This window comes from Camellia sinensis, chromosome 9 (assembly GCF_055761805.1).
Source record: "Camellia sinensis isolate YWXY chromosome 9, ASM5576180v1, whole genome shotgun sequence".
In the NCBI taxonomy this organism is placed as follows: Eukaryota; Viridiplantae; Streptophyta; class Magnoliopsida; order Ericales; family Theaceae; genus Camellia; species Camellia sinensis.
Window position 1 is genome coordinate 68,444,816 of NC_138969.1, and position 72,089 is coordinate 68,516,904.

General features: G+C 36.0%; 1 protein-coding gene across 1 annotated transcript; it reads left to right on the top strand.

Moving 5' to 3' along the window:
- The first annotated feature begins 8,181 nt into the window (after positions 1-8,181).
- On the top strand, positions 8,182-37,445 carry SS3 (starch synthase 3). Its single transcript, XM_028219870.2, has 16 exons — positions 8,182-8,452; positions 9,611-9,674; positions 9,776-11,338; positions 14,495-14,709; positions 14,973-15,243; positions 19,050-19,225; positions 24,131-24,238; positions 25,636-25,745; positions 26,964-27,069; positions 27,312-27,482; positions 27,694-27,822; positions 34,261-34,443; positions 34,679-34,810; positions 34,914-35,025; positions 35,901-36,024; positions 36,956-37,445. The coding sequence occupies exons 1-16, from the start codon at positions 8,327-8,329 to the stop codon at positions 37,083-37,085; spliced, it is 3,720 nt and encodes a 1,239-aa protein (XP_028075671.2). The 5' UTR covers positions 8,182-8,326; the 3' UTR covers positions 37,086-37,445.
- Positions 37,446-72,089: the final 34,644 nt, after the last annotated feature.

The following is a 72,089-nucleotide window of genomic DNA, read 5'->3' on the forward strand; positions in this document are numbered from 1 at the left end:
AGGATGCTCCTACTTTGAAAGATGATGAAACCAACCAACAAGTGGTTGATGCGGTTGATACTTGGAAACATGCGGATTTCATTTACTGAAACTACATCTTAGATGGGCTATTGTACAATATTTATAGCCCTATCAAGACGACAAAAGAACTTTGCGAATCATTAAAGAAAAAGTACAAAACAAAAGATGATAGCTCGAAGAATTTCGTGTAGGCAAATTTTTGAATTTTGTAATGGTTGATTCAAAGAACGTGATCAGCCAAGTTTAGGATCTCTAACTTATTTTGCATGACATTCATGTAGAAAGCATGTCGCTAAGTGAATCCTTCCAAGTTACTGTCTTAATTGAAAAATTACCACAAGGCTAAAAGGAATTGAAGAACTATCTCAAGCACAAACGCAAATAAATGACTTTAGAGGAATTTATTGTGCCGTTGAGGATTGAGGAAGACAATCAAATGTTTGAGAGCGAGACACAAAGAAGTTCAAATTTAGTGGAACATGTACCAAAAGAAAAGAAACGCAAATTTGCTAGAGAAAATTCCACACAATGCTCTAAAGGAGGGGACACGAAGAAGTTCAAATTTACTGGCAAATGCTACATTTGTGACAAAGAGGGACATCGGGCCAAAGATTGTCGTAGCAAACGCAAAGGCAAAGGAAGTTCAAGCAAGAAACCTGCTCAAGCCAATGTCACCGAAGTGGATAGAATCTCCAATGGTATTGATGATATAAACCTTTCAGCAGTTGTTTCTGAGGTATACCTTATTGAAAATCTCAAAGAATGGTGGGTAGACACTAGCGCTACTCACCACATTTGTGCTGACAAAAAATGTTCGCCTCTTATTCTGTGGTGGACAATGGAGAACAATTGTTCATGGACAGCTCCTCGATTTTTAAAGTAGAAGGACAATGAAAGATTATTTTGAAGATGACATCTGGAAAGGAACTCACGCTCAACAATGTGCTGTATGTACCAGACATTCACAAAAATCTTGTTTCTAGGTCTTTGCTGAGCAAAAATGGGTTTAGACTAGTTTTTTAGAGTGACAAATTTATACTTACCAAAAATAGAATGTATGTAGAAAAATGTTACATGTCTGATAACCTTTTCAAGATGAATATAATGCCTATTGTATCATTTATCAATAATAAGAACACATCTTCTTCTTACTTGCTTGAGTCTTCAAATTTATGGTATGGTAGATTAGGACATGTTAATTATGAATCTTTGCATAGATTAATTAATATAAAATGTTTACTTAAATTTGAAATTGATTCAAATCATAAATGTGAAATTTGTGTTAAAACTCATTTTCATTCAATTGAAAGAAGTACAGAACCACTTAAATTAATTCACAGTGACATTTGTAAATATAAATCAATTCAAACTAGATATGAGAAAAAAATATTCTATCACTTTCATAGATGACTATACTAGTTATAGTTATGTTTATTTAATTTGAACCAATGATAAAAATTTGAAAACTTTCATTCAATATAAGAATAAAGTCGAAAATCAACTTGGTAAGAAAATCAAAATTCTAAGAAGTGATAGAGGTGGTGAATATAGATCACCTTTTGGTATTTTTGTAAACAACATGGAATTATTCATCAAACCACCGCTTCTTATTTACCTTAGCAAAATGGTATTACTGAAAGGAAAAATATAACTATAAAATAAATGATGAATGTTATGTTAATAAGTTCTGGATTACCTCAGAACTTGTGAGGGAGGAGGGAAGCAATACTTTCTGATAATTATATTTTTAATAAAATATTTCAAAAGAAAGTGAATCAAACACCTTATGAAATGTGACATGAGAAAGTACCATCCTACAAATACTTAAAAGTGTGTGGGTGTCTAGCTAAGGTGGCTATTCTGCTAAGGTGGCTATTCTTAATTCTAAAAAGATTACGATAGGTCTGAAAACCGTTGATTGCATAGTCATCGGTTATGCCAATAATAGTAGTGCATATCAATTCTTGATTCATAAATCAGAACCCTTAGAAATTAATGTAAATACTATTATTGAGTCCAGGAATGCATTGTTTTTTGAACATGTGTTTCCTAATAAAACTAGACAAAAGACTAGCACTAACAAAAGATCTTATGATTCTATTGCTAGTAATGATCAAGAACAAGATCAAGTACTAGAGCAAGAGTTATATCAAAATGAAGAAGAAGAAGAACTTAGGTATAGTAAACGTGCTAAAACCTTCTGACTTTTTTGGTCAGAAAATGAGCTTTCAACTTTTAAAGAAGCAATGTCCAGTCTTGAGGCTCCTTTATGGAAAGAGGCTATAAATAGCTAAATTGAATCCATCTTGAAAAACCACAAATGGAAACTGATGGATTTGCGATCGGGATGTAAACCTCCTGGATACAAATGGATTTTCAAGAGGCAAATGAAGGAAAATGGATCAATTGATAAATATAAGGCGAGACTTGTGGTCAAATGGTACAAACAAAAGGAATGTCTTGATTACTTTGACACATACTCATCGGTTGCTAGAATAACATCCATTAGAATGCTAATTGTCATTGCAGCATTGTATAATCTTGAAATTCATCAAATAGATGTGAAAACAGTTTTCTTAAATGGCGAATTAAATGAAAAAATTTATATGAAATAACTAGAAGGATTTTCTGTTCCAAGAAAAGTAAAGAAAGTGTGAAAATTGGTTAAATCATCATATGATTTAAAACAAGCGCCAAAACAATGACATGAGAAATTTGACAATGAAATGATGTCAAATAATTTTAAGATTGATGAATGTGATAAATGTGTTTATATTAAGAACACGGACAAAGGGTATGTCAAGTGTGCCTTTATGTTTATCACATGTTAATCATAGGAAGTAATAATGACATGATTAAAGCTACCACGAAAATGTTGAATAAACATTTTGACATGAATTATATGGGAATTGCTAATGCAATTCTTAGTATGAAACTTACCAAAACATCAGAGGGATATGCCTTGTCACAGTCACATTATATTGAGAAAATACTTGAGAAATTTAGCAAAAATGATTATCATCTTGCTACAACACCTGTAGATGTTAATCTATTTCTTTCTAAGAATGTACAATAAAGTATTTCTTAATTAGAGTATACCTAGATTATTGGAAGCTTAATGTAGTTGATGAATTGTACTTGGCTAGATATGCCCTACATAGTAAGTAAATTAAACAAATATACGAGTAATACGAGAGTAAAGCATTGGAAAGCTATTATAAAAGTTTTGAGATACCTCAGATTTACTTGTAACATTGGATTATACTATACTCGATATCCAGCAGTACTTGAAAGATACTATGATGCAAATTGGATATCGGATACAAGAGAATCAAAATCCACTAGTAAATATGTTTTTACTCTCGGAGGTGCGGTTGTGTCTTCGAAATCTTCCAAATAGACTTATATCGCTAGGTCTACTATGGAATATGAGTTTATAGCTTTAGATATAGTTGGAGAAGAAACATGATGGCTTCGTTATTTTCTTGAAGATATTCCAGTGTGGTCCAAACTTGTGCTTGTTATATCCATACATTGTGACAGTCAATCGGTAATAGGTAGAGCACATAGTCATATGTATAACGGTAAGTCACGATACATCCGTCGTTGACATAACACCGTGAGACAATTACTCTCTAATAGAATCATTTCCATTGAATATGTAAAGTCTAAAGACAACATATCAGATCCATTAATCAAAGAGTTAGCAAGAGAGTTAGCTGAGAATTAATCGAGAGGAATGAAACTTAAGCCTATTAAACAAGAGTTACCACAACAGCAACCCAACCTAGTTGGCTGGAGATCTAAAGATCTAGATTCAAATGGACAATCAAGTTGTGTGTGATTCATAAGAATCACTAGGAAAGTCAAACTTTTACCTATTTCTATGATGAAATAGTGATGTCTGCAGCGTGTTAAGATAAGCAATGTTTTTAATGATTCTTATATCTAGGAATACTTGGTGTGGACACCGTATCTTTTTTGATTTTAAAGCCCGTTCCCACACAAGTGTTGTGCAAACTTGCTTTAATCAGGGGAGAGTTACTTATAAATCCTAAATGTTGAACTTGTGTTCCATTTGGTCCCAAATTATTACTTGTGATCCATTTGGTCCTTTATGATATGTAAAAGACAGAAGTGCTATCGTTGGGGGTTTTTTATGCATGGCAGCTATGAGACATAATTTGGCCGTGTAGGGCGTTTTGTTTGTGGGTTGTGTTAGTCACGTGGCATTGTATGCTGATCACATAGCACTTTGTGCGTGTGAGTGGTGCCACACAACACAAAAGTACACTATAACTTTTTATAATTTTTTTAGTTGGGGTGGTGTGTTGCACATGTTGTAGAACCCATTTTTGGGAATACCGATTGAAGTGTGACGGACGTTCTGTATTGCTGAGTTAGATGTGAGGGAGTAATGATTTGATTGAGTGGGTTTGTTGATTTGTTGTCACAAGTGGGGTGCTGCATTGGGAGATAGTGACAGAAGAGGATGAAACAGTGTGAGGTTTGTGTTTATTGTAATAATTGGTGCTCGTGGACGAGACGATAACGGCGAGAGGTAAGTAATGTCACACATTACTGCATCGTATTCGTTTTGTAAATGTATTTTTTTGGTTAAAGGTTCACAAAATGTGTATGTATGTCGTAACACATGTACCATTTTAGATTCGTTGGGGTTGGGGGTTATGTGTGTGTCAAATATTGTGGGGGGAGAGTGGGTTTTTGTTGGTATTTGTTTGTTTGGAAGGTACATTGAGGGTTTGGTTGCAATTTTGTGTGGTGACAGTGTGACAGCATGTGTTGCGAGTAAGGGTTTTTGTCTTCTGTTATTTTGCATGGTTTGTATTGTGTTTGTTATGGATGTGTGGGTTGTGTTGATTGTGTTTGATAGTGGTAATGTTATGCTGTATTGGTGTGTCGTGTTTTGAAAGGGGTTTTTTGATGGGCCATCTTGGTTGGTGGGATGGTGTATTTTTCTTTGTAATTTGTTTGAGATTCGCCGTTAATATGCCACACATACACCCATGACGCAGTCCATACACCCCCCACCTATGCAGCCCCCCAAAACCCTAACACAGTACAACGAACATCCAACTAGTAGAATATACGAATTGCCAAATGTGCACAACTAATCCCAACCAAAACGGATGTGTGTGAAAGGAAGGGCACAATTGTCTCACTCAATTATGCCAAACAAAAGAATATAGGATCAAATGGAAATATATTTCCCCATTAATAGGACTAATGAGAACACTAAAACAAACCTTGGGACCAACTGGTAAAACTGTTTGTAGGGTGAGATTTATCGGTAAATATCCCTTTAATGAATAAAGAGTCGCCACTTAATTTTTAAAGGGAAAGTAAGAAACTTTTAACAATGAAAACTAAATTAAGAATTGATCCGTCGTAACCAAAAAACCTTTAACCAAAAAACTAAATTAAGAAACCTAATGTTTTATGTTATTAATTTAAAAAATTATACTTTTATTAATTTATTATTAAAATAAAAATTAAACATAATTTGCAGTAAGAGTTAGGGGTTAGCGAACAAGGTTTTTTTTTATTTAATTTTTTTGTTAAAAAATAAGAAAAAAGACTAATATATTTAGAATAAATTTTTATTTCTTACGAAAATATGTAAAAAAAATTAAATGAATAATTTTTTTTTTAACTTTCTAAAATTTAATAATTTCTTTAACTTTTAAACTACAGTGGAGAGTTTCCAAATAACCCCTTATTTTGTAAAAACTATTTTTTTCACCACCAAAGGTTGTAACTAGGGGTGTGCATAATACCGCCGAAACCGTCAAAATCGTCAAAACCGCACCGAACCGCACCGCCAAGGCAAATTTGTTATTATTTGCCAATCGAACCACCGGTTTTTGGTAAGAAAAATGGCAAATTCTAGTGACACTTTTATCAATCCGCCGGTTTCTATTTTTCTTTCAAACCGCACCGGCCCGCACCGCTATTAAATCATGTTTTATAAGATTCTAAAAATTTTTTTTTACTTAAGTTTGCTTGTTGTTCTATACCTTAGAATATAGTGTTACATTACTGCTCGAAGGGAATTCAAGATGTCAATAATCCAAAATAAAGTTGGATTCCAATTCACTTTTCAAGATGCTTAACATCACGGTATCTCTCGTCTTTTTTTTACTCTTTGATTTAAGTTTTGTAATTTGAATTATATTTTTTATAAACCGCTAATCTGCCCGAACCGCCAAGGCAAATCCGTCATTATTTGCCAATCGAACCGCCGGTTTTTGATAAGGAAAATGACAAATTCTAGTAACACTTTTATCAATCCGCCACCCGCCATACGATTTCTATTTTTCTCTTAAACCGCACGGACGCGCACCGCGCACGCCCCTAGTTGTAATTGGCAAAACCTAGGACTTCATGTTGTTTTCTCTGGCCCACACATTTGGGGACACGCACACAATGTTGATGGGGACGCCACTCTCTCTCTCTCCTTGACATTTTATTTTATTTTCTTTATAAAAATAATAATTAAAAATTAAAAAAATAAAAAGATTTCTTTCATTGGAGGCTTACCACGGATGATTTACTAGTTGATTACTAATGGGTGAATTACACACCAATGGTGTGTTAGAAATTTTTTTTTTATTATAGAGAAGTGATAAATTTTATAAATATTAATAATTATAATTATAATTTTTTGTTATTAATATTTTTTAAAAATCATCCTGAATAGTAATTTTTCCAATTATTGGACTGGGGGTAGTGTGGGCTTTGCTTTGAGCCCGGATCAAGTCCATGTTCAGGTTTTAAACCAACGGTGACAAGTTGGTCTCTAATAAGAGATTGACAAGTGGACCTGACCCACACCGATGTTTTCTCGAGAAAATCCTAGATTGTTCCAACATATATATAATTATATATATCTCTTAGAATTTGAGGCTTAAAATTTATTCAAAAATAAATATTTGTGGTTAAAATTAAATTAATAAAATATGAGATCTACATATAAAATTAATCTAAGCTATTTAATATGAAATTTAAGATAATTTTTAAATTTTTATATCTGAATCTATAATATTATTAAAGTATCTTTCCATCAATTTAATATGAAATTTTAGATAATTTTTAAATTTTATATCTGAATCTATAATATTATTAAAGTCTCTTTCCATCACGCTGTCACCACGTCACAAGTCCCCACTCATCGTGCCGATCCTTGTTGATTCCTCCCTAGCAAATTTCTGATGTGGGGACGCTGCTGCGCACTTCGTGCAGCAGTGTATGTTGTGTGGTCATTTGGGCTCATTTCAGAATTTATTTTAATAATTTAAATCGTTCATATTTTAGAATACGTCAAGTAAAATATGTTTGTAAAAAATTAAGTTAATCGAATATCGTTTACTCATTTATTCACTCATATTTGTATCTACAAAAATAAATACAAATGTATTTTAACTTGATTAAAATAAATACAAATATGAGTGGATGAATAAAAAAACGATATTCGATTAACTTGATTTTTTGCAGGCATGTTCTACTTGACGTATTCTAAAATATGAACAGTTCAGATTATCAAAATAAGTCCTGAAATGGGTCCAAATCGCGACACAACAGACACTACTGTGCAGATTGCGTAGCAGCGTCCCCACCTCCGCAAAATTTCACCTCTCAAATTCCACATTTCTTAAAAAGAAAAAGAAAAAAACTCAAAAAAAGTAAATGAATAAAACAACTGGTGTATATAAACGTCACAAAAAAACTCAAAAGTCCTCTCAATCAACACCGTTCGATCTTCATTACCAAAACTTATCAAAGCTAATCTAGAATGACCAAGCAACCTTTACCGTTCAAACTTTTGTACACAACCCAATTCAGTGCACCGCGAATACACAAGATCATTAGACTTAGTACATTTTCATTTTAGAAAAATGATATACAATTACAATTTTTAGCCTCACTTTATAAATTTGATACTTTTAAATTTAGGAATAGTTTGAGATATTCTAAATAAGTGTACTTTTTATCTTTTTAGATTAAAAAATTAAAAGAAAAAATATGAATGTTTAACTTAATTTTTTGACTTTTTATAAAAAAAAATATATTAAAAAATTATATAGATTAGTATGTACTCCATTTTATTATTTATTTTTTTTTCTTTAAAATTTAAAATATATATAGAGACCCCTTATAATATGTATGCACAGAAATTGTTGAGAGAGATAGAGATCAGCGAGAGAGAGAGAGAGAGAGGGGATGTTCCCAACTGATTGGTGGTGGTGACGAAGAGAGGCAGGCATTCTTTGAGAAAGGGTCAGCCATGGAAGTCCCTTTGCAAGTACAGAAACCTCTCTGTTGCAGAGCAATCTTCACTCCCAGAACCCACTTCAGGATCAAACCTTTTCTTGGCTTCTTCCCTCATGGAACTACCAATCAATCTTCACAAGTAAATCTCTTTACACTGTGAATGTATGAGTGTTATGGATTTTCTGTTTCAAATATTCAATCGGTGGTTTTAGTGTTTGTTGATGAACTGTTAATATATGTACTCACATACATGTTTTGTGATTTGTAGCTTCAATGCTCATTTGGGATTGTATTTGATGTTTGATTGGTTACTTCTCTTTCTTTTATCTCTGAGTTGAATTATGAATTGATTGAAAATTAGTTGTGCAAATATTAATTGTTGTTGATAAATTTTGGCCATGTTTGGTTTGTATTTGTGAAACAATTTTGGAAAATAATTTTGTTTAAAGAATTTACACAATTTGAAAATTTGTTTGGGTGTATGTTTCGAAAATAGTTTGAGTTTGGGATGATTTACTTTTTTTTTTTTTTTTTTTTAAATTGAATTGATGGGGGTAAAAGAAAAAGTGATTGATTGATGGGTAAGAGAAGGAGAAAAGAGAGAGAAAAAAAGTAATTGATTGATGTGTAGTAGAGAGAAGTGTTTTTGAATTTTTTTTTTTCAAAAATTTTCAACCAAACAAATTTTTGAAATTTTTTTCTTAAAATTTATCTTTCAAGAGACAAACCAAACAAGGCCTTTTATGTTTTGATTATTGGTTCTCAAGTGATTTCGTTAAGGAAAATGGTATACAAGTTCACTTTCTAGACCTATTTTTCAGACTGTAAAAGAGTTGATTGGTTGATGATTAGAGAAAATATGAGAAAAGAAAGTTGACTTAGATATTTTAATAGACTGCCCCATTATTTGGGCTGAAAATGGGTCTAACTTTTGGGTTAGAGTAGCACTACTCTTGTTAAGGACCTGCATGGAGAGATTCAGTAAGTAGTTGTTTGTTTCAGTAATAACTGAACACTTGTATGTCTTTAATATATTCACATTCATCAAGTGATTTTGGGCTGTGTTTTTGTACAATTTTTTTGCCAAGAAGTTACTAATGGGAATAGTTTAAACAATTGTGAAAATATGCTTTTGTTTGGGTAAGTTTGGTATAAGGATAAGCATTACACAGCTTCATTTTTGTTTCAATTACTCAACACCAACTGAGGTGTTCGATTTATAGTATAGTATAGAGAATTTGTAAGCAAATTAAGGCTATAGGACAATAATTTCTGTTTATTTATGAATTTTCTTCAGTCTTCTTCATGGCAAAGAGACTTCACAGTGGCTCGGGTTTCAAATCGAATAACTGCAAGTTCAGGTTAATTACTTGAAATTGAAATGCTCCTGTTTGAAGTTTAATTTTTTTTTTTAATAATTTCTCAATTCAATTATTTAACATGTATATTGTGTTTAATGTAGATTTTTCGAGAAGACCTAAAAAAATGTCGACTCCAAGGTCTAAAGGTTCTTCTCCAAAAGGATTTATGCCAAAATCAGAGGTGGGGACAGGTATTCAGAAGTGGGATCAAAGGAATAATGAAGAGAAAGAACGGCAGAGTACTGCTAGGTCCAGTGAGTATGATGGTCCGAACAATAAAAGAGTTGAAATGAAAGTCAATACTGATAAAGAACAGTTGGTCGGAGTTAATCGAGCAAACAAAATTGAAGAAGATCAAGAGGGTTTAGTTGATGGAAAAGTTAAAGAGGCTTCGTCGATAAGAAAACAAGTGGTGGCTACAAAAGTACATCAAGTGGCCGAAAATGGAAGAATTGCTTCAATTAATGAGGACTTTACAAAGCTACCTGTACAAAAAACAATTGTAAAGACTGTTGAGGATGGGGTAGATAGAGCTGGCTTAGAAGGAATGCCCTTGGATATTGCCGAGAGTGAAGTTGTGAAGCACAATGAAAGGATTGAAATGGATGAGTCAAAAAAAACAATTATGACTGCAAAGAGTGATGTTAGAGATGCATTGAGCAGAACGGATTTAGAAGGAAAACATTTGGGTGGTCTTGGGAGTGATGATGTCAGAAAAAAGGAAAGCATTAAGATTGACAAAGATAACACCCAGAATCAGTCTAGGAAATCAGAATCAGTGAAGGAAGTCAACATGTTAGACAGTAAAGAAAAAGAGAATGAGATTTATCAAAAAGAAAAAGAGAATGAGGATTCTTCTCTAAAATTGAAGTTGGAGATGGAAGCTATCATGCGTAAACAGGTGCTTGAGAGGCTTGCTGAGGAGAACTTCTCAAAAGGGATTAAAATGTTATACTATCCTGAGGTAGTCAAACCGGATCAAGATATGGAAGTGTTCCTTAATAGAAGCCTCTCCACTCTACATAGTGAATCCAATGTAATGATCATGGGAGCCTTCAACGATTGGCAATGGAAATCTTTTACTGCAAAGTTGAACAAGTCTCATCTCAAAGGGGATTGGTGGTCTTGCCAGGTTCATGTTCCTAAAGAAGCATACAAAATGGATTTTGTTTTCTTTAACGGAAAGGATGTCTATGACAATAATGACACAAAAGATTTCTGTATAACTGTGGAAGGTGGAATGGACGCATTTGCATTTCGTGATTTCTTGCTTGAGGAGAAACGGAGGGAACTTGAGAAACTTGCCAAGGAGCAAGCTGAAAGGAAAAGGCAGGCAGAGGAACAGAGGCGAATAGAGGCAGAGAAGGCTGCAAGTGAAGCTGATAGAGCACGGGCAAGAGAAGAGGTTCATAGGAAAAAAGAAATTTTGCAGGAATTGATGAAAAAGGCCGTAAGGTTTGTTGATAAAGTCTGGTACATAGAGCCTAGTGAGTTCAAAGGTGAGGAAAAGGTCAGGTTATATTATAACAGGAGCTCAGGTCCACTTGCTCATGCTAAGGATCTGTGGATGCACGGAGGTCACAATAATTGGAAGGATGGTTTGTCTATTGTCGCAAGGCTTTTCAGCTCTGACAAAAAGGATGGTGACTGGTGGTATGCTGACGGTATGTGTGAATAAAATTTGATATGCATGACATTCATTATGCTCTAGTAGAAAATAAAATGTCATATGGGTGGCATAAAAATAATAATTTACATGCATGATGAAGCAGTTGGAACTGTTTGTTGGTGAAAAAAAAAAAGCTTATTTAGCCGGCTTAAGTGGTTGGATTTTGTGCCTTATGTAATATACAATCTGGAATTTTTTGACATGATAAATCATTATGTTAATTAATTATAACTTTTTAAATCTTTTCTGTTTTTTGGGGGTTGATGAACAGGGATAAAACTTGTACTAGTTTTTGTGAGATTGCAACCATAATTAAAAATTACACCTGTATACCATATCCACTGATTCCTGACATATAGCAAGAAATAGTATTAATGCCTATGAGTAAGGGAGTTGCCACAAATATGTCAATCTGATAGGGGTATCTACCATTATGGTTGCATTGATAACTATTAGAAATTATATCAACTAGATAGGAAAATTGCAGAAGCCAATAAGCCTATGACTAAAAGTTTTGTTTTATTTCCATTTTTGTTATACGATATATTCCTCTATTGGCATGTTCATTAATTTTGTTTATTCTTCCTTATGAAGAGTAGTTTCCATGCTCTCTTTGGATACTAGGATATATTTGAAAGAATTTTTTTTTGGAGTGTGTTTACTCAGTTAATGTAAGTCTTGCACTTGATTTAAAGTGACATGGAGTCTCCCAATGTTGCTTTTCCCCCACCCCTCCTTTTGTTGGTAATATTGGTGGTTGTCAAAAATTTTACTTGCTATGGCCTATTGTTCCATTTTTCAGCTGAATTTATTTATTTATTTTTAAGTTGAAAAAATAAGAACAAAACTGGTTTTGGTGTTATCGTTTTTCAGTAGTGACTGAAGCTATGTTGAAACTCAGCTTCTTGATTTACTTGGTGGAATTATATTAAACTAATTGAAAAAAGAACAATGGATTCTGTATTTTAGCAGATATCACCATTGCTTGATTGTATTTTGTGCACTATTTTGATTCAAATGATTTTCTACTAAACTGTCAGTTGGCTTAGCTTCTTGGACAAACTAGTGAGAGTTTGCTCTTGCTAATGCAGACTTCTCATATTGAAAATCAAACCTCAATCCCTGAGGTGATTCATGTGTTGTTGGTGATTTTGGGAGAGGAGATGACAACCAACTTGTTAATGCGACGTTAACATAACCAGTCTGTATAACTTTGTTAAGAATTGAATTATGTAGTTGACTATGATAGTTGGCATTTATTGTCCAATGCATATATGGAATCTCTTTGTTTCATCAATTGCCTAACAAGGTGCATGTTATTTAGTCACTTGGCCTACGCCATGGCCCAGGGACAAGATGTCTTACTTTTGACTCTGCCCAAGCTTACTAGTTGCCAAAGTTAAAGGGTGATTGTGTTCATCCATGGAAATTAGTATCGACTTTGAATGTGTTGGGCTACCTGTGAATCTTGGCAAACACTATGAGGGAGATTTGACATCTCAGAATTCAAGACACATGCTCATTAAATGTCCCTGTACTAATTTGCTAACTAAGAGATTAGCCTATACTTTCTGCTCTAGTTAAGTCCCTGCTGCATTTCTCTCTAGTATTTGAATTTTTTAGCTATCAATATCACCAAGGTTCTGAAAAGCGGTTGCGGTCGCCGTAACGGTGGCGGTGGCGGTGGCGCGGTTGCGGGATGTAAAGGCCATAACGTAACGGTTGCGGTAACCGGAACCGTGAATTTTTTTATTTTTCGCACAATTTGAAAAAAACTTACCGATACGCACATTTTTTTTCCATGATCATATTTATTGGGTTTTAAAATAAATATTGATAAATTTTTATAAATTTTTAAGTTTGATCCAATATATTTCATATTTTTAAATAATTATAAACTGAGTTTTTTATATTTTATTTTAATAATTAATGACTTTATATTATACAAAAAATCAATCATTAACTATTATATATAAGATAAACAATGACAAAAGTAAGAGAATAAATACAAGTCTAAATATATATATATATATATATTAAGCCAAATAGATAATGACCACACTTATTATTATTATTATTTTCAAACAATATATAGATAGACACATACAAACAAAATAGTTGAATGATAGTAGCTGAATAGAATAGCGTAGGTCTTACAATTTCGACAAATCAATGACATGTTCTTCATCTTCCCTATTCTCTCTCTCTCTCTCTCTCTCTCTCTCTTATTCCTCCATCTTCCCTCTTCTCTCTATCTCTCTTCCCCATTTTTCAAATTTTTTTTTTTTTTTTTTGTGTTTTTTCGAAAGAAGCAATTCAGAACCGTTACATAACGGTGCGTAATAGGCCGTTACGGCCGTTACAACACCGTTACGACCGCTATATCAGCCGCTATGGCCGATACATCTGTGAATCTCAATAACACTGCAAAAGCGGCCGTAACGGGTGGTGGTAACTACCACAACCGTTACGTAACGGCGTTACGTAATGGTTGCGGTCACTTTTTAAAACCATGAATATCACCGACCAAAATAACTTGGAAGTGCTGGAGAATTTAAGAGGATACTGGGCTAGTTCGGTAATCCTCTCAGCTCCACACAGCATCAGTCATTTCATCCCCTCCCATGATAATTCCTTTGCTTTTTAAGGTACTTGTAAATTCGTAATTATGGAGGGTCAGATGTTATCTTGTGTAAAATGTGCAAGAATCATATTCTGGCTAGGTTTTAAATTAATCCACTTCTTTTCCTAGCAGACATGAAGTAAAATTGACTGCCACACTTGTAGCAGTTTTTGTTTACAGATGTGAATGATTGTTCATGGCAAAAAGTGACATAATGGAATGTTAAAATAGGGTGTATGAACTCAACACCAAATAGTTAGGATTAGGTGATTTTGAGTTGGATTAGTTGTTTCACATTAATTACTTGTCAAAAAAAGTTGTTTAACAGTAATTAAAATATTTATTTATTGCCTCATCATTTGTCTGTATCTTCAAAACTTTTAAACTGGACGGACATGCCGTGGTGTAATGATCTTCTCTCAAAATCTATGATAGATTTCTCCATCTGTAATAAGTTCATTCTCTTTTGTTACATATATTGCATGTTGGACAATGACATTTGTTTGAACAACTTTTTATTTTCTGTAGTTGTTGTACCTGATCAAGCCTTTGTTTTGGATTGGGTTTTTGCTGATGGTCCACCTCAGCAGGCCATGCTTTATGATAACAATCATCATCAAGATTTTCATGCTACTGTCCCCAAAGGCTTCCTTGATGAACAGTATTGGGTTGAAGAAGAACATCAGATCTATAGAAAACTCCATGAGGAAAGGAGGTTAAGAGAGGAGGCAATACGCACCAAGGTCAGTTATTCATGCAATCACATTCAGTGTGATCATAAACTAAAACACACACAGCAGCAGCAGCAGTAGCATTCAGCAACTAACGGATATAAAATTATATCCTCTACATCTTCAGAATTTTGGTAGAAATATTCGAAGCCATGCAGCCTTGTTCTTGCCAATTTTATCTTCTTTCTCAATGAAAATTGACATGCCCGCTACTTGTAAGTTTTCCCCTTGATTTCTCCATCCCTCTATTTCATCTTTTCTTTGTTTTTTCACAGGCTGAACGAGCAGCACGTATGAAGGCCGAAATGAAGGAGAGGACTTTTAAAAGGTTTCTGTTGTCTCAAAAGCATATAGTGTACACGGAGCCTCTAGGTATTCGAGCAGGAAGTAACGTGACAGTTTTCTACAATCCTGTGAATACAGTTCTGAATGGAAAACCTGAAATTTGGTTTAGAGGCTCATTCAACCGTTGGACCCACCATATGGGCCCATTGCCACCACAAAAAATGTTGCCTGCAGAGAATTGTTCTCATGTCAAAGTCACTGGTGGGTAGTGAGGTTTCAATTATTTTAATTCTAATCTGTGATTAGTTAGAGGTTTATGAGAATTGTTCACATTTAGAAATGGGGTTCGAATTTCTTTGACTTTGAGGCTCAGGATCTTCCTTGGGTTGAACTTTCTAACTCATTACTGTTAAAATTTACCATCACCTACCACACACTTACCATCACCTACCACACACTCACCTACTACACTCACCTACCACCACCATCCACTACACCTACATCTATATAAGGAACCATTTGTAATATACAGAATATCAACACACAATCAATCAATAATACATAAATTCATACATAAATTCTTACATGGTATCAGAGCGGGTTTAGAACCTAATATTTTCGCTTCACCGGCGGGCGGCAACCTCACCTTAGCCGTCCGCCGGACCTCAACCTAACCCGCCAGACAATTGTACACATACCTTAAAATTTCTTCGAGTACTACCACCACTGTTGACCTTAACCCGTCGCTGCAGTCCCTTCACTCTGATCAACGGCTGGACACACACACTACCGGCACCATCGCAGCCACCTTCGGCATGGCCAACCTCATCGTCCGACACCTTCCCTTCACCATCTCCAGCAAAGAGATGTACGCTATCTTCGGCAAGTGCGGCGCCATTCGCCAGATTCGCATCGGCACCAACAAGGACACCAGCGGCCCCGCCTTCGTCGTCTACGAGGACATCTACGATGCCACGACAGCCGACGATCATCTCTCTGGCTTCACTGTCGTCAATCGATACCTCATCGTGCTCTACTATCAACAGGCCAAGATGGGCAAGACGTTCGATCTCTTGGCTCAGGGTAGTTTGGTGGAAGTTGAGAAGAAGAAACCCTTACCATATGGTGCGCCTGCTACCCTGGAGCGGGAGTGGCCAGGCTTGGCTGAGACTCGATTCCAAACAACCATCGCTGCTCTCTGGGCACCATACGATTTGTACGGACATTCAACTTCAAATTGCCCCACGGGACTCCTCGCCGGCGATTTGTACTCTATTCTATTATTCCTGTTTTTGAAAATAAAACAAAAGGAAATGAGTGAGTTGGTTGAGGTGGACACCCTTGTTCTGTGGATAGCCTCAGGCACTCTCTCTCTCTCTCCACTCAAGGACACCCACTAGCCTCACCCACTACTTTGTCACTTTTCCAACCTATCTTCTATTACCTTTTGCACTCTCCTGACCGATTCCCTCATCCCAAACGCTTTCTACCTTAATATATTATTATTCTTATTCTTATTATTATTATTATTCTTATTAAAAAAAAAATAAATAAATAAATAAAATAAAAAAAAAATAATAATTTCCAAACAACATTGCTGTTTTTCACCAATCCGTGTGATAAAGATTTACACACTAAACCTTACCTTATTTTATTCCTCTCAGGGATCAACCCCGATCACAGTTACAAAAAAAAAAAAAAAAAAAAAAAAAAAAAAAACCACACAAGATCACCATCACAACACCAACAGATTTGTTTTCTTTTCTGCAGACGGCCACCCACCGACCTACTCTGCCGCTGGTCTTTTTTTCTTGCCTCCGTCCTGCGCGGCCCTTGACGGTGTTGCCTCCGTGCTTCCTAGACCACCAAGCAAGTTGCCTCTTCCCTGCTCCTCCACTGCCGCATATGGCGGACCTCCGAATCGGAACATCATGGTGGCCTTCCGCTTCAGCTCCTTGTTTTCTGCCTTTAGCACACTTATCTCTGTTCGCGCATCCTTATACATGCGTTGGAGCAGAGCCAGCTGGGAGTTTAACTGTTGCACCTCATTTGTCCTGCTCTGCAGCCGGTGCGACAAATTTGTGACCGCAGTCATGGTTTCCACGCATGACTTCAGAGTATACTGATTGGCCTCAATATCAGTTTGCACCGCCATTTTTTGCTCCACCGACCGCATCGGAAAGTTCAACGGAGCAAACACAGAGGTGTTTGGTTGAGGTTCACTGGCCACCGCACCAGTTATTTCTCTTGTGGACTCATTCAGTTCTGGAAAGAGCGTAAGCAGCCCACGGGAAGAGGAGGCCATGTTTTGGGTAGCTGGACGGGAAGAAGAGGCCATGTTGCTGAGTGTTTCAGAGACGGGTTGGTTACAGCGTATTACAGAGTTTCTCTCTCAGGCAAGGAAGAGTTTTTCAGAAGATTTTAGCAGGTTTTCTGCCTCAGCCTCCGCATTGATTTATATAGAACATGACGAAGCGGCAGACACGCGCATCATGCGCCGCTCGACGCTCGCCGACAATATGGGCGCGCCTTTTGATGGCACGCCTTTTGATGGCACGCCTTTTGATGAATTGGGCACGCCTTTTGATGGCACGCCTTTTGAAAGATTGGGCACACCTTTTGAGGGTGCAACTTTTACAACGGTCCGACATGACCCTATAAACTGTCCCGACATTGATTCCGGTTAGCTCCTTTATGGGTCCGACAAGACTCTGTAAACTGTCCCGACATTGATTCCGGTTAGCTCCTTTATGGGTCCGACAAGACTCTGTAAACTGTCCCGACATTGATTCCGGTTAGTTTCTACAAGGGTCCAGCAAGACTCCGTAAACTGTCACAACAACTGTCACAACATTGTCTGCTACAACGGTCCGACATGACCCCATAAACTGTCTTCTACATCGGTCTGACACTGTCATCCAGTGTCCTCTACACCGTTATGACACCACCATACAGTGTCCTCTACAACGTTATGATACCCCCATACAGTGTCCTCTACAACGTTATGACACCACCATTCAGTGTCTTCACCAATGGTCTGACACGACCGTACAGTGTCTCCTATCCTTTTTTGTTTTTATGTATTTTCTTGTTTTGTAACTCTCTCCAAACTCAAGTTGGTTAGTTCCTATCCTCCTTGAGTTTGCGGGGGGCTGTTAAAATTTACCATCACCTACCACACACTTACCATCACCTACCACACACTCACCTACTACACTCACCTACCACCACCATCCACTACACCTACATCTATATAAGGAACCATTTGTAATATACAGAATATCAACACACAATCAATCAATAATACATAAATTCATACATAAATTCTTACAATTACAATATATCTCTCAATGTTACTTTGGTTGCTGTATTTCCCAAGTTTGTGCTTACAGTCTCTCTAATTTATATACGTCACACAAGCTTTGCATAAGGTGACATAAGCACCAGGGACCTGAACTTGGAAAAGAATAAGGCTGATGAGATAAGACAATAATGTTTCCCATTGGTTAATAGCATTGTTTCCTTCATTTTTATTTTTATTTTTATTTTTATTTTTTGTTTCAAGTGCCTTTTGGTGACCAGTGAACTTCTCTTGTCAAGCCAGACTCATCGCGCCTAGCAATTTGAGGTCCTTTCACCCAATAATGGGATTTTGGTTCACATTTTGACATACATTATGTGGTATTATGTGTGTTACTCATGATGAGCTTTGTGGTTGAAAACTGTGAGCTTTTGTTAACCAGGTACTTAGTGTAGATTCATCTTATGAGGACGTTCTCAATTTATCCTCAAGTTTTCTGGTTGGTGCAACTATGCAGCTATACACCAATTGTGCACACCAATCATGCCCTTTAAGACATGAGTTTTTTTAACCAAGTGTTTTTTGCATAGGTGAACCTCAGCAAGGCCAATAAAATTTCTTAGTAAAGTGTGTGGTTGGTGGAGCTATATGACATTGCATATACAAATATTGTCCTTTGAATCACATGGGTGTTATCCATATGCAAAGAATTACCTTTAGTTGTCACATATTTTATTGGCAAATGTTGATAAGATGTGTTTTGCAGTCAAGGTTCCACTGGATGCATATATGATGGACTTTGTGTTCTCCGAGAGGGAAGATGGTGGAGTGTTTGATAACAAAAATGGTATGGACTACCACATACCTGTGTCTGGAGGAGTTCTGAAGGAGCCACCTATGCACATTGTGCATATTTCTGTTGAAATGGCACCCATTGCAAAGGTTACTTTTGGTCACTGACCTATTTTGTGATTATATAGATATTTTATTTTATTTTATTTTTCCTCATGCTTTATGTTAACATGATTATTTTCGTCTGTATTGTATCACTTCAAACTAGGCAGAGTTTCTTTTTGTCATACTTTCTCAGAATTGTGCAAGTGGGGCATAGTTGTTGCACCAGTACTTTGAAGCAGTTCCACATTTTTAAATAGATTTGAATACTTCAATCAAACTGTTTGAGTCTTATCTGTGTTACCAACAGGAATTATACAGCCTGATGGCTAGAATGAAATGGTGCAGTTTGGTGTTTGGTTAGTTTTTCTTCTGTTGCAGACAAGCAAAGAAGAAAAAATTTTAGGGAGTTGATACTTCTTTAAATATCTTTAATTTTAATTCATGTATGGATTCAATGATGTCAAGAAGTAATCTTACTTGTGGTAATGCAAGAGATTATTTCTTGAATGCAACTGTGTATTTGGCCAAAGGTGTTAATCATTTGGACTATCAATGATGGGAGATTGATGTTTAAGTTAACCACTAATAAAAGCTGATTTAAAGATATACTTGGAGCAAGTTGCAAGACCGTCTTTGTCTGTTGTATTTAGTTATTGCTGTGAGTGGCCTGTGACAGTGATGTATCTTCAGAAATTTGTGTTTCAAGAAATATACTGGAAGAGCAATCTGTTGCTGTTGTACGAGTTATTATTTGTTCAGTGTGATTTGAAACTAGTATTGAAGGAAGAGAAGAGACAAAAGATGTATATTGTGCCTGTACAAATCGTGGATGCTGCCTTCTTAGAGATATCCTTGACTTATCATTATTTTTCTGAACTTTTTCTTATCGTTCCTGAGGTGTTGTCTGGGAGGTGAATCTCTTACCTAACATGACATCATTGACTCTTCATGGTAAACAGGGTTGTCTTTCCAGATTAGTCCTTGAAATCCTTATGTTTTTATTTTCTATTTATTTATATTTTCATCATTTTGTATATTGTCTTGTTTGTAACAAATTTCATTCAGATAAAAAAAAAAGGGTTGTGATATTTTTGAAGGCTTTAGTAATATCTGAGAAAATGGAGTGTTCGAGGAAAAAGAACCTGCTGTTAAAATTCACCTACTCTCCACAATTCACCTACTCTCCACCTACTTCACCCACTTAAACCTACTCCACTAAACCTAACCCACTACACCACTACCACCTCACCTATTCCACTAAACCTAACCCACTACACCACTACCACCTCCACTTCACCTACTCCTTACCTACTACACACTCACCCTCTTCTATATATAGGAATCATGAATCATTGTAATACACATCAATATAAATCAATCAATAATACAATTCTCTATTTCTCTTTATACATTAAATTTCTACATGGTATCAGAGCAAGGTTAAGCACTTAGTATTTTTCGTTTCATCGGCGGGCGGCAACCTCGCCTTGGCCGCCCGCCGGACCTCAACCTATTCCGCTTATTTTCTACACATACCTTCCCATCACTGCCTAAATCCTCTCTCTTGAGGCCAATGTGAATTCCTCTTCTTCATAATCTGCACTAACTGTGGCATCTTTTCCTGGGGCAAACTCTGCAACCCAACACTCAATCTATGCTTCTCCTCCATGCTCATTTGCCTCTTGTTAGGATCCTTCGCCTTCGGCTTTGGTTTGGGCTTCGCCACAGCCTTGAGCTTCACTGCAGCTTTCAGCTTCACGGCAGCCTTCGGTTTCACAGCAGCTTTTGGCTTCACAGCTGGCTTGGGCTTCACGGCGGCTTTAGCTTTTGGCGCAGCAGCTTTTGTCTTAGCCGGAGCCTTCTTTTCCTTTTTCGCTTTTACAGCCTTCGGCTTTGCAGCAGCCTTCGGCTTTGCTTCCCTCTGGTGGCTCCCCAGGTTCCACCTGAGCTGCATGATTCATTTATAGCTGCAATTGATAAGGGAAGTATTAGAACAATGCCCAATAGAAGTATGCCAGCTGCTCCTTACCCTACTCCTGGAGCACTATTAATAGGTGATGCTTTCAACATGCGTCATCCTTTAACTGGTGGAGGAATGACTGGAGCCCTGTATAAGGTGTTTTGTGCATCTCCTGATCAAGCAAGGAAGGAAATGCGTGAAGCATGTTTTGATTATTTGAGCCTTGGAGGTGTGTGTTCAACAGGACCAGTGGCTTTACTCTCTGGTCTAAATCCTAGCCCATTGAGCTTGATACTCCATTTCTTTGCTATAGCCATATATGGTGTTGGCCGTCTCTTGCTACCATTTCCTTCCCCTAAGCGCATGTGGATAGCAGCTAGATTATTTTTGGGTGCATCGGCTATCATTTTCCCCCTCTTTCTCTCACATGGGCTTGTCCCCTCTCTCTCCTCCGTTTGATTTCAAAATCCATTATTTTTATTTATTTTCTCCAAACCACTTTCCTTATTTCCCCCATCTTTCATTTTGATTTCAAATATATTTTTATTATTTCTTTCTTTATTTTTCTTTCACATTATTTTTTAATCTTTTTCAAATTCCATTCATACCATATAGCTTTGCACACCAAACCATCTTTTATTCATCTTAGGGATCAACCCCGATCACAATTTTAACAAAAAAAAAAAAAAAAAAAAAAAAAAAACCACCACAACAACACAAACCACAACACCACAAGGTTTTTTATCTTTTCTGCAAACGGCCACCCACCGACCTCACTTTTTCGCTTATTCCGCCGGTCTTTTCTTCTTGCCTCCGTCCTGGGCGGCCCTTGACGGTGTTGCCTCCGTGTTTCCCACTCCACTGGGCACGATCACTCCACCCTGCTCCTCCACTACAGCATATGGCGGACCTCCAAATCGGAACATAACGGTGGCCTTCCGCTTCAACTCCTTGTTTTCCGCTTTCAGCACACTTATCTCTGCTCGCGCATCCTTATACATGCGTTGGAGCAGAGCCAGCTGGGAGTTTAACTGTTGCACCTCATTTGTCCTGCTCTGCAGCCGGTGCGACAAGTTTGTGACCGCAGTCATGGTTTCCACACATGACTTCAGAGTATACTGATTGGCCTCAATATCAGTTTGCACCGCCATTTTTTGCTTCACCGACCGCATCGGAAAGTTCAACGGAGCAAAACCAGAGGTGTTTGGTTGAGGTTCACTGGCCACCGCACCAGTTATTTCTCTTGTGGACTCGTTCAGTTCTGGAAAGAGCGTGAGCAGCCCACGGGACGAGGAGGCCATGTTCTGGGTAGCTGGACGGGAAGAAGAGGCCATGTTGCTGAGTGTTTCAGAGACGGGTTGCTTACAGAGTATTACAGAGTTTCTCTCTCAGCAAAGGAAGAGTTTTTTCAGAGGATTTTCAGAAGTTTTTTGTCTGCCTCAGCCTCAGCATCAACCTTGGTTAAATAGCCAAGGCAGACACGCGCATCATGCGCCGCTCGGCGCTCGACGACAAAGTGGGCGCGCCTTTTGAGGGCGCAACTTTTGATAGCACGCCTTTTTATGGATTGGGCACGCATTTTGATGGCACGCCTTTTTATGGATTGGGCACGCATTTTGATGGCACGTCTTTTTATGGATTGGGCACGCCTTTTGATGGCATGCCTTTTGAAAGATTGGGCACACCTTTTGAGGGTGCGACTTTTTTAAGGGTCCGACAAGACTCTGTAAACTGTCCCGACACTGATTCCGGTTAGCTCCTTCAGGGGTCCGACAAGACTCTGTAAACTGTCCCGACATTGATTCCGGTTAACTCCTTCAAGGGTCCGACAAGACTCTGTAAACTGTCCCGACATTGATTCCGGTTAGTTTCTACAAGGGTCCAGCAAGACTCCACAACAACTGTCACAATAGTGTCTGCTACAACGGTCCGACATGACCCCATAAACTGTCTTCTACATCGGTCTGACACCGCCATCCAGTGTCCTCTACAACGTTATGACACCACCATCCAGTGTCTTCACCAATGGTCTGACACGACCATACAGTGTCTCTTATCCTCTTTTATTTTTATGTATTTTCTTGTTTTGTTACTCTCTCCATTGATTCCGGTTAGCTCCTTCAAGGGTCCGACAAGACTCTGTAAACTGTCCCGACATTGATTCCGGTTAGTTTCTACAAGGGTCCAGCAAGACTCCGTAAACTGTCACAACAACTGTCACAACAGTGTCTGCTACAACGGTCCGACATGACCCCATAAACTGTCTTCTACATCGGTCTGACACCGCCATCCAGTGTCCTCTACAACGTTATGACACCACCATCCAGTGTCTTCACCAATGGTCTGACACGACCATACAGTGTCTCTTATCCTCTTTTATTTTTATGTATTTTCTTGTTTTGTTACTCTCTCCAAACTCAAGTTGGTTAGTTCCTATCCCCCTTGAGTTTGCGGGGCTGTTAAAATTCACCTACTCTCCACAATTCACCTACTCTCCACCTACTTCACCCACTTAAACCTACTCCACTAAACCTAACCCACTACACCACTACCACCTCACCTACTCCACTAAATCTAACCCACTACACCACTACCACCTCCACTTCACCTACTCCTTACCTACTACACACTCACCCTCTTCTATATATAGGAATCATGAATCATTGTAATACACATCAATATAAATCAATCAATAATACAATTCTCTATTTCTCTTTATACATTAAATTTCTACACCTGCTATATTAACAAACTTCATTTAACATAGGCACCCCATAATTGCTTCCTATTTCAAAGGATGACACATGTTTCTGAAGCATTTATTGAAGTTTCCTTCTTAAATAATAAATTGTTAGCCAATGATAAGTTTTATATGACCTAACCACCAGGCATTTCTGTGTCTTTTTTTTGTTTGTTTGTTTGCTTGCTTGCTGCTGCATCTCTACTTCATTTTTTTTTTGTTGCTCGTGTTATATTCAAATATTTTGCAGGTTGGCGGCCTTGGTGATGTTGTCACTAGTCTTTCCCGTGCTATTCAAGATTTAAACCATACTGTCGACATTATCCTTCCAAAGTATGATTGTTTGAACCTTAGCAATGTAAGCTTCAATTCTGTTTCTTTAGTCTTTTTCTTATTTCATGTGCTAGATTTTTGATGAAGTAGAGATGCTATCCAAGTTTTTAATGTGTGGTACTTAAGCTATATCTTTTCAAATTCTATCTCTTGGGGACTTATGGATAAAATTTATTTCAGAAACATGGGTATACAGGATAAACCTCCTCCCTTGCACCCCACCCTGGTGCTGCTAGACCTTTCTTTTCTTGGGGTACTTGTCCAAAGCATCAATCAATTTGCATGGGGTGACCTTGTACTCAGACCACACGACCAATGAAGTGGGATTCAATCCCAAGTCTTATATTGACTGCCAGGAGTCTTTACAAACTAGGCTGGTTGGCCCCTCATTTGATTGTTAGCTTCCCTCCTTTCCCTCTTCGGAATCTGCTACTTGAGGAATATACATTAACAGTGATATTGAAAATGATTGTTAAATATTTTAGTTGTAAAAGAAATGTGGCTTTAGTAGGAGATCTATAAAACTTACAGATTGAAGTTAACAAATTTTTTTTTGCGCCCTTCTGGAGCATGTCATGGTGCATCTTGTAAATTTTACTATGTTTTTCATTCTTTTCCGACTAGTCATACACAAAAACCCATGTCCCACTTAGCTCTGTGTCATTTGTTATATTTCCTATCTTTTGTGTGTTGACTTTATTGTAACAGGATTATTATTTCCTAAATACTTAAAGCCACTTAGATTTTTTGCTTTTATACACTAATAAAGTGGAGTATCTTATATGTGGTGCTAGAGTTAAAGATTCCAAGTCGGATAGTTGATTGGTTGCCTTCAACTGGGACAGGTTGAGATTTGCATATGGTTTGGATGTGTTTAGGATTATATACGCAGTAGGTACAGATTATTTGTTTATTAAACCCTATAGCTAAAGTAATGTCAAGCATCATATCAGGGATTGTAAAGGCATGCTACCATTATTACTCAATTTTATTTATATATTTTTTGTGATAGGTAAAGTAAAATCCTCTAAAAACACCAAAAGCGGTGCAACCTCTGTAAAGGAGTATACTTTTATTACTCATCTGTGTTAAACTTCTATATATGATATAGCACATAATTTATCTCTTTCTCTATCTGTCTTTTCTTTTCTTTTCTTTTTTATTATTCTTTTTAAAATGGTTGACAGAAAAATAATTGAAGTCATTCTGAATGTTTAATAACTTGAAAATTGTTTAGTGAAGAAAAGTTAGTTTGGTTAGTTGATTTTTAAATACTAGGATATTGTCATATGTTTATAGTTGTGTTTATTTTGTTCTCTTTGAGCTTATAATTCTGCATTTATGTTTCTTAGTGACATTTTAACTGAGTTTTTTCTTTTAGTTTCATGTGTTTACTTACCTAATAAACATGTTTTGAGATAGGTGAAAGACTTCGAGTTTCGGAAAAGCTATTCTTGGGGTGGGACTGAAATAAAAGTCTGGTTTGGGAAGGTTGAGGGCCTTTCTGTCTACTTTTTGGAGCCTCAAAATGGGTAATTCCTTATTCCTGCCCATTTTAAACACAGCAAGGCTGCAATTAATGATTGTTCTCTAGATCAAAAGACAATCACATTCCACTGCTCCTTGATACGTTTTGAAAGCTTGGTATTATCATGCTTAAATTGAAACTTTGGTATGACTTTTCCCATAATGTGCGTTTGGTTTGGATCACGGATTTGGATAGGAATTTGGAAACGGAAAGAGAAAAGGAAAGGCGAGGATAATATGAATGAAATATAAGCTAAATCTTTTCTTCATTTCCCTTGCCATTTCCTTTCCCTTTCCAAATCCTTACCTAAACCCATGATCCAAACACATCCTAAAGAATTTAATGTTGTACACCTTCTCTTAGCTCTCTTTTGAGATCTTAACCATCTAATGGTGGCTTACTATGGATATGCTTCATTTTGGTATCTATGACTGATTTTGGTGGTATCTAACTTTACCAAATTCCCCGTGATGATATATTGTGGCATTCTTCAATGCATGGCTTCACATTTTTCATTATACATTGAGCTTTACTTGCATTAAATGTTACTCTTTTGGATTACAGTAATTACTTGGATTCATTTCTCTCTCTCTCTCTCTCTCTAGCCGTCCCACTCTCCATTCCCCCTTCTTTTAATTGTTTTGGTGGTCTGTGGTTTCATTGGGTCAAGTGTTTTGGCTCCGGTAGAGAAAGTTGTTAAAAGAAAGCTGGGGCAAGGTCAATGCACTAAAGGGATACAAATTACAATAATGTTACTTAAAAGTTCCATACTCCAAGATGAGAACTCAAAAGAAAAGGGTCACAAAATCTGGAAATTCATTCTTTGGATGTTCTGTCCATTTATTAAGAGTTGTGTCATGGCCAAAATGATTGACTTTCCATTTATTGTTTTGCAATGTCCAAACCAAGAAAATTGTGATAAAAATATATTAATGATTATAACTGAAACAAACATAACTCCAGAACACAATTATTCCAAAGATCCATAGAACACAAGAGACTAGTGCAATGATTTGTTACAAGAATTGCATAACAAATTTGGAGTTATGGATTGTTGTTTTCATTTATACTTCCATGTAATGTGGTGTAGCATTTCCAGAAGTATATCCGCTCTGCATGATTCCTTTTGAGCACCTGTTTGAATTTCAGTTGCAGAATATGATTAAATCCATGGAAAACTTATAATAGATATTTGTTAATATTTTTTTTTTTCATCTCGTAGATTGTTTTCGACAGGGTGCATATATGGTGGTAAAAATGATGGGGAGAGATTCGGTTTCTTTAGCCATTCTGCTCTTGAATTTCTTCTCCAAAGTGGATTTCATCCTGTAAGTTGTTTTATGGTTTGAATTGTATGAAATGGGTTATTTGTAACATATTTATGATCATTTGTTTGTTGGCACAATGATACAACCTAAAACTTGAAGAATCTCTCTCTCTCTCTCTCTCTCTCTCTCTCTCTCCATGTAGCAGATATAATTAAGCACTTCTTTCACAATTGCTAATTTTATTGCTTCCTTGTCTGTCTATGTATCACTATTTTTAAAGACATTTTCTCTACATTTGGCAGGATATTATCCATTGCCACGATTGGTCTAGTGCTCCAGTTGCATGGTTGTTTAAGGATCATTATGTGCATTATGGTCTTAGTAAAGCTCGGGTTGTCTTTACAATTCATAACCTTGAATTTGGAGCACCATTAATTGGGAAAGCAATGGCGTACTCAGACAAGGCTACAACTGTTAGTTCTTATTTAATTTCTTCACTAATTTTCTTTTTGGCTTTGAGGCAGTTATTCATCAGCTTTAATGCTCTTTCTGTTGTAGCATGTTATCGAGTCACTGAAGAAATTGAAAATTTGCTATTATCAACCGGAAGCCAAGAGTTGATTTCTTGTAATATTTATTCTTATCCCATGGATATTTAAAAAAATTTATATTTATGTTTTGCAGGTTTCACACACTTACTCAAAGGAGGTTTCTGGAAATCCTGCAATTGCTCCTCATCTGTACAAGTTCCATGGTATATTAAATGGAATCGACCCTGATATGTGGGACCCATATAATGATAAATTTATTCCAGTAAGTGGTTTGCAGAATTTTCTCCTTTGAATACTTTCTCCCTTTTCTGTCAATTTTCTTGATGAATGGTGGATGAGTAAGCATGGCCACTTCAATCCACACTTAAATTATTTAACTAACTAGGACTAGCCCTGGTTTGGTTGTCACAATATCGTCTCTATTATTATTACTAATATACTGTAAATTGCAGAGAATGAATTCCTTTATTTATTTAATTCATGAGAACTATCTATTGATATTAAAAACTTCAACCTTGTCAACTGATACTGAAAGAACTAAATCTAGGTAAATACCAATACCTACTATGGGTGAAAAAAATAGAGATCAAAACACGACTCTCGTGGTCCAGAATAAAAATTATAAGAGTTTGGAACATTAAATAACTTTTATCCATAGAACATCTGCGAATAAGTGAAATAGATAAACCATAATCATGATTATATCTATTTCACTTATTTAAGATTGAGAGTATTGAAATGCATTAATTTTCTATGCATTGACACAATCTATAATACTATCAGAGTGAAACAATAATTTCTCTCTTTTATGATGATGAAATGCGGTTCTTATATAAAACTTTATTCGAATAATGATGTCAAATTAGGAAACTGTAAAGGTGGAAACATGACCAGATATAATTTAATTGTTATGAACAAATCCAAACTCTTTGTAGACAGAGCTTGTCATTAGTGTTTCTTTGATGAAAGACAAACTTAAGGGATGACTATGATATCACTCCCTTTTATATTAATCAATCAAAAATTATTACAAAGGAACTAAGGCACCAATTAAGGGATTCACAATAATCTAAATAAGGAAACAACAATCATAATAATTCTAACATATATTCCAACACTCCCCCTCAAGCTGGTGCAAAGATATCTCTCTTCTCCAGGTTGCCAAGAATATCATGAAAAAGTTTACTTCCAACTCCCTTGGTGAAGATATTTGTAAGTTGTTCACCAGTCGATCTCAACATGCTTTGTCCTGTCATGTTGAACCGGATTGTGAGCTATATTGATAGCAGCCTTATCATCACAATATAGCCGCATGAAATCTGTCTGGCCAATTCCCAGATCATGCAATAACAACTTTATCCAAAAGAGCTCACACACACTTTGTGCTATTGTGCCATAGATCTAAACTCAGTTTCTGCATTAAACCTGGCAACCACATTCTGTTTCTTATTTCTCTAAGTAACCAAATTACCTCCAACAAAGGTACAATACCCTGAAGTGGACCTCCTATAAGTTATTGAGCCTGTCCAATCAGGATCTGTATAAGCTTCCACACTAAGATGATTATATTTGGAAAAATAAAGACCTTTTCCAGGAGAAAATTCAATTATTTCAAAATTTTCATAACTGTATCCAAGTGTATTTCATGAGGAGTATGCAGGAACTGGCTAACCACACTGACGACACTATCAATATCTGGACGAGAATGGGATAAGTAAATGAGTTTACCCACTAGTCTCTGATAACTCCCCTTATCAATGGCTGCTCCCCCACTATCATTACTAAGTTTCTGATTGGGTTCCAGTGGTGTGTCGCAGGTTTTGCTTCCAAGCATCCATGTTTCCTTCAACAGGTCAAGGACGTATTTTCTCTAACAAATGAAAATCCCATCTTTGGATCTAGCACTTTAATCCTCATAAAATACTTCAGGTTCCCTAAGTCTTTGATTTTAAATTCACTTGCCAAATACTTCTTCAACAAAGGAACTTCTTCAACATCATCTCCTGTAAGTACTGTGTCATCCACATATACAATGAGAGCTATTGTCTTACTACGAGAGAAGTCTTTAACAAACAAAGTATGATCAGCCTGACTCTGTCTGAAGCCATGTTTTAGCATTGCCTAAGTAAACCTCTCAAAGCAAGCCCTAGAGAACTCTTTGAGGCTATATAATGATTTCTAAAGTCGACACACCTTTTCCTTGGCTTGAAGAGTTTCAAAGCCAAGAGGAATGTCCATATACATCTCTTCTTCTAGGTCACCATGCAAGAAAACATTCTTCACATCAAATTGATGAAGTGGCCAATCCAGATTAGTTGCTAAAGAGAGAAGAACTCTAACTGAATTCATCTTTGCAACTGGAGCAAATCTTGGTAGTCTACCCCATAGGTCTGAGTAAAATTCCTTGCCACAAGTCAGGCCTTATACCGCTCATTTGAACTATTTGCCTTGTGCTTCACAATATACACCCATTTGCATTTCACAGTTTGTTTGACCCTATGCAATTCAGTCAAATCCCAAGTGCCATTCTTAGGAAGTGCTTTCATTTCCTCTACTATGGCAAGTTTCCACTTAGAGATAGCAAGAACATCTTGAAAATGATTATGTATACTAACAGAAAATTTTTTTGACACAAAGACCTTATATGAGGAAGACAAATGGGAGTAGGATATAAAGTTAGAGATAGGATGATGAGTACAAGATCTTACACCCTTTCGTTTGGCAATAGGTATATCAAGATCAGTAGGCTCAGGAATAGTAATATCAGTGGACTCAAGGGGAACACAAAGGTTACCTGGACTCTCATCAGGACGGCAGTGGATAATCAAAAATGGTCTTTTGCATCCAAGTAACTTTCTATCTTTTTTTGTCCCTGACATAGACTTGCCCTTCCTTGTCCTTGATGACATTAGATTTTGTATTGCTAGTAACATTTGGTCCACCCTAGACAGTCTCCTCAACTGGTAATGATCCAGGGGCAACAGGGACAATAGGAATCTCTTCATACCAAGACTCCTCCTGAAGGGATGACTGGGACACCGGATAGGACAAGAAGTAGGATTGGGATTCGAAGAAGGTGACATTCGTGGAGACAAACTACTTACGAGATGGAGGGTGATAACTAATACTCCTTTTGAGTTGGTGAGTACCCTAGGAAAACACACTGGAGAGAGCAAGGATCCAACTTACCCTGAGTAAGGGAATGATTATGGACAAAACAGACAACCAAAGATCTTAGGGGAAATAGAAAACAGAGACTCGAAACCTAAGAGAACCTGGAGTGGAGCTTGTTTTTGCAAAACTTGGGTAGGAAAACGATTAATGAGATATGCGGCAGTGAGAACGACCTCGCACCAGTAGGATCGAGGCACACCCAAAGAGAAACACATACAACGAGCTATATAAAGAAGATGACGATTCTTGCGCGCGGTAACCCTATTTTGCTGAGGGGTGTTGGTCTAAGAAGTCTGATGGACAATATCATGTGTGGAAAAATATCTCGCTAACCCTGAATCAATATATCCACCCCTATTCTCAGAATGCAAGATTTTTATAACTACTGCAAATTGAGTACTAATCATTTTATGAAAATTTTGAAATACAAAAAGAACCTCTCTTTTTTTTCATGAGATACACCAAGTAGTATGAGAAAAGTTATCTATAAAAGTGACAAACCATCTATGACCTAACAAACACACAACACGAGATGGACTCAAAACATTAGAATGTATTAAGGAAAAAGGTACTAAACTTTTCTTAAGATTAGGAGCAAAAGAAGCTCTGTGTTGTTTACCAAGTTGACACGACTCACAATGAAACTCAAAAATATTATTTTTGGTAAAAACAAAGGGAAATAAATGCCTAAGTAATAAAGAAGACGAATGCCCAAGACGCCAATGCCACAGTTATAAGTCTTCCTTGGTGGTTGGAACCTGGACAGAATGATGAGTCAGCTTGTCTGTCTAATCCAGGATATAGAGACCATGTTCCATTCTACCACTGCGAGTCATCCTCCTCATGATAAGGTCCTGAAACAAACAATGATCATGGGAAAAAGTCACACTATAGTTCAAATTCTGAGTATGACAACTCAATGATGAAAGATTAACAGAGAAATTTGAAACATGTAAAACAAATGACAAATGTATAGGAGTGACATGAATTAAACCTTTTCCAGAAATAGAAGAAATAGTACTATCTGCAATCCTAACTTTGTCTTGACTAGAAGCGGGCTTATAGTTTGAGAAAAGATCGGACGATGCAGACATGATTTGAGGCACCAGAATCAATAATCCATAGTAAAGACTTATGGGACAGAAAAGCACTAGGAGAAGAGGCTAATTTACCTATGTGGGCAAAAGAAGAGGAAAATGCACCTGTAGGAGTAGTGGAGTACCGACGATCTAGCAAGTGACGCAAAATATCCTCAAGTTCAAAAGTAGACATGCTAGACATAGCATCAGAAGTTTGAACACTCGGAGCACCTATTTGAACACCCGGAGCAAAGTCATGTGAGTCAACTGCACTAGACTGATAGGCACGAGAGTTAGATCCACATCCTTTAGACTGGCCTGATCTACCTTCTCGATTACCAGAGCGATCACCATGACCCCCTGATGGAGCACCATGAAGTTTCCAACATGTCTTGCGAGTATGTCTTGGCCGGCCGCAGTAATCACAAAATAGATTATCCTTCGTGGAAGGTTTAGGAGTAGGAGGCAGATTGGTCCCATTCCTAGAAGGAGCAAAAAGTAAGGCAGAGTGTTCTGTAGTAGCAGATGGCATCATAGCAGACCGACGACTCTCTTTATTCTGTACATAAGCAAAGGCCTCATGAAGAGAGGGAAGAGTATCCATGCTAAGGACATGACTGTGAACCAAATCAAACTCTAAGTTGAGATCTTCCAAAAACTTGAAGACCTGTTCCTGTACAATAAACTTTCTGTATCCAACTGAATCAGTTGTGCAGACCGGTTTATAGTCTTGCAAGTGATCAAGGTTTTTCCATCCATTATTCAGAAAAGTAAAGTACTGAAGAACAGTTTACTCCCTCGATCTATTGAGCGCTCAATAGATCGACGCAACTCAAAAGTTTGTTAAAAATTCCCTTTCGGGAATAGGTAGTGGCTACAGCATCTCAAATATTTTGGATAGTCTCCATGGACAAGTAGCTCTCACCAATATCCGGGACCATGAAATGTATGAGTCAACCCATAATCAAGGAGTTAGTAATCTAATCTCCCATTGGTTATAACTAGGATCAGTGATTCCTGGTGCTTGGACTTGCCCATCAACATAACCCATCTTCCCCTGAAAAGTGTCAGAAACTACGACCACGAAAGTTAATTCTGACCATTAAATAAAGAGGTGGTGATTTTAAGGTTAGGATTCTGGTTCTCAGATTTAGTAGTCATAATGGGACTCTCCTCTTTAGGTAGGTGAGAAGTAGTAGTAGATTCATTAGACAGGTCAGCCATTTATACTCAACTATCACAACCAAAAAATTTTGCACTAATCACAATGATAGAAAGATGGAATAAATTGAAATCAACTAGACCAAGCAATATCAATCACAGACCATGAGCAGAATTAGTCAAAGCTGAGTATTAGGGCCCATAAATTGACCCAGAAAAATAAGGAACAAATAGAGAAGAGAAACTTTCAATCAAAACAGTGCCTTGGAAGAAACTCAGCAAACAAAAAGGGATTCCTCTAATAGAAAAGAAGAGCAGATGGTTTACTCAAACCAGGCCTAATCGAAGAAGGCTGTGGGATTGGGTGAAGTCGAGAGGCAGACCCAAGGAGTTGGGTGGTGTCGCAGGTCACGCCAGATAGGCTAGTTGAGGTCGCTAGTCCCTCCAAAGGTGGATGAATGTATCATGATGAAGACCGAAAGAGTGTGGGTCAGTAACGATGAGGATCAAGAACTGGGTGAGACACGAAGAGAACCAGGGCTGCTTTGTAACCCCTAACAGGGCATGATAGAGGCCCAAAACTCACCTTGGTGGAGTCGAATGGTGATGGGTGACCTCGGAATGTTGTAGAGTGATGATTGATGCTATCGGCTGGTGTTTGGTGATGATGAGTGTTGACGTCTGGTGATGGGAGGTAAGAAACGAACCCTAATTCTCTAATACCACTTAAGGGATGATTATGATATCACTCCCTTTTATATTAATCAATCAAAATCTTACAAAGGAGCTAAGGCACCAATTAAGGGAATCACAATAATCTAAATAAGGAAACAATAATCATAATAATTCTAACATATATTCTAACAATTAGTTCCCACCTGTGGAGCAAATGAGTCCAATACATAAACCAGTTAATAGAAGGGGCTATTTACAACTAGCCAATACTAGCAATGCATCAAAGATGCAGTCATCAGTTCTTCTGAGATGCCACAGTTACTGTGAGCAAACATATTAATGATGAGGAAAGCATTTTTGTTATGCTACTAATGCATGTACCTGCTCTGCTATTTTGCATATAGAATGGATTAGGGTAATCTATACCTAATACGGAATAAAAGTTGACAATTGGTGCCCATAATTTAATTTTGGTTATTCCTCTATAATTTGTTCCATCTTATCTTTCTTTTATTTCCCAGTGAGTTGGAAGTTTTTAGATGCAACAGTGCTACACGTTTTTTCCTTGACTCAAACATTGTGGCTAATTCTTGTGTTACATTTTCTTGCAGGTATCATATACTTCTGAAAATGTTGTTGAAGGCAAAAGGGCTGCCAAGCAAGCCTTGCAGCAAAGACTTGGGATCAAAACAGCTGATCTGCCTCTGTTAGGAATTATTACTCGTTTAACTCATCAGAAAGGGATCCACCTCATCAAGCATGCCATTGGGCGCACCCTTGATCGCAATGGACAGGTAATCAATCTTTTTCTCGTTCTTTCTTTTTGAGCGAAAAAACAATCAACAGTCTTACCTAGGATGTGTAATTTTTACTTTGATGTAGACCATCCATCTGAAAACTGGAAATGGGCTGGACCTTCTAATTTTTTTTTGAAGTTTGTGACTGTTTCTTAAATACTTGCTAATCCTCTCTCTCTCTCTCTCTCTCTCTCTCTCTCTCTCTCAATGCTCATGGAATGGATCATGGCAGGTTGTATTGCTGGGTTCTGCTCCAGATCCTCGCATTCAAAATGATTTTGTTAATTTGGCAAATCAGTTGCATTCTTCATATGGTGACCGTGCACGCCTGTGTTTGACCTATGATGAGCCCCTTTCTCATTTGGTATATTCTCATGGAACTCGGATTTATAATTTTTATTCCTATTCACCTCTTATGCCTGTGATATGGCTCTTGTGTTACTGACTATTTTGGATTATTATTGTAGATATATGCCGGTGCAGATTTTATTTTAGTCCCTTCAATATTCGAGCCATGTGGATTAACTCAACTGACAGCAATGAGATATGGTTCAATACCTGTTGTTCGTAAAACTGGAGGTGTGTTCACCTTTCATATTTGTTGGTTTTCTTTTTTCTTTTCTGGTATAATTACGTTTTAAGCAATATTGTTGCCTGTCCTGACTACTGAGACATTGTTTTATTTGAATGATCTCTTCATAATTTTGTGCTGATGTTCCACCTTAAAGCTGTTATAGAATAATCCTCCCTGTATTTGTATTTGTATTTGTTTTTGTTTTTGTTTTGTTTTTTTGTTTTTTAGTTGTTTTGTTATTCTTTTTTGTCTTTTGTTTCGTGTGAAAGCCTCAATGTTTAGTAACTGATGCACAGTTCTTTGCTTGTCTCAGCTCAGGGAAATGATCTTTTCCTGTTTGAATTTGATTTCTTTTCCTGTTTGTAACACAACTCTTTGCAATTTTTAGATTCAAATTTCACGACTTATTCAGTGTGCATATAAATCCTGATTCTTTTTGTAACATAGCTAATTCACGTAAACCCTATTTTTATTTATTTATTTATGATAACCTCCATTTTACATCAAATTTTCGTTGCAACCCTGTCTCTGGCATGTGGAGGTGCATACATCTAAACATGTAGAGAAACATTATGCGAATAGGAAACAAATGCACACAGAGATATTTGAAGCCAAGACCTCTCCTACTTTGTGCTCTGATACCATGTTAATTTACTAGTTGTCCCAAATGCTCAAGTTGTTAGAAAAGATGACCCAGAAATTTTCATCACTGGATTCTAACAAATCCCTGATTTTTGCAATTGCTTTAATGATTTTTATACTCTTTTGAATCAGAATGATACAACACTGTACAGTAATCTTTGGCATTTTGTTCCTTCATTGGGCTTAAATGTTTGATATTGTGTTTAACAGTTATTACAACCCTTGGTTCCTCCTGTAGGACTTTACGATACTGTATTTGATGTTGACAATGATAAAGAGAGAGCAGAAGCTCAAGGTCTTGAACCAAATGGGTTCAGTTTTGATGGAGCTGATGCAGGCAGTGTTGATTACGCTCTTAATCGGTGAGTGGACTTTTATCCTTGTCACACAAATTACAGAAATGTTTCTTTCTTCTTGTTTTGACAATTTCAGTATTTTAGTTTTTATTGGGAAATTTGCTCATTCATTTTTTTTTTCTTTTTCTTTTTTTTTTTTTTTACCCAACGAGTCAGGAACTTTGGGTATGAGTAATGAACATAAAAACATCACGTAAGATGATCCTATGGTTGAGCTACTAACATGAGCAAATAATATTACACTTCTTCTATCAGTCCCTACCTCTCATGAGGGAAATTATTCAGCTTCTCTTATTTTCTTTTCTATGCCCTTGAATTGTCAGGGCAGAAATCAAAGGACTGAGGAGAGTTATATAGATAAATAACAAAATTATCTCTTCACTTCAGCTTGATTATATAATACAATATGCTTGACCTATGTTACCTGGAACACAATCATTTCGGTATGAGGACTGGGAACCAGAACACAATTCACTACATGCTTTAAAATATGGTACAATAAGGATAAACTTGTTTAAATTACACTATTAGAAAGTTGCATTTAATTATTAGAGCAATTTTCCCTAAACAAATTTTGAAGTGTATTATAGCCCATTTTGCATATTTTGTTCCACCAAAACTCCATTCTCCTTGAATTTTAGTTCATTTATACTACATTTTTTTTCATCCTAAGCGAAACTTTAAGAAAATAAAGAGAACTTTTGGAATCACTTTGGATCGCTAAATTCACTATTTTGGAATGAAAAGCCTACCCCAAGTTTTGAAACATGTTCTAAAACTTAAATTTCTAGGGTATTAACATTTTCTAGTAACATTGGCTTGACTATGCCCTACTCCTCTCTCTCTCTCTCTCTATATATATATATATATGTATATATATGGTTTCCATATGTTTGTGAGTACATAGAGGACTTACTCGGCAGTTATTACGTTACAGAGCAATCTCTGCTTGGTATGATGGTAGGGATTGGTTCAACTCGTTATGCAAGCGGGTGATGGAGCAGGACTGGTCATGGAACCGGCCAGCTCTTGATTACTTGGAACTTTACCACTCTGCTCGCAAGTGAAAAACAAGAAACTACTGAGGAACAGATACATGGCTTAAAAGGGAGATGCGACGTACCATGATCCTGTCCCACAATTGTACAGGTTTAGTGATATTAAATTTTGTTCCTGTTTTTGTTTGTCTAGATGCTGAAGTGTGTGCATAATAATAATTCGCCCCAATGTGAATAATGCGAGGAAATAATAGCAGCTGTAGAGCCTGATATTGTTTTATCCATTTGTTTAGCATGAATTCATAGCTTAGCATCAATAATTACAGTTGATTGTTGGAGCATCGTGAAGTTCCAAATTTATTTTGTATTTGTTAATTTGGAGTTTTATATGTCCAAAAGGATCAAATCAGAGCAGTATTTTCATTGTAATTTGCCAATCTTCCTGTCATTGATATTTAGGCTGATTTTTTTTGGCTTCCAAGTGATTCTTACATGTCATTTATAAGAAGATTTTGTTGAAGATACATTTCCTTATGAAGAAAAGGGAAGATTTTTCATGGAATCCGAGGCCTCGAGTGATGGCAAGTGCTACTTCTCCTAATATTGTGGCACAGGATCGAGTCATGAGAATCAAGTCTCTTCGTAGAAAAAGTTGGGAGATGTTATGTACCTACTATTTTCATACTCTTGCCTAGAGTGCTTGCCTTGATTATGAATGAGGTGAAGAAATTAATTTTGATAATTCCTTTTAACTCCTTTTGGATTGACAACAATTTGTTTTTCTGAGAACACTTTTTCAGATAGTTTTAAAATTGAATTTTCTAACTATACTTGAGTTTTAATACATTGATCTTTCATTTCCTATATATATATATATATATATGAGGGTGCCAAATTGGTAATCCTTCCATATGTTCACTCCACTTTACCTAATCAGATATGGATTCGGTTTCCCAACAATTTTATCATAATAAATACAGTACAATTTCTCATTTTAATAGTCATTTCAGCTCAATTTGGTCTTATAATCCCTCATTTACAACTCAATTTTTATAAAATTGTTTCAAAATTTTAGCAAATAATAAATAACAACAAATCAATTTTGACATGTACTCAATGATTTCATTGAAAAAATTTAGTAATTTCAATTCAATTTCTTCATTTCCTTTCAAATTTTGAAAAGATAAAATATTCTCACAATTCTTGGACAGTAAAATGATCAAGAAGTTCAGTTGGTGAGTATTTTTTTTTTTCTTTTTTTTTTTTGATCAATAGATATTTTCATTAAAGTATAAAAGTCAAACAACACTTGCAAGGAATCCATCTAGCAAAAAACTTACCCCAAAATAAGAAGAAAAAAAATCAAATGAAAGCACGGAGGATTAGTTATGAGAAAAACATGATGCTAAGCTCGTACTACAAAATAGAGTCAATCATAAGAGTTCGATAATAGGGCGAGTGGGAGAAAAAATCGTAGGCTACATTCACAAAAATGGGTAAGCAACAATGAAACACCGATGAAAACCTAATTACACAACCAAACACCAAAAAACAAAACAAATCAAGAGACTACCTTCAGACCTAAGACACATGGAGAGACAGTGACCACACTAGCGGCCTAGTCAGATTTGGTGGAGCAAAGAAGTGGAGAAAGGGTGGAGGTAGATTTGAAGTGGGTGGGACCATGGAGGCAAGGAGAAGGCAGATCTGGTGGCAGATCTAGGTTCAGAATGCCTCTAGAATGGAAACCAAAGAGAGAGAGGCTGTGTGTTTTAGAGAGAGTGGCCTTTTCACTCATAGTTGGTGAGTATGTTGGATAGTTGGTTTTTGCACAATAAACAATTCACATGGGACTTCAAAATAATCAACAAAGTTACTCTATAAAATTGCAAAAGAAATTCAACAGTGGAAAAGAACTTGGATCAACCACTATATACTATTTCATCTCTTTCTTGTTAGTTCTAAAAATATTAAATAATCGAAGGAACTTAACAATATCAAGAAAATTAAATTACTATAAAATTTTCTAATGAATCTCTTTCTATTCTTCAATCACCACAATCATCCATATTTGATCATAACCAACTAAAATTGGAAGTGTCACTACAAAGAAAGTGAAGCATTTTTGCATTTACGAAAAAGAAAAAAGAAAAAAGAAGAAGTAGGTATTTATTGGGATTATTCGAAAGCCTAGGGGTGCCATGGAACCCCCACCTACAATATAACTCTGCCACTGTATATATATATATATATATATATATACACACTAGCGATAGATATACACGTCATGCATGTGTAAATGTACGTAATTTAAGAATATTTGAAAATTTTAAATTATTTGTAAAACTTTGAATATTTGAATAAATTTTCTACATAAGTAATTTTCAAACTATCGTGAGCATTTTTGAAAAATAAAAAAACGTGACATAGAAGTATTCACACCAAAAACTATATAAGCTTTTATGAAATACTGTGTATATACAAGGGAAATTACAAAAAAAGATAAAAAAAAAAAAAAAAGAATCCTCGAATTTGACCTTTCTAACAAAATAAACATTAAATTTTTAATTTTATTAATTTAAATCTGAATTTTTTTATTTATTTTTAATACAAACTATTTGTCTGTGAAAGGTGTCCTACATATTTCAAGCTAATAATCAGTAAAAATGGGAAAACTCTCTCTTTCATGCATATATATATATATATATATAATTAAAAGTGAATATCTCACTTGGTGTTTATAAATTTCCTTCTCTCCTTTTGCAAAGTAATATTCTCTTCTTGCGTCAAGTGTCAATTTCTCAATCTAAAAGGAAAAAAAAAAATAGTTAAAAGAGGGACACAAGATTTGAACCTAAGACTATTCACTTAACTTACTGAAAATACTTTTATTACTTAAATAATATAGAAAATCTGTGATCAATCAAAATTAAAACTTATATTTTGAACGCACCCATCTAATAGGCTCACACCCCTAATATATATATTCAGTGATAAACAAGATTTCTCATAATGAAATGGCTGATTCTTTCTTCAATCCTGTAAATGTAAATTATCTTGTTGGTTATTTCATATAATTGTAGTGGCTCATCATTGGCAAGCTTGGACCACCTGTAGACCCGACTTTCTTCGCGCGCTCCTTTCGAAGAGCTCGAATTGGTCCTACAGTTCGGACTCCTGTCACGGTTCTGAATCTAATCTCACAAAGTGCAATGTAAGACTGATAAACACCAAAGAGTCCAATTCGGTAAATCATTTTGGAAAATAAGATTTTGAATCAAATAATGTCAAAACTGGACTGCTTTGCCAGATTACAAAGTCGCCACCTAAATATTTTGTTTTGAAAAATTTAAGAAACCCTGACTCGTGCCGAAGGTTACGTGTTCGTCATCACCAAAGTTGCCTCGGCTCGGAAACTTGGGTACGAGAGGGGAAGGTCCTGAAATGAGCACCCCCGCTTGCCCGGTCAAAGGATTGGCCTCTACTAAGTATGATATGTTGTTTTATAAATCTCATGTGTTCTTATTCCGGTTATTTAGCTAACTTTACTATGTGACGCACACATACAAGTATAGACTAAGTCGCAGGATTTGGAACAAATCAACTCATGTTTGTTTGCCACCCTCAAGTGGGCTAAAGCGTGGATTTTCCACCCTCGGGTGGGCTTAAAACATGATTTTGCCACTTCGCAAAGTGGGCTTAAAACTCACATTTATCGAATTGTTCCAATTCAAGTAACAAAGCTTTCATCCACATGCATTCGTGCAGTTAAGCAAGTAAGCACATAGCCTCATGGCAAGCATGCGAAACACGGTATCATGGCAATCATACTCATGCAAGCATGCTAAAGCATAAAACTCACCGAGTACTCCAAGCCAAAACAAAAACTAGTTAGAAACAATGCATGATCCTAACTATGCTAGATGCCTAATGCAACACATGCAATAATGTAACTAAATAGGCTCGGCTACTAAATCATGGCATGTGAATGCAACAATTTGATAACATGCTTTGAAACACGTATTCAAATAAGTATTGAAATACAATGCAGTTTGAATGATGCGCCGAGCCTGGTGCATGCAAGACAAATGAATGATGCAAACATGCAAGCATAAGGTATGCTAATCGAAACATGATCCCTAAACTAACCATCGAAACTGGATAAATAAAAGGGAGAAAGACGCGGGGTTGGAAGATATGCACACACGCACGCACCCTTATTACAACGTTGCGCCCTTGCGAAGAAGGATCCGAATAAATAAGCTGAGCTACACTAAGCTAAGCTAATCAAACTAATCTAATTAGACTAATTATTACAACACAATAAAGAAATAGTTAAACTAAGCTACTTAATTATTACAACACTTAACTAATTAGCAAACTAATTAATTAAATTACAAAACCAATGTACACTAAACATGTAAAGCATTAACTACACTGCCTCAACTTTGCTTTAGAACATGGAAGACGCATGCATTCGATTTTCGCCCGAAAAGCCCACCGGTTTGCTCTTGAGAGGCTCTGTTTACAGGTTTGAACTTACTCCAAGAACTTTATGCTTCACCTTACTAAAACAATGCTGAGGATTGCACCAGTGGCCTGCCGGCCATGATTGGCGGCTGCCGGCCATGATTGGCGGCTGCCGGCCATGATTGGCGGCTGCCGGCCATTTGCCGGCCAGAGGAGTATACTGCCAGCCAAGGATGAAGCCACTGCCAGCCATTAGTGAGCCACTGCTGGCCACTGGTGTGCTGAATCACCACACTGCAACAGAGCACAGATAGAGGAAAATAGAGGGTTTTCCAAGGATATGTTTGTATTATGCCCCTCCTTATCATCTCAAAACATTAAAGGAGTGGCACTCTTGGATCCAAAACCACCAATCAAGCAGTTTCAATGCATGATAGCCAAAGATCCAAGTTGTACACTTTCAATAAATGTACAAAACAAGACTCAAAGGACCACCACCCTATCATGAATGATCAAAGGCAACGGAGACAAAGGAGATTGGCTCATTTCATCACTTTGAGTATGAAATGGACCAATCTAACTTGTGTTCAATATAATGTCCGATTGAACACATGCAATGCAAACACAACATGCTTATCTTAGTCATGTTTTACTTGTTCAATTTTGTTTACTTATTTTAGCATTACCAAGTTATTCTTTAACCGGTTAAGTCCAAGATGAGTGTCCTCTAATGAGAGAGGGGTCAACCAAAAGATGGTTTAAGACATGAGAGAGATCATGTCTTTGGTTAGGAGGAACCCTCAAAAGACGGTTAAAACCACTGAACACAAGCTCTATCTCAAGCTTAAACACAACCTTAAGGTTAACCAACCCTCAAAACAAATGAAAAGTGAAGAAATAAGGGAGGTTGCAGATATTTCAGTGCTGAAATGGCATGAAAAATGATACTACAACATGCTCGCAACACATGCACAACATGCTCAAAAGCCAAAAACACCAAACTAGTGAAGAGCACTACACCAGAGGCATGCAATACAAAGCTCAACTGACCAAACCAGCTCAAAACAGAGCTTAAACATGTCAAAACAGTGGCTAAAATTTGCTAACATTAAGGCACAAAAGGCTAGAAAAACATGCTCTCATGTTAGCTTGCAAACAAGACTCAAGACACAACTCTCAAAAGCAATGAAAGAGTGAAACAAATGAGAATGTGACAGAGCTATATGCACCGAAATTACATGTTAAATGATGCTACAACATGCAAGCAACACATGCACAACATATTAGAGGCCTTAAAACATTAAGCTAGTGAAGGCATTTGCACCATAGCTATACAAAACAAGGCTCATATGACCAAGACAGCTTAAAACAGAGCTAAAGTAGGCCAAATCAGTAGCTAAAACATGCTAAGATCAAGTCACAAAAAGGTAGAAAAACATGCTCATTTGTTAGGCTATTTACACATGCAAACAAGACACAAGGAGGGGAGGCCAATCCCTCATATTTTGGACCTCAAAACATGGTTTTTGTCACTAAAAAACCTCTGAGTTTCAGTGGTAAAAAAGCCCAAAAAGTTTGATTTGATGGTGATGAGAAATGGTACAAAAAACTTAACAAGCTAAAGAGCAAAAATGCGGGACAACCCCCTAACTCCCAAAGGCTCAAACCACCACTTTTAGGACTGAAAAACAGAACTTTTTACATGCCAAAACTAGCCTTGAAATGGTGGAAAAAGATGGCATAACAAGTATGACAAACAAGCTTAAGGGAGAGAGTTATACCTCTTGAAGCACAACACAATTTTAGGCACAAATCTAAGCTTAAAACACCTTTTAAAGCTCAAAGGAGGCTCCAAGAGAGCTTCAAGCAACCTCAGCCCAAAGATGAACCACTTTGGTCAAGGATGTATAGGCTAAAGTTTGATGTATGTAAGCTTCTAAGCACAAAAGCTCTAAAGAGAGAGAAATCTAGAGAGAGAGGATTGTCGAGAGACAGGTTTTAGAGAGAGAGGCTCCCAAACTTTTGCTAACCTTACAATATGAGAGATATGGCCTCTATATATAGCAAAATACAAGCCTTGGTCGAAAATATCATCAAATGGACAGCTGGAGCAATCTGGAAACAGCTGGAGGAAAATATCTACAAAAAATCTGGATTTTGGATATCAGTGGCCGGCCGGCCATCATTGATGGACCGCACATGGTCCATTTGTGGCCGGCACTGATCATCAATGGGCAGCACTCTTCACTAGCGGCCGGTAGAAAAAATCTACTCTTTAAGTCCAACTTCAAATGGGTATATCTCCTTCGTCTGGATTCCTTTGCAGGTCATTCTTGTGCCTAAATTGAAGCCCCGGAAGTGTTCTTTCCAATGGTGGTAGCCTCACATAAAAATTCAAAGTTTTTTAAGAGATATCCCTCTTTTAGTGAAGACTACTCAGTTTCAGTCTAACCGAATTGATGCCTAACTTCAACCAGCCATATCTCCCTCATCTGGCCTCAGCTTGAGGAGATTCTTGAATGTAAAATGAACCCCTGGAAGTCCAATTTCCAACAATGGTGGCCTCATAGTTGAAATTCAAGTGTACAAATGGATAGGCCCGATTTAGCGAGGGCTGCTCGACTCTCTCTTAACGGTTCATGCACATCTTCTCCCCCAACTTGGTTTCTTCCATCTCCTCCAACTTTCTTCAAATCCAAACCTATAAACAGGATGTTTTGAAAGATTTTTTAAAAATTTCACCTCTCTTTCATGCATTTCCACTTTGTCCTTACTCGGTTTACCGAAAAGCGCAACATTTAACAAAATGCGAGCCTCAGAATATCGTAGAAACTTCTTTCAAAAATGTTTTGAAAGAGAGGGTTTTTTAGGTCTAAAAATCATTTTGGTCAAAAGGCTTTGGTCCAAAAAAGGGGTGTGAGGTTGGGAGTTAAAGCTCCTCTTGCTGAAGAAATCGAACCTTTGCACTGCATAACTTTCATCACCAAGTAAATAATCAGCAGCGCCCAAGTCTTAAGGGCGGTAAAAAATGGGGTGTCTACAGTTACCCCCTTTGATAGAGCTCAGAGTCATGAAATGACGTGAGTGAATGTCAAGGCCTAGAGACGACCTTTTTTGACAAGGCCGTAAGACTTGGGCAAACAAACAAAATACAGATGCAGTTGGTTGAACCCGAAGGTTGCCTACGTATGCCTTTTCAAGGAATCAAACCAGCGTAGTTCAGGGGCAGGATGCAAAAAATACACAATATAACAAAACAGTGCAAATGATATGCAATGCAATGAAATAATGCACATGATATACAATGTAATTGAAACATTAAACCACAAGCAATGCAAAATTACACAAATACCATAAAGGAATGGAGATGCAAAATCAAACTACGTTTAACACAGAAAAGGTGCCGGAACCCTCAAACCACAATTCTCTTAGTGGAATAGGCGTGTGCACATGCAAAGCTGTGTGTTTCACAAAAAGACCACAAAATACAAGTAATTGGGTGGGATGATATAAGTGATGAATGATCTGCTTGGGAAAGATCACGATCCTAAATGCTGAATGCAACAAAACAAAATATGATGCAATGAATGCAGTGAATGTAGTGAATAAGGCGTGCGGTCAAACCACATTTTACCTAGAAAAGGTATGGACACAAAACAGACCACGTCTAACAGAAAAGGTGCCGACACCCTCAGACCACAATTCTCTTAGTGGAATAGGCTCGTACACATTATCACAGAGCCATGCTTCAACGAAGGAAATGTATGAGCATATGCCAGACTAAGCTTCACATGGAAATGATGCAGGCAATACAATAGATGATGCAGTAGATGCATGCGATAAATGCTATATACAATGCAATAGACGTACTAGATAACGTAGTAGCTAGGAAGTGAAGGTACTTTACAGGGGCAATTGGCAATGACTCACCTCATGTTGTTGGGGATCTTCCTCTTCTGCATCTTGCATTTCCGAACCATAGGTACTACTTTTCTCCCTGGCTATGGTCGCAGCTTTCCTTATTCTCCAACAGGGTAACAGACTAGGTTAGTTCAGTATCCAGAATTGAGGCGCATACACGCTACCTCAACCTATGGGGCTGCCATACAGATTTCAAACCGAGAATACACCCCTAGGTATTTAAACCAGACTTTAGTCTCAAAAATTCCAAACCTTTGCGTTCTAGGCATCGGTCATTCGAACTCTAGTTTCCACCATCTCAGTTAATCTCCTAGGAACTCACCGCAAACACAAGTAGGTGGCTATACCAGACCACTGGAAGTCGTTCGGACATGCCAAACACCAAAGGAATTGCACCTTTAGAGGATTTAAGGTCTCCTAGACCAGGGAGTGCACAAGATAGTGCGAATGATACAAAAAAACAAGGTGCCCAAGACAGTGCGAGTGAGGGTGAATAAATGCACAAAACAGTGCTAAACGGGTGCACAAGACAGTGCGATACAAGTTGAATGCACAAAACAATGCGATGCAGGTGTGCACAAGACAGTGCAATATGGGTTAAATGCACAAAACAGTGCGATGCAAGTGAATGCACAAAACAGATGTGAATGCACAAGACAGTGCAATATGCAAAGTGCACAAAATAGTGCGATACAAGGTGCACAAAACAGTGCGATGCAGGTGCACAAGACAGTGCGATGCGCAAGAAGCGCAAATGTAATGCACAAAAAAGTGCGAATACGTCCAAACGCGCCTTACGCTAGTGGAGAAAGAGTGAATAAGTGCACAAGAAAGCGCGAGTGTAAATTGCACAAGAAAGTGCGATGCACAAGAAAGTGCGAGTGTAAACTGCACAAGAAAGTGCAATGCGCAAGAAAGCGCGAGTGTAAACGCAGGATTTTAAGGTCTCCTAGACCAAAGAATGCACAAAACAGTGCGAGTGAGACACAAAGTGCAAATGCACAAGACAGTGCGAGTGAGACACAACCACAAGATGCACAAGACAATGCGAGTGATACACAACTGCAAAGTGCACAAGACAGTACGATGCGCAAGAAAGCGCGAGTGTAAAACTGCACAAGAAGTGAGATGCGCAAGAAAGCGCGAGTGTAAATATCGGAGGGCGATATAAACATCGGAGCACACCCCAATGTTTCTAACCAAAACAGGGTGGTATAAACACTGGGTGTACCCGAATGTTTCTAACCAAAGCAAGGTGGTATAAACATCGGGCGTACCCGAATGCTTCTAACCAGGGCAAGGTGGTATAAACACCGCGCGTACCCGAATGCTTCTAATCGGAGCAAGGTGGTATAAATACCGGGCGTACCCGAATGTTTCTAACCGAAGCAAGATGGTAAGGGAGATGAATGGTTTTACTCGGAATTCCTCTAAATGAACTGTACATACAATATCATGTATGTAAAAAAAGACACTTAACAAGTGTGATATAGTAAGAGTGCATATTCTATGCAAGACAAACAGTCGAGATATAAAGGCAACGACACATTCTATGCAAGAATAAAAGCATGTTTTGTGCATGAAACATAAGCATATTCTATGAATGAATTATAACGATGAGCGGCAAGCATGCAACAGAAGTGTATATGAAAGTGCATATTCTATGCAATAGAGGGGCATCAAATATGTACTTTGGTGCCTCCAATTTACCTCTCAGAGGAATTTGCAACATGCTTAACTCAAAAAGGATACATCCTGTTTATATTGGCAAGAGGTAACATCTGCATGTTGCTTTAATTGCCATTCTGACTTGAAGCAGGCTTAAACTTGGGGTCGAGATATACTCATACTCCAGAGAAATGGCGAGGCTTGAGAAGATGCACCTGGAATGTAGTTTTGGAATTTGCCAAAGTTGAAACATGCTAAGATGCTCCAAATTTTTCTTCTTTCTTTTGCTTTGCAGTCCGAAACCTATATAGCTTCAGATAGGTCCTGGTTTTATTGTTCACACATGACCTGGGTTGAACCCTGCAGTTTATGAAAGAAAGGATCTTGTTTTGCATGAATGTGGAGAACGGCACAACACTCTGAGCACAAAACGATTTGAAATTGAAATTGAGAAATGAGTTCTCGACCGGGTATTGAGCCTACGACTGACCACGGTCAAAATGACTCAACAAAGGAAAACAAAGGTAAAACAACCTAAACACATCTACTGACACTCGAAATGACTCAAAGCAAGAATCGAGACAAACAAAAACAACAAACACAACACTCGATTGTGTTCCAATGGCGAGAGACCTCTCAGTTCACAAGGAGCCTGGTTCTCCGGGTATTGTTTCCCACCCTTTCTCATTTGTGATCCTCACATCACTATGGCACTCAATCTTTAGTTTTCTGAAAAAGTCATTTTCTCACTTTTTCCTCTCAACACACATCTCTCTATTCTTTAATCTCTCTTATTTTTTATCCCTCCCCTGGTTGGTTGATGGATAAGCAAGAAGTTGTGGGCCCTTGCCCCTAGTATTCTAGTAGATTCTTCTTCTTTTGCTCACAACTAGTGAGCTCTCCCAGAGAGGGGTTGTGACGTGACTAGAAATGCAGCAGATCTGCAACTGACATCGGTTGACAAGGTCCTTGGGCAGCTTAACCGAGATGAATTACAGCAATGTCCCACCGGCCTGGTATACAATTGATTGGTCTGATACATTGCGTTTTCTATGCTCCCATTCCGGGTCAGATGCCAATTTGGGTGTAATCATCCCGTCTAGATGAGGGAACCGAATATCCAGTTCCATTTCCAGTTCGTGCTTCACACTTGGCTTGATACCTCACTGCTGGGAGGATGAGAGAGCTTTCGGCCCTTCACTGTTAGCTTCAGTTGTGCCCTTTCTGGCGAATACATTGATAACGGGGAACAGACAGGAAACCTGACTCAACTGTGCCCCTAGTTCATCATTTTGACCATTTTTTTTTATTTTTGGCTTTCTACTAAAACAAGTTTGACCAATATGAGAGTTAGATTAACATACTTGTTCGATTTTCTGATTCGAAATCATGCAAGTCAGGTTGTGAACACTGAAAATTTTTCTTTTTTGGGTCCAAGAAATGATCCAGTTTTGGAAAAATGGAATAATTTTTGAGAGAATTAGTCAACCTCATTAAAAATTCTCAAAAACTATTTTTGAAAATGGCCACTGCTCAACCGACACGGGATTTACCCATGAGATGCAAAACCTCAGATCTAAACTTGAATTGTCTTGCAGCTGAATCTTCCAACGGAATAGGACAATCTGACTTTGAATGAAGACAAGCCAATTTGCACATGGATAAGATAGCTGAGTTTGAACAATGATAAACCAATCAACATGGATGAGCCAAGCAGGCTGAAAATGATTGGGGCCGGACTTCAGGATGAAGTTGCCTACGTATCCCAAAGATGGGAATCAGGCCGTACGTAGTTCCGGGTGAGGTTCACTCGGGTATTAACACTCTCCTTTTACGCTCTAACTTTTGCCAAGGCCACTCTTCCGGGTTTTCAACCTTGCGAGCTCTATTTTTCTTTTCTTTTCATTTCTTTTTCTTCTTCTCTTTTTCTTTTCATTTCCTTCATTTTTTCATTTTTGTTCTTTTTGTTCTTTTTCTTTGCTGTAACTTTTGCCTGGGTCGCCCTTCTGGGTTTTTAGCCCAGCGAGCCTCTCAAGGATAAAAAGTTTAACTTGTCCATGTTGATCAGTTTTGAGATCTCGAAGCCATCTGAATCCAGGAGAATGGCTGTTGTTCGTTGATGATGTAGGAGCCCATCCAATCGGGTCTGAATTTGCCCCTATTGTTGCGGATAGGAACTTAATTGTCCTTCAGCAATAAACTTTCTTCTTTTAGCTGTTCGAATCTGGCTTTCTTGCCAGTCTTCATTGGTTTGCGGAATGACCCAACTTTGACTCTTTAAGCACATCTGACATTTTTGCCTCTAGTTCAAGGGCTACTTCTGATCTAGCTTTGCAAGCTTCCTTTGATAACATCCGATCTTCTTGATCTGACTCTCTTGCCCCAAGTTCAAGGGTTACTTCTGATCCGGCCATACAAGCCTTATGTTGTGATTTGATCGTTGAACATTCTGAATCAAAGTCTAAGGTTTAAAAGCAAAAGGGGTCGAGTCTTAAGGCATGTGAGTGATCTTATGCTGCACAATCTCAAGATCAATTCCACGTATGTCTTCGCAGGACCACGCAAAATATTTTTTTGAAATCTTTTAAGAAAGCGACCAGTCGCTCGCGCTGAAGACAGTGTAGAACCAATCTGGAGTAAGCCTGGATCCTTCTCAGTACTCACATTAACAAGCATGATCTCATTCATTAAGGGCTTAGCACGCCTCTCTTCCTTTTAGTTGATCAAATTTTTACAAATCCCGAGGAATTCCTTCCTCTTTGTTTTCATCACAGTGTTCGAAAAGTTTTGAAAAACTTAGGTCAATGCAATGATTTTAAGACATAGAAAAGTAGGTGAAAAGCTCTGCCGTTTCATTCAAATCTTCTGGCACAACTAGCTCCATGGCAGAAACAGACTCAAAAGAAAGAGTGTAAAAGACAAACACAAAACAAGATAGTGATGTCTGAGGTAACACACCCGAAATCACCCGAATCTAACATAATAGGACTGACTCGATACAACAAGACAGACTCAATACAACACAACAGAACTGACTCAATACCTAAGTCAGAAAGTACAATAAACAGCATTTGCAAATTGCTCAAAACAGTGTGTGCCATCCACCACATCTAGAGTAAAAATGAACACCATCAGCAGGTGGTTCATCTCTCGATCACATAGTCACATTATCCTCCAAGCTCACCGATCCAGTACCGATAGACTTTGCAGGACCTGGTGTGACGATGACCTCTTTATCAATCAGATCTTGTATTTCATGGCGAAGACGAAAACAAAGGTTAGTGCTATGACCGGTTTGTTGATGGAAGGCACAATACTTGGCAGCTTCATGCTTAGCTGGAAGGGGATCCGGGAGAGGCCGAGGCTTAAGGGGTTTAAGATGGTCTTTTCCTATAAGGATTTGGAGAGCTTTGGACAAAGTCACGTAGAGGGGATTGAAGACCTTCTGGCCTCGGGGTTGGTACTTTGCAGGTTGTGGGGTGGTTCTGGATGTGCCAACAAAGGGATTGGTAGGTGTTACCTGGGTTTGCTGATCTCTTCCAAGTGTAGGATTAGAGCTGAAAGGGGCGTTTCTGGCACGTCATCCCTTTTCCCGGCTTGCTCATTGATTCAGAATGCTTTCATTCTGAATGGCAAAAGTGTCATTCACAGTTTTTGCAACAACTGAGAGCACTTGTTGTTTGTTCAATCCTTCAGCCCCAACAGCCCACTGAAGATGTTCATAGGGACCAATGCTTGCCCCTACCTTGTTCTTTTCATTTGTCTCCTCTTTGCCAAAGGATTGGGCCGCTATATTAGAGCGGAGCCCAGTTGTTGTCGACACGTCATTGCCCAGACCTGAGATAGCTTCAGGTTGGCCATTTTCAATTGCAACCCGCCCCAAGATTGGGAAGCCATTTGGCGTGAAATTTTTGGCATGTGATGTGGTCGATGACAGAGCCAATATCCCAAAGGCCAGATCTGCTACAGTTCTATGAAGATCTTCAATCATTCTCATCAGCTTAGAAGTAGTGGGTTCACGGGTTTGAGATGATTGGGGCTTGAGTGCATCCATCATACACAAGTCTATGCTGACTGGGATAAACACCTCAGGCTTGGGTAGATGGGCCGAGGTGACATATATGCTGGGGTTGTAGGCGGATGACAATGTGTGGATTACATTGAGGTGTGGATAACGTGCTTGGTCATTGGGATATTGAGGTGGAGCTATCATCTGATTGTCGATGAGGTTCTGAACCTCATAACGAAGGCGGTAGCAACGATCAATGCCATGACCGCGCTGTTGATGATACATGTAGTATTTGGTGGGGTTATGTCTGGCAGAGAGTGGGTCATGCAGAGGTTGAGGATTAAGGGGTTTGAGATACCCTCTTTCCATCAGGACTTTTAGTGCGCTAGTTAGGCTCATATAGAGGGGGGGTGAAAGTCTTGCCTTGAGCTCAGGTTGGGTTGGCTATTTGTAGGCTTGATTTGGAAAAAGGGTTGGCTATGGCGACTGTGTTGATTTTAATGGGTTTGGGAATAGTGCTACTACCAGCATGGGTACTCCCGAAAATCACCCTCCGTGTTGGTTCGCTTGTTCTGGGAATAATACCTCTATTAAACGCACTCTACCCCTAATTCATGCAAACTTTTGAAAGTAAATAGTGGAGCAACTATTAACTTTTGCAGCATATCAGACTCAAGGTTCTGCACCACTATCCGCACTTGATCCCTCTCAAAAGGCCGATCTGTTATCTGTGATGCTTTCGCTCTCCACCTTGCAACAAATTCGACAAACGACTCTATAGGATTCTGGTGGGTTGCTTCAAGCTCTTGAGTTATCATTTCAACTTGGGTATTGTAAGAATACTGATCGACAAAGGCCTCAGCCAACTCTTCCTAGTTTTGCTTCACTGTATCCTCCAATATGGTGTACCAAGTGGCTAATATGCCTGACAGGGTTCTTCCATACAGAGAGAGTTTCTGCAGCTTAGTCAGACCCATCGGTTTCAGGACATCCAAGAAAAGTCGAATATGTAACATAAGATCTCCAGACCCGTTGAAACGGTCAATGTGTGGCATTTTGAATCTCTCTGGAAGTCGTATGGCAGCCTTGGTATACCCATCCTCAATGTCAGGAATGAAGTTAAGGCCCTGTGCCTTTTTGAATTGCTTCTCAAGGTTCGCAATTTTCACTGAGGTCGGATTGAGATCATTAATATCAAGGGAATAAAGCCTCTCATCAGGCTACACTAGGGGTCTGAAAGCTCGAGCCTGAGTCAACCCTTCTCGGGGATTCGGACCATGCAAATCTTCAGCTGGCGGAAATGGGTCAAAGTTTGGCTGGGGTCCCAAGACTGGATGTGTGGTAGGTGCCCCAGATGGGCGTTGCATTTCGGCATTGGTCTCATCCTGCATGGCGATTCCCTGGTTTAATGCCGCTATCATGGCCACAACTTCTTTCGAACTCTGTGCCATCACAGTCTGCTGAGTTTGGACAAAGGTGATGTGCTTGGTGACTGTCAGATCAATTTAACCGGTGAGCCTTGATTGGCCTTTCTTTGCCTTGCCGCTGGCGAAGGAAACACTGGTTGCCCTTGAACTAAATCTCCTGACCTGACAAAGTCTATCAACACAAGTCCAATGTACTTGGAGGATATTGGAGCCTTCTGAAGCTATGGTTCCAGGACTACCCAGCAAAAAAGAAAACAGACAACACCTCAGCCTGGTTTCAGTAGAATAGATATGATCATAGCTAAATGACTGTACTCTTTACTGATTTTTGCCCCAAATTTCTGCCTCAAAACTGATACCCTCAAACTGATACCCAGACTTGCAACTGAGACAAGCATTTCTGCAGAGTTTCACTCTAAAAGCACGTATCAAGCAAGTGAGAGCCAAAACACCCCTATGATGGGGTAGGGTTTCCCAGTCCTAGTTTCGTTAGGAACTAGGGATTCGCTACGCAAGCAAGCGGTTTCAAATAAACTTACATTCGGGTGAGCAACCTGTCCTAGTTTGGAACAGTCTCTGTGGCTTCCGATATGCAACTAGGTCGATTGGTCAAAAAGGGCGCCTCAGCAAGACCACCTAATGTACCTCTCACTCCTAACACCGAGAAGTGAAAGGACGATCAAACGGTACAGCGGTAGTCCAGATCCAAGGTTTGTGTTCCCATCGTGGCAGAGCCCGCAACCGGTCAACCTTATGGCAAGCTTTTCCAAGCGAGCCTCCGAAAAACCATTCAGGAATAGCAGATGGCAAACACTGTGACTTACGTGCATCTATGCAAATGCAATGCAAAGAAACACATAAATGTAAATAAAACAACATATCATGAGTTCGAGTCAAGTTCTCTAAATCCCCAGTGGAGTCGCCAAAAACTGTAGACTCGACTTTCTTCGCGCACCCCTTTCGAAGAGCTCGAATTGGTCCTACAGTTCGGATTCCTGTCACGGTTCTGAATCTACTCTCACAAAGTGTAATGTGAGACTGATAAACACCAAAGAGTCCAATCCAGCAAATCATTTTGGAAAATCAGATTTTGAATTAAATAATGCCAAAACTGGACTGCTTTGCCAGATTACAGAGTCGCCACTTAAATATTTTGTTTTGGGAAATTTAGGAAACCTTAACTCGTGCCAAAAGGCCACGTGTCCGTCATCACCAAAGTTGCCTCGGCTCTGGAACTTGGGTACGAGAGGGGAAGGTCCTGAAATGAGCACCCCCGCTCGCCCGATCAAAGGATCGGCCTCGACTAAGCATAATATGTTGTTTTATAAACCTCATGTGTTTTTATTCCGATTATTTAGCTAACTTTACTATGTGACGCACACATACAAGTATAGACTATGTCGCAAGATTTGGAACAAATCAACTCATGTTTGTTTTAAAAAATGGTCTGAAAATGCCACCCTCAAGTGGGCTAAAACACAGATTTGTCACCCTCACTTAGGCTTAAAACATGATTTTGTCACTTCGCAAAGTAGGCTTAAAACTCACATTTATCGAATTGTTCCAATTCAAGTAACAAAGCCTTCATCCACAGGCATTCATACAGTTAAGCAAGTAAGCACATAGCCTCATGGCAAGCATGCGAAACACGGTATCATGGCAATCATACTCATGCAAGCATGCTAAAGCATAAAACTCACCGAGTACTCCAAGCCAAAACAAAAACTAGTTAGAAACAATGCATGATCCTAACTATGCTAGATGCCTAATGCAACACATGCAATAATGTAACTAAATAGGCTCGGCTACTAAATCATGGCATGTGAATGCAACAATTTGATAACATGCTTTGAAACACGTATTCAAATAAGTATTGAAATACAATGCAGTTTGAATGATGCGCCAAGCCTGGTGCATGCAAGACAAATGAATGATGCAAACATGCAAGCATAAGGTATGCTAATCAAAACATGATCCCTAAACTAACCATCGAAACCGGATAAATAAAAGGGAGAAAGATGTGAGGTTGGAAGATATGCACACACGCACGCACCCTTATTACAACGTTGTGCCCTCGTGAAGAAGGGTCCGAATAAATAAGCTGAGCTACACTAAGTTAAGCTAATCAAACTAATCTAATTAAACTAATTAGACTAATTATTACAACACAATAAAGAAATAGCTAAACTAAGCTACTTAATTATTGCAACGCTTAACTAATTAGCAAACTAATTAATTAAATTACAAAACCAATGTACACTAAACATGTAAAGCATTAACTACACTACCTCAACTCTGCTTTAGAACATGGAAGACGCATGCATTCGGTTTTCGCCTGAAAAGCCCACCGGTTTGCTCTTGAGAGGCTCTGTTTACAAGTTTGAACTTACTCCAAGAACTTTATGCTTTACCATACTAAAACAATGCTGAGAATTGCACCAGTGGCCTGCCGGCCATGATTTGCTGCTGCCGGCCATGATTGGTTGCTGCCGGCCGTATGCCAGCCAGATGAGTGTACTGCCGGCCAAGGATGAAGCCACTGCTGACCATTAGTGAGCCACTGCTGGCCACTGGTGTGCTGAATCATCATACTGCAACAGAGCACAGACAGAGGAAAATGGAGGGTTTTCCAAGGATATGTTTGTATTATGCCTCTCCTTATCATCTCAAAACATTAAAGGAGTGGCACTCTTGGATCCAAAACCACCAATCAAGAATTTTCAATGTATGATGGCCAAAGATCCAAGTTGTACACTTTCAATAAATGCACAAAATAAGACTCAAAGGACCACCACCCTATCATGAATGATCAAAGGCAACGGAGACAAAGGAGATTGGCTCATTTCATCACTTTGAGTATGAAATGGACCAATCTAACTTATGTTCAATATAATGTCTGATTGAACACATGCAATGCAAACACAACATGCTTATCTTAGTCATGTTTTACTTGTTCAATTTTGTTTACTCATTTTAGCATTACCAAGTTATTCTTTAACCGGTTAAGTCCAAGATGAGTGTCCTCTAATGAGAGAGGGGTCAACCAAAAGATGGTTTAAGACATGAGAGAGATCATGTCTTTGGTTAGAAGGAACCCTCAAAAGAGGGTTAAAACCATTGAGCACAAGCTCTATCTCAAGCTTAAACACAACCTTAAGGTTGACCAACCCTCAAAACAAATGAAAAGTGAAGAAATAAGGGAGGTTGCAGATATTTCAGTGTTGAAATGGCATGAAAAATGATACTACAATATGCAAGCAACACATGCACAATATGTTCAAAACCCAGAAACACCAAACTAGTGAAGAGCACTACACCAGAGGCATGCAATACAAAGCTCAATTGACCAAACCAGCTCAAAACATAGCTTAAACATGTCAAAACAGTGGCTAAAACTTGCTGAGATTAAGGCATAAAAGGCTAGAAAAACATGCTCTCATGTTAGCTTGCAAACAAGACTCAAGACACAACTCTCAAAAGCAATGAAAGAGTGAAACAAATGAGAATGTGACAGAGCTATATGCACCGAAATTACATGTTAAATGATGCTACAACATGCAAGCAACACATGCGCAACATGTTAGAGGCCTTAAAACATTAAGCTAGTGAAGGCATTTGCACCATAGCTATACAAAACAAGGCTCACATGACCAAGACAGCTTAAAACAGAGCCAAAGTAAGCCAAATCAGTAGCTAAAACATGCTGAGATCAAGTCACAAAAAGGTAGAAAAACATGCTCACGTGTTAGGCTATTTACACATGCAAACAAGACACAAGGAGGGGAGGCCAACCCCTCCTATTTTGGACCTCAAAACATGGTTTTTGTCACTAAAAAACCTCTGAGTTTCAGTGGTTAAAAGGCCCAAAAATTTTGATTTGATGGTAATGAGAAATGGTGCAAAAAGCTTAACAAGCTAAAGAGCAAAAAGATGGGACAATCCCCTAACTCACAAAGGCTCAAACTGCCACTTTTAGGACTGAAAAACAGGACTTTTTACATGCCAAAACCAGCCTTGAAATGGTGGAAAAAGATGGCAAAACAAGTATGACAAACAAGCTTAAAGGGAGAGAGTTATACCTCTTGAAGCACAACATAATTTTAGGCACAAATCTGAGCTTAAAACACCTTCTAGAGCTCAAAGGAGGCTCCAAGAGAGCTTCAAGCAACCTCAACCCAAAGATGAACCACTTTGGTCAGGGATGTATAGGCTAAAGTTTGATGTATGTAAGCTTCTAAGCACAAAAGCTCTAAAGAGAGAGAAATCTAAAGAGAGAGGATTGTAGAGAGAGAGGTTTTAGAGAGAGGGGCTCCCAAACTTTTGTTAACCTTGCAATATGAGAGATATGGCCTCTATATATAGCAAAATACAAGCCTTGGTCGAAAACATCATCAAATGGATAGCTGGAGCAATTTGGAAACAGCTGGAAAAAAATATCTGCAAAAAATCTGAGTTTTGGCCATTAGTGGCCAATGATGGCCGGCACATGGTCCATTTGTGGCCGGCACTGATCATCAATGGGCGGCACTCTTCACCAGTGGCCGGCAGAAAAAATCTGCTCTTTAGGTCCAACTTCAAATGGGCATATCTCCTTCGTCTGGACTCCTTTGCAGGTCATTCTTGTGCCTAAATTGAAGCCCGGGAAGTCTTCTTTCCAATGATGGCAACGTCACATCAAAATTCCAAGTGTGTTAAGAGATATCTCTCTTTTAGTGAAGACTGCTCAGTTTCAGTCCAACCGGATTGATGCCTAACTTCAACCAGTCATATCTCCCTCATCTGGCCTCGGCTTGAGGAGATTCTTGAATGTAAAATGAACCCCCGGAAGTCCACTTTCCGACAATGGTGGCCTCATAGTTGAAATCCAAGTGTACAAATGGATAGGCCCGATTTAGCGAGGTCTGCTTGACTCTCTCTTAACGGTTCATGCCCATCTTCTTCCCCAACTTGGTTTCTTCCATCTCCTCCAACTTTCTTGAAATGCAAACCTATAAATAAGATGTTTTGAAAGATTTTTAAAAAATTTCACCTCTCTTTCATGCATTTCCACTTTGTCCTTACTTTGTTTATTGAAAAGCGCAACATTTAACGAAATGCTAGTCTCGAAACATCGTAGAAACTTCTTTTAATTTTTTTTGAAAGAGAGTGTTTTAAGATCTAAAAATCATTTTGGTCAAAAGGCTTTGGTCCAAAAAAGGGGTGTGAGGTTGGGAGTTGAAGCTCTTCTTACTGAAGAAATCGAACTTTTTCACTGCACAACTTTTATCACCAAGTAAATAATCAGTAGCGTCTAAATCTTAAGGACGGTAAAAAATGAGGTGTCTACAATACCGTATATGCCCAATACTATGATAATAATAATAATTAAAGTGATCACTTGGTGACAAAACTTGTAGCCATGAATTTCTTGCTGCACAACTCAATCAGTCAAGCCTCTTATTCTTCTGTCTTTATAAGCCTTTTATAAGCCTTGTATAAACCTTTGATGCATGTCCCTCCCTCTCTTTTGTTTTAAAAAAGAAATTTATGGGTTAAAAATGGAATGAAAATTACATATTATATATATATGCGCGCTAAATTTTGTCCTTTTTTCCCTTATTGTTTTTTTCCCTTCAAAAATTCTTTTACAAATATAAAATTGAAAACTCTCAAACTATATTTTGGCATATTATAATATCTAAAATATTATAGTTTTGTATTCCTACTCTAATAATATAAATATCATTTCTTTTACTTTTGCACGCAATGTCAAATGAAAAACATTATTTGTGAGCCCATCATGACAAAAATAGAGAGAAAAGTTTTGAAAATTTTTTACAAGTAATATAACAAATTGTTAAAGAGCTTTTTTGTTGAGCTCAAGTATATGGTCCTTTTTTCAAGAAATCACTAACTGGATCGCCCAAACCACATTCAGTGCTCTATCACTCACCTCGCACACATATTATTGGAGATTCTTCACATTAGATTGTTTTTGGATCATCTATTTAGATATGAATTTAGAAAAATCCGGTAAAAGATAGGCGAAATATGGACAAAATATAATTATATTTCATAAATATTTTTTATTTTTCTTTCAAAATCTCTATCTAAATTCATAGTCTAAATACAACCTTAATGCCAAAAACACAAAATTAAAATACAAAATGAATCACAAAAAATACAATAATAGACTTGATTTATTGAATATAAATCATTCCATAATTAGGTACAGTCTCAACTTCTTATTACTTTTTTTGTGATCCATTTTTTTTTTAATATGATCCATTTTTTAGATTGGGTAGGGATTTAGAAAAATAATAGTAAAAGGTAGGTAAAATGCGAATAAAATATAATTACATTTCACACATATATTTTTTCTTTTTCTTTCAAAATCTCTATCTAAATTCATACTCTAAATACAACCTTAATGCCAAAAATGCAAAATTACAATACAAAATGAATCACATAAAATACAATGGATTTGTTTGGGATGTTGATTGACTTTTGACTTTTTGGATATTTTAGCCTAGGGCTAAAAAATCTCGTTGGAGATGGACTTTTGACTTCTTTGACTCTTGTGAGAAAAAAAATGTAATGATTATGGATTAGATGTGATATTTTGCCTTATTAGACTAAAAATTCTATTTTATTTTTTTGTAACTAAAATAGCCAAAAAAATCCTGAGCTTTTTCTTCTCAAACGAATCCAATAGACCAGATTTATTGAATATGGATCATTTCATAATTAGGTATAGTCTCAACTTTTTATTACTTTTTCTGTGATCCATATTGTAGATTGTTGATGCTCCAATATGCCCATTAGCAACATGTGAATGGAAGTCCATCATGGGCATAAGAGGATGTAAAGTAGAAATAGATGTGGTAAGGATTTCTAGTTCATGGTCACATCTTGGGAGTTACATAAAGGTCCCAAGTTGCCAAGTCTAGTTAACTTGGCTTATAGCCACCTAAATTGCTCTATCTTTAGTTGGCATTGAAGAGACCAATACTTGTAGAAATGATATATTTTTTCGTGTGACAATGAGTTATGGTTATTGGGTAGATAGTGAGATTGAGTATGACCAGAGGGGACCCTTTTTTTTTTTTTTTTTTTTGACAAGGACCAGATGGGACTTGGGAGCATATTTAGTGGACCGAACTTTATATTCTTCACAAAGATAAGGTGGGTGTCTATAAAGTGTGATTATTATTATTATGTCTTATGTAATCAATTCAAGTACAGTCCTCAAGTAAATATGCTTTTGGATGGTTGCATAAGAGTTCACTTATCTTATGACAAGAAGGGATTGATAGATTGATTTTTTATCCATCCAACTTGCATTTTCACTTAGCTTATGTTAAATTGGATAAGATGGGATAATTTATCTTGCAATAATTTAGATATTGTTTCCCACTAATTAAAAAACCCTCTTTTTCTAATTTTTTTTGGGTTAAATTTTTTAAAGTTTGTGTCAATTTTTTACTTTTGAAGATCATTTAATCTTGATCTTAAAAGTAAAAGATAAAAAAAAAAAAGTTTACTAATATTTTATTTTAGATTAAAAAATGTTTACTTATATTTTATTTTATTTTATTTTTTCGTGTCTTGAGTGATTTATTTATTTATTTATTTTTTAACCTTTTATGTATGTCTAGTCAAGTAGTAGGACTTAAAAATGAAAAGTTTTTTAAAACATTTAAAAAAAATCTACTTAAAATGAAAAAAAAAAAAACAACAACAACAACAACAAAAAAGAAATTACCAAGCTCACACTTATTTTGATGAATATATATTAACCATTCTATGATAAAAATCTAATTTCAAAACCCAGTATGGTATTGACATTTTTTGAATAAAATAATCAAGAGAAATAAAATATATTAAAATAATTAATAAGATAAAATATCATATTCAAATCATAATTATTTAATTTTTTTCTCTCACAATTATCAAACCAATTAAAAAATGGGTGATGCACCAATAAATCCTAAATTGCAAACTTATGAATCATTTAGTCCTGAAAAACTTTTTATAGACTGAAAAGTCCCATTATATCAAAAATTACCAATTAGGGCTATTGTATTGGGCGTGTGTGTTACAAAGTAGTGGGTGTAAATGGTATTACACATATTGCGAAATTACGGAATTGAGGCATTTGCATTCCCTTTGTGATCAATGTTGAAGCTACAAAAATGGTGAGATTCTGGGGATTGATGTTAAGTTGGAAAACGTCGGAGAAATTGAAATGAAATGGTAATGTTGACATTTTCGAGAGTGAAGCGAGGACCCCTTAAATTCGGAAAACCCTAATACATTACCCTCAAATGTGACATCGATTCGGCCGATGTGCATGTGAATGTGGGTGCATGAACGACGATTGGGCGACCGTGATTGTGGATACGTCAACACGAGTTGTTGAATGAACATTGTTGATTGCGACAACACAGTGTGAAGGTTTGTAGTTTGGGGACATCGTAACATGATGAAAACACAAGAAGGTATGTATTTTGCTAAATGTTTTGCGTTTTCGTTGGTGGTGTTGTTTGGTTTACATTTACGTTCTACATTTTAGTGATTGTTTTGATGATACTGATACATGTGCGACATTGGTTTGAGATTGTCGGTTGAAATGGGAAGTTGAGTATAGTGTTGTGGTAATGTTATTTGTTATGTAATGTTGAATCATTTGAACACTAGAAAGGTGGGATTTGTTGTTGTAATGTTATGTTTGTGTCAATGTTAATATGAAGGTGGGATTTGTTGCTTTTAGTGGTATGTTTCTACAATGCTCTGTTTTGTGTTGATAATCTGTATGTTAGATGTGTTTTGGTTTTAATGTTATAAAACATTTGTTTTGTGTTTATAGGGCACATAATGTATTGTGATGATGGTATGTACTGTATAAGGTATCAATGTAACATGACGTACACGTTGAAACAATTAATTGTGAATGTAAAACATTACCCTCTATATCATTACGCACACATCAGTAAAAAGAATCATACCAAATCCCACTAAAGGATAAATATGCAAACTCCACACATGTTAAATCAAAAGAAAATACTTATTGCCAATTAAATAGGATCAAATGGTTCATAAAAAAAAAAAAAAAAAAGGCCAAATGAATCAACATTTTTCAATTTGGGATTTATCAATAATTTTTCCTTAAAAAAAAAAAAAAAATCAACTATCACCACAAAGATAACTTTGACCTTAAGCTAAATTCTCAAATGGAGCTAAAATATCCCCCCATCTCCGAAGACAATAATTTTAGGCCTACTTTGTTTTCAGAAATAGAATGGAAGGGATTCATAGTGAGGGGATTATTAGTGAGAGGATTGATAGTGAGGGGATTAAGTAAAATTGTGTTTGTTTTGATGATAGTTGTTAGTGTAGGAATTGTTAAATTATTTTTATATAAAATAATAAAACAAATAAAAAAATATAAAAAATTAAACATTAATATTTTTTAAAAAAATTCCAATATATAAAAAATAAAAAAATAAAAAATTTCTAATCCCCTCTATTTTTCTAATATCATCTCTACCTCTTCCTTCCCAATCCCCCTTCCAAGGTCTTTACTAATACTAAAGGATTAGGAGTCCCTTTCCCATCTCTCAAAACAAACACCCCATATAGTAGTCCCACTTCACTATCAATCCCAATCCCCTCCCTATAATCCCAAACAAACGGGGCCTTAGTGTCTTAATTGACTACGATGTCATGACATTTCTCCTTATATAGCTTAGCCAATAAATTTGTATTTTTTAACTTTTTATCTTAAAATAATAACAACATATCATTCATTTGGAACTGGATTAATTTTAAAATTTTTAAGTTATTTTAATTTGGGCTAAAATGTTTTATTTGAGATGAGTTTTGATTTTTTTGATTTTTGTAAAAGAAAAAAATAAAATGATTATAATTTGGATATGACATTTTATATTATTAATTTTTTAACTTATTTTGTTTTTTTGTAACTAAAATAGCCTCCAACTCACATACCAAACATAGCCATACTTTAGGATTAAAATAGTCACAAAAAGGAAAAATAAACTAAAAAGTCAATAAGACAAAACATCATATCCAAAGCATAATCATTTCATTTTTCTCACAAAAGTCAAATAAGCCAAAATGCCTATATCAAATGAGACTTTTTAACCTCAGGCTAAAACAACTAAAAAGTTAAAAAGCCAACTCACATCCCAAACGAAGGCTAAGAAAAGGGATGCTTTAGTAAAACTTTTCTTGTCTTATTAAAATAAAGAAAATAATACACAAATGAAAATTTTATTAGGAAATTTTATTTTGTAAGTATTTATATTTTAATTAGTCCATAATATATTATTATATTTTAATAAGCTCTATTATTTGGACATTTGATCTATTAAATCTTAATTCACACATTTAAGGTATTTTATGGGTAGTTTTACCCTTACAAATATTTTTTGACCCCTAGCAATTTGGTGATGTGAATATTTATATTTGACAATGCGAATGTTCACATTGACATGTAATATTTATATTAACAGTGTTAATATTCATATTATGGAACATTTACACTATCAATGTGAATATTAATGCACATTTCAGCTTATTATTATTAGGGCTGTTTTAGTAACTATATCACTCATAAAACTTGTTAGAATATAAAAAATAATTTGAATAAGTAAAACATAATAAAAAATTGGAGAGAAATTTATGAATAAAAGTCCATACACAAATTAGTTTTCACATACAAATTTGGAAGATATATATTTTGTCTTGTAATAAAGCATAAAAAACAACAAAAATGCTTTATACCTCTACTGGAGGTCGACCCCTAGTGAGGTGGAGGCCCGTGATTGAGCGAAAAAAATTTTTTTTTTTTTTTTTTTTGGTTGTCAGCCAGTGGAGGCGCGCCACCTCACTGGAGGTGCGACCTCCACTGGGGATATTTAGCAGAGCTCAAAAAACAAAAGAAAAGAGGGAGCCATACTTACAAATTAAAAATTAATTTTTAAAAAAAATTTCAAAGAAATATGTTATAAACGATGGAGGCAAGTTATTTGGTGATCGTAAATAATACTTCATACCGTTTATATTGTGACATGTGTTCAATTGTTTCATAAAATTCAACATAAATTTGATAAATTTTATTGTTCAAACTAATAAAAATCATATGAAAACTCGATATGTCTAGACTAGGCAAAGTCTCAAATTTAAAAAATTTTAGTTACAAATAATTCTTTTGGACCAGTCCTCGGCTTTAATTGAGACGAGGCTAATAGACGGTGAAATTGATTCCGAATTAATTGATACAATGTACTGAGTACCAAGCTATTAAAAGAATGAATCAACAACCGCGCAATACACTTGCATCAGACTACTGTATAATATTTTCCGGGCGTAACTATTACTATAAAAAAAATTAAAGTTTTAGAGATCAAAATTTAAGGATAAAATTATTTTTTAAGGATTAAATATTTTTGTTACGAAAAGTGTCGTTATTTTATTTTTAGCAACGAAAATTAGACATTAGTAATAAATTATTATCTTTTTGAGATCAAATTTTTTGTCTCAAAAAATAAAACACTTTGACACCAAATTATTTTGTCCCTAAAAGTGTATTTATTAGTGGCGTTTTCAAAATTTTATCGCTAAAAGCCTTATTTGTGACTTTTCTGGACGACCTTTTAGAGACTATTTTCATGACGATAGAAATTGGTCTCTAAATGTCTTTTGTAATAAAATTTTTATTTTTAGAGACTGAAAAATTTGGCCTCTAAAACTCTTATATGCTGTAGTGCACAAATTTTGTATGGGAGGAGCCAACATATATGCATAAAAAATTATTGAGTTAGTTTTGGTACATTATTAATTAAACATAATTTCTTATATAAATGTTACAAAATAAGTATTTTCTGAGAAAACTAAATAAATCTAACAAATAATTTTTTCAATTTTTAAAAGTTTGAAACTATTTATTAGATCTCAGTATACAATTGGTTAAACTTTTGTTTGAAACTGTTTTATTGATTAACATAACTAACAAATAAAAAGTGAAAATGTTTCAAACCACTAAAAATATTCTTAAATTTACACTTAGTGACATTAAATGTTATATATTAGTTGATTTGTTAAAAAAATTAATAAACTAAGGCTTAATTCCTATCATGTCATTATAGATAAATTTGAAAGTAAAATTTTAAATTTTCTAACGTTACTCATAAAAAGTTATATATACCATTTGATTTTAAAAATTTAAAAGTTAAGTGACATATACCTATTGTATTAATAAAATTAACTCAATAAAATTGATACTATATTATTTAAACTGTAAAATCATTAGAAATCATTTCTTTATATATTGTGAAATACTAATAAAATAAAAAGAAAGTAAAGTAATTCTTATGAAATTAGGAAATCATTCTAATAATATTACAAATACTCATAAATATAAAATTAATAATAAATAGTTAAAAATCGGAGGGGAATTGGGCTCTACCAACCACTACATACACAGTTCCACCCTACATATTTCCATGAAAAGGGTGTCATTGTCTTTTTCTTTTCTTTTTTTTTTTTTTGAGGGGGGGGGGGTGGTTTAAGTAAAGGTTGCCATTTGGGGTGCTTTTATTTACACACTACACTTAGTCTCAAGGTATATTACTATTCAATTCATATATTCAATAATTTGAAAAAACATAATTTTTCTCAACACACACCACAACATTCCATTTTTGCCCTTAGTCCCACATCACTTAGTACACACCTCAAATCACTTAATACACACCTCAAATTCCAAAAAAAAAAAAAAAAAAAAAACTAACTGTTAGACACTTATTACCAGCAACAGCAGCCATCACTAGCAACCACCATCAACGCCAACCATTTCACCGCCCTTCTCCCTCACCACCGCCAACCTCCAACCACCACTGCAACTTTCTTCTTTAGTCACCGATGACTTCCACCACTGCGAACAACCCTACTCTCCCTTCACCACTACTAACAACCTCGTCTCCACCGTCGCCGTCGCAATCAACCATGTCGCCTAGATCTGCCTTCGTTATCCATCTCTGCCTCCATCACAAGCCTTTATCCATCGTAGAAAAACAAAGACTGATTGTGAGAGAGAGAGAGAGAGAGAGAGAGAGAGAGATCACGAGGTGGCGGTGGCGGTGGTGGCAGTGGACGCTAGGGTTTTGAGACGAGGGTGGGGAGTTAGAGAGGGTTTTGCGACAAAAGTGGAGGGACAGTGGCGAAAGGATAAGCCGATGACGAAGGGGCTACGACGCAAAAGGGAGGAGGCTGTGGAGGAAGAAGAAGCGAGGGGAAAGGGAGAGTAGTTGGGAGAGAGGGTGGCGGCAGAAGAAAGGGGTAGTCGATGCTAGTTAAGGTTAGGGTTCGGATTTCGATGTCGGAGATAGCGATGGAAACGACAACAGTGACAATGATTTGGGGTTAGGGTTGATGAAGGTTAGGATTAGGATTAGGGTTTGGATGTGTATTCAACTAAGGTGTGTATTCAGTTGTGGTCATTTTGGTCATTTTAGGTAAGGTCATTATTGTAATAAAAAATAATCTATTAATGATATGCCTTAAGATCAAATATGATATGTAAATAGAGGCATCCGTGCCATTGTCACTATCTCCAAAGGCCATGTTAGTTTCATTTCATATATATGATATCGGATTAATGAAAATATGGCCTCTACATAAATCATGTTTGTTTGGTGGGCAGAAATCATACGGGGTTAATAGTCTTATAAGACTTTGAATCTCTCTATATAGTGGATTAATATTTATGTGGGAGGAGTAGAATTGTTAATCTAATAATTAGGTGTGAAAAGATTATTTTGTTCTTATTTTACAAAAATAATAAAATTATCTTTTTTACAATGAAAATTTTTACATATTTTTTTTTTAAATTTAATTCCAATTAATTAATACAACTATAATAATACATAATAAAACACAATTTATATTAATAAGTTTATTATTCAATTTTATCATACTAATAATTTCATTTAACTTAATCTGTGAGCAATTATAACTTAGGATTATTTTGAAAAGTTGATTAAAAGTTCACTTTTTGATTTTTTTAATTTTTTTTATAAAAAACATGTAACAAAATAAAAAAATAATTAACTCAAAATAAATTAAAAATAAAAAAATAACTTTTAATCCTCTAACCAAAAAGGCTCAAGGGTCCGTTTGTTTTCAAAAGTAGAATGGAAGAGATTTGTAGTAAAGAGATTAATAATGAGGGGAGATGATTGATAGTGAGGGGATTGAATAAAATTGTATTTGTTTTGATAATAATTGTTAGTGTAGAGATTGTTAAATTATTTTTATGTAAGATAAATATAAATAATAAAACAAAAAAAAAATACAAAAACATTAAACATTAATATTCAAAAAAAATGCCCAACACATAAAAAATAAAATAAAAAAAATAAAATAATGATTTTTACTTAACAAAAAATATAAAAAATTAAATATTAATGTTCAAAAAAAAATACATGATATATAAAAAATTAAAACAATAGCTCAACGGATTATTTTCTAATACCAAGTCTCAAACCTCCATCTTAATATCATTTCCAATACCTATCTTAATTCGGAGAGAATTATAAATTTTCTATCTATCTCTTAAAATAAATATAATATTAATAAATTCTACCTATATCTCAATCCTAATTCTCTCTGCCTCTTAAAATAAACGAGATCTTAGTTTCGATGAAGACTGGCCTTCAATAATTTGGCCTTCGTTTCGATGACCAATGGCCTACAATAATTTTCAGCCTTACAGGGTAGGGGGCCATGCACTATTCGGGTTTTACATGAGGCAATGATTGTCTTTTGGCTTTTCTTTCTTTGCGTCACCTTATTGAATGGCTATGTACTTTGCCAGTTGGTCTAAAAGATAACATATTAAAAACTTCTCTCATTAAATAATGCAACACTATAATTCTGGTTATTATCATCAGAAAAAAGCTTCATACCTCCACTGGCGTCGACACCTTTCAGCCAGTGGGAACGCGCCACGTCACTGGGGCGCGACCCCCACTAGGTGTATGGATCACGGCTGTTATCATCAGCAAACATCAGATTCAAATATTCTTTATTTAATTGTATGGGCTTGATCTGGTGGATAAAACCCGAGATTCGAGAATTTTCTTCCTCTAAAGTTTTAAGTTTGACTGTTTTTATTAATAAAATTTTTTAAGATCACGGATTGGAGGACCTAACTCTCGTTTGAAATGAATTAATTTAATTTATTTTTTATTATTATTTTAATTTGAGTAAAATAGTTATATTTAGGATAAATTTTGACTTTTATTTTATAATTAATCTGATAATTGTGAGTAAAAAATTAATTAATTATGTTTTAAATATGACATTTTATTTTATTAGCTAAATTAGTATGTTTTTATCTTCGTTGGCTAATTTAGCCAAAATAACTCATGTCACCTACTTTAGGAAACTTATTCGGACAGTATGGACATAATTTGATACGTGCAAAATGACTCAAGATACGCTATATAACAAATATATATTTAGAATGATTTTTTATTTTTATTTTTATGATTAATAGTTATGAAAAAAAATTCTTGAATAAACTTTCATTTTAAATTTAGAGATTGGGTTCTTCCAGTTAGCTATTTTAACTGAACAGCTCAATTTGACCCACTATGGGTCTACATCAAGTCTCTCTTTTACAATTTGAATTATATAAGATCTATCGAATAGATTATTCATATCAAAAATTTAGCTGATCAAACATTAAGAATCACTTAATCGAATTATATTTGTCTAAACAATATTTAACAGATAATATGTTTTTGAAAGTAATCTGTTTATACATTTTAGCCAAATGAAATCAGATCGGTGATTGCTGATATTTCATCAATTGGGCTCCATAACGCAAATCTCTCCAAGAGTGAAGCCTGTCTCTAAATTTAAAAAAACAAATTAAAAATAATTTTTAAATTTTATAATATGTTATTATCATGGACGAATTTAGGGAAGGACATGGGTCAGATGTCTTCCTCAACTTTTAATAGTCTCATAGAGAGTCAAACATGAGGGTATAACACTAAAGATCTTACTACTCAACCGTACCCTTTGAGTTAATCCTTACGATGATTGTCATATTAATATCTCACATGTTGATCAAATAAAAAATAATAATAAATTACATGCTCATGTTTAGTGATACCTTGTCATGAAAAGAAAAAATAAACAAATATTATGATTAATATGTATAGCAATCTTAAATTCTTAGCTCCCCTAGTGGTTATCTTAATTTTATCCATGAAATAAAAATATTAAAATCTCAAAAGTATGTCGGTTTGGTTTGATTTTTCAAAAATTGTTTTTAAATGAATTTTTATTTATTTTTAATGATTTTTTTTTTCATATTTTAGTCAATTGTTTTTATACTTTTTAGCTGTACCTAACCAACGAAGAAGCATTTAAAAAGTTAAAAAAAAAAATTCTAAAATATTAAAACAAATACTAAAAATAAACAAAAATTCGAACAAAAATCTATGTGTATTTTTGTTTGAATTTTCATTTGTTTTTAGTGACTTTTTTTCATAATTTTCTTAATTTTTTTTCACTTTTTAAATATATCTAAAAGAACTAATATATATATATATATATATATAATTTTTATTAAAAATAAACAAAAATTCGTCTAAAAATAATTTATGAAATTGAAACCAACAAAACCATCACACAATGAAGAAGAGTATTAGTGGAGTGAGCTTTTTGATTTGAAATTATCAAAAAAATGTATAATCAATGAATATTGGGGAATTTTAAAAAAATATATGTTTTAGTTTTTGGGTGCTTTTAAAAGGAAAAATTGTATTTAGGTGGAGTAGTAACAAAAAAAAAAAATATTTTTTTCATGATAGTGCAACTCTCATGTGTGCATGGTGCCCTGGTGTAATTCTTGTTGCGTGTCAAAGTTGCATAAAAAATATTCCTATTTGTAGTGTAATTATTTTATGATTGCCCTATCTATTTGCAATTTTTTCTTTTTAAAACCCTCCTTGTTTTTCTTTAGAAAGTTTGAAACAAACTTGGAACTTATCCCACGTTCAAAAGAGAGTAAAAGATTGAGTTCTTAATAAAGAGTTAGATGAAGTATTTTTTTGGATATGAAATTATAGAATAGATATTAGTGTGCATGCACTCACACCAGCCGGTTATGTGGCACTTTGATGCACTTAGCATGGACACGCGGTATCTAGGTTTTTTAATCATATTAAGAGTATTTTGATCTACCAAGGAATGGTCATTTTAATCTAATCCGCAGGGACCCGCCCATACTTGCTCGAATGGGGCGAATTTTACAAGCCCCAACACTTATGTGGGACAGGGGTGGATTATGTTTTGCTCACCCGCAACGGGGGTGGGGCGGAGGTAGGTATTGCTTCTCCCGATCCAAACCCGTCCCAATATAATTAATAATATTTAAATAAATAATATATGTATATATATATATAACATAATATAATTAGATATAAGAAAATAATATTAAAAGTCTCACTGTTTATATAAATATGAAAATAAAAAAATATTGTTTAGTGTGATAAAAATTTAAATGGTTCATAATTTTTTTGACAATTTAAAATGTGGTTAAATATTCACGGGTATCGAGTATCTGTAGGGGGCGAGGGTGAGGTTAAAAAATTCCATCCGTAGTAGGGGTGAGGCGAGGGCAGGGGCAAGGACGGGGACAGGGAATAGCAAACCTGCCCCGTGGCCATCCCTACATTTACCCATCATTTTTGGTGTTTTGGGAAGATGGTTAAAAACTGTTTTTTGACTTTTTTGTGAGAGGAAGAAATGGGTTAAAAGTTGGGAAGTGACTTTTAACCCACTTATCAAAATAGGCCTTGATGGCGTGAAGCAATAATCTTTTTATTTAGGATAAATTACACTTATCTCCCTTTAGATTTTTAACAAATACAGAGATCTCTAATGCAGTTCAATAATTATAGAAACTTTTCCTACTGTTACTGACAATATCAAGATTCTCTTAATTTGTGACTGACGTTACCAAAAGTAATAGAAACTGCTGATGTCATCAAATATAAATCTTGAAATGCCAAGAATACCCATAGACGTCTTCAACTCATCTATGTATACCAAGGCTAACTGAACTCCACCGCCAGCAAAGTTTATCTCCAGCAAAATTTAATAATAATAATAATAATAAAATAAATATTCAACCATAAATGTAGGCTAATTTAATAAAAATAATTTAAATGAGATAAATAAAGATGGAGAAATGGATTTAGGTGTCATACATAACAAATTAGTTGAGTATTTTATTATTCTCAAGTAATTTTTTCATTTAAGTAAAGTTTAATTGTTTCATTTATTTATTATTCTCAAATAATTTGGATTTATTATACTTTTTATCCCTAAACTATCGCCAAATTATCTATTTAGTTCTTAAACTATTGTTTGAGTTTACTTTAGTTCTTAAAGTATATAAATCAAAATCTATTTAGTTTATAAACTATCGATTGAATCTACTTAGTCCCTAAAGTATATAAATCAAAATCTATTTTGTCCTTAAGCTATTGATTGAATCTATTAAGTTCATAAAATATTTAATTCAAACTTATTTAGTTCCTGAAAAAAAATTATAAAATTAAAAAATAAGCTCATAAATATTATAAATTAGCAGTAAAAAAAAAACCTATAATATTGATGAATTTTTCTCATATAATTTTATTGGCAAGACTGAGAAATTAGAATTTAATACTAATTTAAGCACAAAATGAAATAAAACACTTTCTAAAGAAAAAAAAAATCAAGATTTTCTATAATAAAATTTTAATTAGATAATTTCTTTTACTAAATTATAATACTTAAGGGTATATCTTTTATTTTTATAATTTTTTCAAACTAAATATATTTTAATTAAATGCTTTAGAGACCTAATGAAAACAATTGATAGTTCAGGGTTAAATAAATTTTAACAATAAAATACTTTCTAAAGAAAAAAAAAATCAAGATTTTTTATAATAAAATTTATTTAGATAATGTCTTTTATTAAATTATAATACTTAAGGGTATATCTTTTATTTTTATAATTTTTTCAGAAACTAAATATATTTCAATTAAATACGTTAGAGACTTAATGAAAACAATTGATAGTTCAGGGTTAAATAAATTTTAATTTATATACTTTAAAAATTAAGTAGATTCAATCAATAATTCAAAAATTAAATACACAATTTGATTATAATTTAAGAATAAGTACTCCCTTCATTCCAAAATAATGGTCTCTTTTAGGGAATTTAATTTTTTTTGGTAATATAATTATTGCACTATAAAAAAATTAATTTTTTAAAATTACCTTTTGATAATATATTTTTTTAGAGAATATCAATGTCATAATTGTGCTTTTTATGTTGTTAATAAATTTAAAAGAATGGCACAATAAAAAATTTATATTATTTTTGTACTTGATTTATAAAATAAGATTAATATTTTGAAATAATAAAAAATAAAATAAAAAATTAATAGTTTGAAACGAAAAGAGTACAATAAATCCTGTTTATATAAACAAGTTGATCGCCCGGA

What these genes read in the sequence shown, in the direction of transcription:
- SS3 (XM_028219870.2), top strand. Translation starts at nt 8,327, where the DNA reads ATGGAAGTCCCTTTGCAAGTACAGAAACCTCTCTGTTGCAGAGCAATC. An exon ending in TCGAATAACTGCAAGTTCAG is followed by an intron (nt 9,675 to 9,775) that starts GTTAATTACTTG and finishes TGTTTAATGTAG; the next exon opens with ATTTTTCGAGAAGACCTAAA. An exon ending in TCCAAAGTGGATTTCATCCT is followed by an intron (nt 27,070 to 27,311) that starts GTAAGTTGTTTT and finishes TACATTTGGCAG; the next exon opens with GATATTATCCATTGCCACGA.